We start from the raw sequence: 62,165 nt of genomic DNA on the forward strand, positions 1-62,165 counted from the left end.
AAAGTATTGCTTGTGAGTCGTGAGAATATAGTTATTCTTTCTTTTTCTTTTTTCTTTTTTTTTTTTTTTTTTTTTTTTTTTTTGACAATTATAAAAATTGAAATTATCTCCACTAGTTACTGTAATCGAAAATTTAAATTATTTTCTACAATTGTAGGAACGCACTCAATTAGCAATTCAGTCCCAAATCTTTGAACACACATGGGATGTCAAAATCAATTATCCTTGGTTGATATCAATCTTTGGTGTTCTACATATGATGTGAATGCATCAATTTAAACCTCAGTGTGGTCTTACATGGCATCGATTATCCTGTAATAGTTTTTCATTGGAATCTCTAGGAAATAGTGGCCCAAACAAGCACCCACTCCACTCATTTTAAAATTGCTTGTTAAAATTTATCCAAACTAGCTAGTGGCCATATATTAAAGAAAGACTTAAAAATCGTACTAGTACGAGCAAATATTATTCAGACCAAAAAAGTAGTTGAACCGTTGGCATCTTACACATAGTTAATTGGCACCTTATGCATACTCAGATATTAGACTTCCATGTAAGAAAACAAAGAATGTGAAGACTGACCACTAAATGAAGTGGAAAGTGGGTACAAAAACGAATAGGTGCTTTGTTTTGAATATGGAGGTGGGATATATTGGCGCATTAGATTTTAGACCCATTCAAGCATGATTGTGAGTCGGGGGTAGTTGATTTGTCAGATTGGAGTTGATTTATTTGACACTAAGGGACTGAAAATGAAGTTTCATTTCGGACTTTTTGGTGGGTTTGGACTTTGGAATAAGTTATGGCACTGATTCAGAATTTGCGGGACACAAGAAGTCAGTCCTTGCGCATTAAGCGGCAATCCCATGTTCATGTGTTAGACAATTAGACATGGAACCGTGATAGAAGTGTTTTATGTATATGGATCATCCCAAGAGTATTTAAAACTGAAGTATTTTATGTAAGAGGTCTGTGAAATCAGAGATATTCCTTTCAATTGTATGAGGAATCCATATCGATTTTCTGCATATATAATCACAGTGATATAACATTTCTATTTTCTATATATGTATATACACACAGACAACTTACAACACATGTCCCATCAAAATAAAAAACAAAAAAAACTTACAACACATGTCTCACACTCTAAAAAAAAAGACTTGCTTGTGAAGTATTCTATATTTGCCTCTTTTTTAGAGATCCAAATTATGCCTTTAAAAACAACACTTGCACCCAGTAGTCACAGACTTAAGGGTCTTTTTTCTTTTTTCTTTTTTTTTTAGTTCACCGTAAACAAGGCTGTGCGTACAATACAAGTCACACTCTAAGATTAGGAGTGTTATTGCATAGTCCCAAATGATGCTCCCTCTCTCTCTCTCTCTCTCTGAGATATGGGTCCCACCCCTTTGTGAGAGAGAAAGAGTATAGTTCGGGACTATACAATAATAATTTTCTCTAAAATCATAGATGACTTTTAAAGAAAACATATATCCATTATAGAAAATACAACATGAGTTTGATAACTCTTCAACTTAATGGATCAAAATATGTTTTATTCTTATTCAAATATTGATCAATCATTTCAATTTTTATCCCAATTAGTTGTGTTACACTCCGCTTGTTTTGCTTTAAAATGTATTTAGTGAAAACATTTTTAGGTGTTTTATGTGATATAAAATTTCCAGGCACAAACCACCAAAACCAATGCCTCCCAACCACCACTGGCAACTCCAACCACCTGACCGACGATCTAGACTATCGAACCTGTGATCCAACCACTAGATGGGGGGGAGAGCCATTGTGTGTTTTTGCCAAATGTTTTACTAAGGGTTTTTTTTTTTTTTTTTTTTTTTTAAAATGTTTTACAAAATTTTACCGAGGATTTTAAAAATGATTTTTGCAATCAATGGAAAACATTTTCAGGTTTGACCAACTTTTACAATGAAATAAATAAAGTAAAATATTGAAAATGTTTACCTAAAAACTTTTTACGGTGAAATAGACGGCGTATTAGATATTGTTTTGCGGTAATTTTAAATTTTAGAGCTATGGATATTTTTCATTTAAATTTTAAACTACTAAAATGTTCCATTTAAATCACAAAATATCTAAAATTTCATTTAAATCTCTCAAACTTCCTCAAAATTGTTCCTAGAGATGGAGGCAGGTATTAAAACTAAGGGAGGATGTGAGAAGCTACTTCAACCGACAAATTGGTGATGGCAGTAAAGTGGGATTGTGGTTTGACAATTGACATCCTCAAGGGATGGGAGTAAAGCAGATAGTTACCCTGCTGCAATGATTTCTAGTGTGCCCATCAATTGGAAAATGGAATTGGAGGACCTCCTAGATATGAAGCTTGGATAGTGGAACTTTTAGTGTGGGATAAAACTACTATGCCAGAGCAAGTGATGGGGGAGTGGGTAGTTCACTAGAAAATGTGGGGGAAGATCACTCTTGCAGCCACTGTCGATCAGTTCATTGAAAGGTATAAAGTACAAAAAGTATGGGATTAGTAGATATTTAGATATAGGTAGGTAGTACGGGTTAGTAGAATAATGTTTACATTATTAATGTACATTCCATCTCCTCCCAATTTAATAAGGGTACAATTGTATCAGCAAATAGTAAATTGTGAAAGAGCATTACATAAGATTGACGTGGTGCTTCTTATAGAAATTATGGGTAATTCACTAAAAAAAATGTGTTGGAATGTTTGGCCACCCTTAAAAAAAATGTTTTATATGATGCACTTGAGGACTCATATTTCCTTATCTCCAAGACCACATCCACATCAGTCGATTCAAAGAAAAAGAAAGGAACTTAAAAAAAATAAAAATAAAAATTACACAGTATTTCACTATTTTGTAAAATATAAAGTCGCTTTATTGAAAGATATTGCAAAGCATTGCCACTAGTCTTTTCTGTCTAATTAGTAAAAGTTAAAATTGAGGGGGGGTTCATGTGAATTATGGGCCCTGGCAAAGTCCTTAAGTTTTTTGACATTGACACTGCCTTTTTAAACCAGCAACAGTACATGGTGGTGCCACAGACACAAGCCTTTATCTAGAATCAATGTGAAAGCTTTAATTTCAATCAATAGTGTATTGTTCGTTGTAAAACATACCAATCTTTTTCCTTTATTTCTTTTCATGATCTAAATTTGATAGAGCTTTCCCTTTCTATTATTGATTTGTTTGCGTTTTTTATATATAATCATGTGAGGCTTGTCCCACGTTTTTTCATTTAATTGGGAAGAATTTTATGATCCTCCTATTACTGGTTACCCTTCTCCTTTTTCTGTTTTTTTGACCCTCTCAAAACTTTAACCTACTTTATGATTAATTTTAAAGTTTTACACTTTTTGACATTAGAACAATATTGACTTATAATCTACCTAACATCACATGACCCACCTCTCAAATGTGTTATGCCATTTTTTAACAAAATTTTCATAATCCTTGTTATTCATAATAAAAAATTATCAATAACAGAAATGGAACCCACCTATTTATGAGATGCCCACTTTATGGAACACGTGTAAGAAATTCTTCTCCTATTTTGCTTGTAATGAGACAAAGAATTTATACTCCACAATTTTTATTTATTACTCAATATATTGCTTGTTACGAGATAAAAATGTTGATATCTCTATCATTCATATCTTTTTAATTATCCAAATTACGAAAACTTGACTTGAAAATCATCACCATTAGTCTATTTGGATACATGCAATATCTCAAATCAGTGTGCATACACTTATTTTAAAAAGAAATTATATCCTATCAAAAACTCAATGTAATGAAATTTTAATTTTAATTTTAATTTTTCCGAATTAGGGGGCTTAACTTAAGCCTTAAACATTTAAATTTGATATTATAAGTTTTTAATGAAACAACTTATTGTCATCTGATTTGCTTTTGCTTGAAAAATATGCTGAGCAGAAGTATAATTGAAATGAGGTTTTAGAAAATTATAGGGAAAAATAAAAAAGAAGAAGTAGAAGCAAGCTAAACCAAACCGACAAGTTCTTAGCTTGTTGATATGAAAGCTCTATTTCAAACAGGGTTTATAAACTTATACGCAACACTTGGAGTTTTAGCTTGAAGATTCTGTAAAGCATTTCTTAAATGGCTTTTGTTACTTTTGTATAGATTGTGGTTGCCTGTAAGGGTGGTCTTACAAAGGCTACAACGTACTCTTCCTCATGAGTGTTTTTTCTTTTTTTTGCCTTGAAATTATTGCAATTATGTTGTTTTACTGTGAGTTTCTTTTTGGTCTGTGAGTTGAAATTGTAACTGTTTTATTGTGGTTTATAAATTCTCCCATTCAGCCTAATAATATTAATTTTTTTTTTCAAGCCCGTGATTATATATGTAGACATCAAATAATTAAACTATTGATTTGGTTTAAGCTGGTTTGTCCGTTTATTAAGAAAAAAAACAAGTTATGTCATGTCATGTGATTGCTATGCCTTTAGTTAATGGTTAAATGCACAATCACAATCAGCTGCTCTCTCTCTCTCTCTCATTTGATTGCTACAGAACGTAAATTTGAAAATCTGTGTATCTCATATGATTGCAATAGAACATAAATTTGAAAATTCTAGTGATGGCGTTTGCTCCTGGTTTAGGAAAATTGAATCTTTATCATAACCAATGAACTCAATACAGGCCATCGAAAAATTGTCATGACATTACAATCACATGTGACATTGATAAAGGAACCTTAGTTAGGACTTCAAATCACAACACAAACTGTGCTTATTAAATGCATAAAGCGTTTGTATTGAACAAAAATTCAGGTTATAAGTTATATGAATCTTGCATTAAATTTTATTCTTTATATAATAATTATACTAAGGGTGTGTTTATTTGGAGGTGAAATAGGATGGATGAAAAACTTTGAAAAAAAAATAAGAAAGGAAAACTTTTTTAGAGTATGTTTGACTGGGTGAGGAGAAAGGAAAATAAATGGTAAGGCCTAGGTGTTTTCTCTCCAGACCCACCAAAATGTTTTCTCTCCAAAATAAAGAGAAAATTGAATGGGGATGAATTTTTTCTTGATAGACAAAAATGCACATGTTCACATGCCTTTTATTTTATTTTTTTTCTCCTTGGGCAATAAGTAACGTTGCCTTTTTTTTTTTTTTTTTTCTTTTCTTTTAGGCCTGGGCGTTCCTTTTTTTTTTTTTTTTTTTTTTTGGGTAGTAAATTGCCTCTTCCCCCTTTTTTTTCTTTTGATTTTCTAGGGCATGGGTGTGATAGTTTTTTTTTTTTTTTTTTTTTTTTTTTAAGGATGTGTTTTTTTTTTTAAGGATGTGTTTTTTTTTTTTTAATAAATTTGGGTGATTGCTCTTTTTTGGTGGTTATTTGTCACTTTTTTGTTTTAACTGGGCATCATTTTTTAACAAGGATATATGAGTAAATTTATTCAAACTCATTTTTTCCATCCTTTCACTTTTCCACTCTCAACCAAACAAAAAGTAGAGAAAATAAAATATTTTTTATCCTCCCACCATTTTCTATTCTCCCACTTTTCCTTTCCTTCAACTGACCCTAAATCTGAACACAGGGAAGAACTAATCTGTGAACTAGCAAAATTTGGTTTGAATTGCCGAAAGTGGTTCTAGAGCCTAGACAATTCTGAGGCCTTTTTTTCTACAAGCTAGGAAAAAATAAATTAAATCTCTAAATATCTTGGATCATGGGACTCATGCTGCAACAAATTAAAAAGTCTATTTCCACAATCACCTAATTACGCGGAAGACCCTTTTGAGGTTCATGACGTAAATGTTGATCCCAATCAACCCTTGACGTTTGCATTAGGTCAAGTATACGTTGGGGTCACGATAAGAGACCAAACCAAAGCCCATAAATAAGAGTGCTATGTTCAGTTAACATTATACTTAGGGGACACAAAAAAACAATTAATCAAAAGAAGAAGAAAAACAAAAACAATGGTGTCTCCAAAATCTTCTTCAATGTGTTCAATGTTTTTGTTCCTTGTGCTGTCAGCTGCTTCATTGGCAGCTTCAGCTTCAGTTCAAGAAAATTTCATCCAATGTCTCGATGACAATTCCGAGTTTTCTGTTCCAATAGCCACAGCCTTTTTCACCCCAAACAACTCTTCCTTCACTACTGTCCTCAACTCCTCTGCACAAAACCTTAGGTACTTAGTGCCATCAGCGCCAAAGCCTGAGTTCATTTTCTTGCCTATGCATGAAGCACATGTCCAAGCAGCTGTAATTTGTTCCAAAAAGCTTGGAATTCATCTCAGAGTACGTAGTGGAGGCCATGACTATGAGGGTCTCTCCTATGTATCAGAACTTATATCACCTTTCATAATAGTTGACTTGGCCAAGCTTAGATCCGTTGATGTTGATATAGCAGACAATAGTGCATGGGTTCAGGCCGGTGCTACTAATGGCGAAGTTTACTACAGAATTTATGAGAAAAGCAAAGTCCATGGCTTCCCAGCTGGTCTTTGTACCAGCTTAGGCATTGGTGGGCACATAACTGGAGGTGCATATGGTACCATGATGAGAAAATACGGCCTTGGTGCTGACAATGTTATTGATGCTCGAATTGTTGACGCAAATGGCAATATTCTTGACAGAGAAGCCATGGGAGAAGATCATTTTTGGGCAATTAGAGGTGGTGGAGGAGCAAGCTTTGGAGTCATTCTTTGGTGGAAGATAAAGCTAGTTCCTGTCCCAGAAACTGTGACAGTTTTCACAGTTACTAGGACCTTAGAACAAGGTGGAACAAAGCTCCTCTATAAATGGCAACAAGTTGCTGATAAGCTTGATGAAGACCTCTTTATCAGAGTCATCATCTCACCTGCACCCAAAGCTGGTGCTAAAGGTGAGAAAACAATCACAACTTCTTACAATGCTTTATTTCTTGGTGGTGCTGATAGATTACTCCAAGTTATGAAAGGAAGTTTCCCAGAGTTGGGTTTAACCAAAAAGGATTGTCTTGAAACAAGCTGGATTAAATCAGTGCTTTATATTGCTCAGTTCCCAAGTGGTACGCCCCCAGAAGTTTTGCTCCAAGGAAAATCCACATTCAAGAACTATTTCAAAGCCAAATCAGACTTTGTCAGAGAACCAATTCCAGAGACAGGACTTGAGGGACTCTGGCAAAGGTTATTTCAAGAAGACAGTCCTTTGATGATCTTTAATCCATATGGGGGAATGATGAGCAAGATTCCAGAGTCAGAAATCCCATTTCCTCACAGAAATGGAACTTTGTTCAAAATCCAGTACGTAACTTTGTGGGAAGAACCAGGTGATCAAATTCAAGCAAAGCATTTTGACTGGATTAGGAAGCTTTACAACTACATGACTCCTTATGTTTCATCGTTTCCAAGGGAAGCTTATGTGAATTATAGAGATCTTGATTTGGGGATAAACAACCACACAAACTTTGTACAAGCAAGTTCTTGGGGGAACAGGTATTTCAAGGACAACTTCGACAGATTGGTAAAAGTGAAGAGCAAGGTTGACCCAGACAACTTCTTCAGGCACGAACAGAGCATCCCAGTTCTTCCAGTTTCTTCAAAGTAATGGGTGTGAATGATACAGATAGTAAATGCTCGGATTGGTTGGACAACTTCACTTTGTCTCTGTTACTATAGCTAGTGTCGGTTAGTCAAAATTGTAATAAACGAATGTTATGTTATGTAATAAACGAATGTTATGTTTATGCAGAGTCAAGTGTTATAGAAAATCGGTGTCTCCGACTCTCCAAAAAAAAAAAAAAAAAAAAAAAAAAAAAAAAAAAAGGTGTTGTAGAAAATCGATGTAATGCTTTCTCTTTTCCATAAAGTGATATTACTCTCTGTTATAAAAGTGATCTTCCTTGTATCAAGTGATTACCATTTATTAAAAAATAATATATGGTAATAAATGTGTATCAAAAAGGCTTACCAAAAAAATGTGTATCAAAAAAAAAGATTACCATTTATTAAAGATTTGAGTCAATTATAGTATAAATGTTTTATAATTTTAAGAAGGTTTCAAACTAAAAGTCTAAAACCTGATGTAAGGACACAATTCTCTGGCGGCCCAATAAGGATGTTGGGCTCGCGCACGGAAGATCTCTCACAATATAATTTGTAGAGAGTGGGCTTGAAAAGCTAGCCGCTGGTCACGGGGCGATGCCGATCCTGGCTTTATAGGAATTCAGGTAGAAAAAGGAGTTGGGCCTGAACATTTAAGCCCTAAGACGTCGCACCCTATGGGATAGGACTCCTCGGAGTTGATCCGAGGACCATTGAGGTCTTACCCCGGTTATCCAACGACGAACTTCTTCAGTGAAGTCCGGTGTTGTTAAGATGTTCTCCCCCCTGTCATCTTTCTTTTCTTGTGGTGGGATGGGATCCCCTCTAGATTTATTTACTTTCTTCTTTTATACTCGTCTGTGTTCATTGTCCTTCGTCCACGTGTAGGGTCAATCTTTACAAGACTGATATTTGTCCCATCAGTCTAATCCCAGAATTGTTGGGTATGGTTGATAAGGCTGCAGAGTACGGCTCTGTCACGTGTTGGGTCTTATCCGGAAGGGTAGTAAGGATAACTTTCCCAAGATATTTTGGATCTCCTTACAAATTCGTCCCTGTACCAGTTTTATCCCTTCATTTCGGTGGGATTCAGGATCTGCCGAGGACCAAACTGTCCTCGGCTGCCTTCCAAAATTGTTTTGTGCTCTGTACTGTAGAGCTTGGGCCACAGCTCTCCTCGGATTGGGCCTTCGGATTTTCCAGGAGCAATTGGGCTTGGTCCTTAAATTATTGGGCCCCACAATAGCCCCTCAAAACCCTTCCATCCGACTTCCGGGTTGGAAGGGAGGGTTTTGGCAAACCCGGGCCCTTAATATGGCTTGTTTAGTTCCACTCCGCATTTATGTGAGCGGTTTTCCACCTGTCCAGGAGATTTAGCCGGTTTTCTAGGGATTCCGTTTAATCTGCTCGTGATCCACTCCTGCCGCTTGGCTGTCCCAGACGCGCCCTTAATGAATCCCCTTTACGAGGCTCATTTATGTCCGGCGGCTCATCTGATAAGGTGGGGAAACGGAACGGACGCCTCTTTTTTCTTCAGATTCCTTTGGGAAACTTGAATGCATTTAATACCCTTCGTTCTGCCCTTCCTATAAGAAGGCGAGCAGGAGGCCATCACTTTCGTGCAGACTCCTCTCCTTCCCTCTGAGATTTGAAACCCGTAGCCTTCCTTAGCGCTTGCTTAGCCCGTTTGTTTATACGCCATATCAGTACACGCCTACCATAACGAACGATGAAGAAAACATGCCCCTCCTCAAAACACCATGTTCCGATAAAGCTTGAAATGGCTCGATCGGGGCAAGGGTGGCGCAGACTTAAGATCTGTCCCGCCTCTCTTTCAGCCAAAATCCGAAGCAGGGGCTCGTCATGTCGAACTCTTGGCGTGACTGAGTCGAGAACACCCAATATCAGCACCACTCGGCTCCTCACGAGCGTACCTAACATGGCACCGGTGTGTTAGGAGTCAGGGTTGAGGCAGGGGCGAAGTGCTTCTGCTTCTCCTTCTCCTTGCTCACTGGTGCCCTCCTCCGTCTTCCTCTTATAGTCTTCCCAGCACCAGTTCCGCCTTGGTGCTGTCCTTCTCCCTCTTTTGCTCCTCTCTTTGTCTTTTCATTTCTCCCACTCTTCTTCTCCTCCTTCTCTTACTCATGTCCTCCATCTTCTTCATTGATTTCTTCCTTACTATTTCCTTCTTCTTCGTTCTTTTTTTTTTTTTGAAGTGAGTTCTTCTTTTAGTATGAGCAACACTGAGGCAGAGATTGGAGAGACTTTGAAGACAAGTTCAAAAGGCGCTTGATCGTTTGCTTATCCGTACTGTGGATGTTAGTACTGCTTCGGCAGCCCCTCTTTTGTATAGGCTTGTTGAAGCCTCTTTTTGTACATTGTAATAATTTTTCATATTAATAAAAGTTGTTTCTATTTCACTTTGCATGTTCTGTCTCTTTGTTTTTATAAATTTGCAAGTGCTGCTCGGCTCAATAATACCGCATCTAAATCAATGACGACTAAGACCAAAATACTTAATAATAAAAAGAGTTGCCATAAATCTTAATAGAAGTGCTTGGCACAATAAGGCAGACCAATAAAAAGTAGTACTTACCACCTTGGCTTGGGTCCGAGGACCACGCAAGGCCTTGGTTATGTCCAAAACTTGTAATAATAATAATTTTTTGTACTTGGTTTCCCCATAGGCTTGAGTCCGAGGACCATACAAGGCCTTGGTTCTGTCCAAAACTTGTAATAATAATAATTTTTGTACTTGGTTTCCCCATAGGCTTGAGTCCGAGGACCATACAAGGCCTTGGTTCTGTCCAAAACTTTAATAATAATAATTTTTTGTACTTGGTTTCCCCATAGGCTTGAGTCCGAGGACCATACAAGGCCTTGGTTCTGTCCAAAACTTTAATAATAATAATTTTTTGTACTTGGTTTCCCCATAGGCTTGAGTCCGAGGACCATACAAGGCCTTGGTTCTGTCCAAAACTTTAATAATAATAGCTTTTGTACTTGGTTTCCCCATAGGCTTGAGTCCGAGGACCATACAAGGCCTTGGTTCTGTCCAAAACTTTAATAATAATAATTTTTTGTACTTGGTTTCCCCATAGGCTTGAGTCCGAGGACCATACAAGGCCTTGGTTCTGTCCAAAACTTTAATAATAATAACTTTTGAACTTGGTTTCCCCATAGGCTTGAGTCCGAGGACCATACAAGGCCTTGGTTCTGTCCAAAACTTTAATAATAATAATTTTTTGTACTTGGTTTCCCCATAGGCTTGAGTCCGAGGACCATACAAGGCCTTGGTTCTGTCCAAAACTTTATGCCCTCCCTTTTTCTCTTTGCACCTGTCTTTCCTCAGGTGTCTCATATGTTGCCGAGCAGGAAGTTGTCCTCGGTAACGGTTATTCCTTGGTGTGGGCCATAGTCCATGGGCTTCCATGCAGAACGGGCCTGGGCCGCGAATTTATTAGGCCCACAGATTTAGAGGCATTTCCGTAGTCTTTGGTCACGCGGTACTTTTTGGCGTCCCAGTATTCGAGGTGCGCCTTCACGAGGCTCCTTTAATCTCAGGGTTGCAGACGGCATTGGAAATCGAGCCGGGGACCTTTTGTCTGTAGCGTTCCTTGGGACGCTGCGTGAATTAAATGCCGTCACCTCATCTTTTAAATAAATAGGAGAGAAGGTTGCTTTACTTTCACACGAATTCTTCAGTCTCCTCTCTTAGTACATCATGTTTGAGGCGAGGATTGGGGCAAAGGAGCTCTCTCCGCCACAAAAGCGCTGTGTCTTCCTGAGACTCCAGATAGTGAGGTACAGGCCAAGGAGGCGTAGACTCAAGAGAATATCTCAATTCGAGAGAGGGGAAAGGATGTTTCTCCTTCTTTTAGTCAAAATCCGAAGCAGGTTCTGGTCATGCCAGATTTTTGGCATGCCCGAAGAAGGAATTTCCGCCATCAGCGCCGTCTGCCTTGTAGCAGGCAAACTTCTGCGGGGGCTTCCCAACTGCCGGCTCCCTGCATCTTTGCTGTAGATGGTGTTAGCCTGAGGTCAGGTTCTTTGGCTGCCTGAGTTATGGGCATGTAGAAGCGTCGAGGAATAGTTTCCTTAGACGACATCTTGGAACAGTAGCCAACCTCTCCTCTGAGATATCTCCTCGGCATCATCTTTACTCTTTTGTGCTTTTCTTTTGCTTACGCAGTTAACTCTAATGTAAGCTGGTTTCAGCTTTTATTGTACACTGTACTGTTCTTTTGTCTTAATAAAAGATGTGTTTATTTCTTTATGCATATGTTATTTTTTTTGCAACAACCACTTTGGGTCTGAATATTAAGTCTAAACATGCCTTTAACAATATTCTGGACGGAAGAACACTTTAATACAAACCCTTATTAGTTTAAACTCGCAAATATTATCAAGTATAACAATGATAATCCTCAATAGATTGAATTTATGGAACTAACCGAGATAGCTGCTGAGCGCTGCGTGATGCACGCTAGACGAATATCCGAGAGAGCAGCCGAGCAGCGATGGACTTGGATCGTGCCCTTGGGACAACATACTGTGCCGTATCGTATTAGCCCCTTTGGCACTGGGGATCTGCGGGTAGACCGGGGAACCCGTGCAATTAAAGACTGACCCAACTGTTAACGAGAAGTCCTCTTCGGATGGATTTTAATGCTCTAGTAACAGTTTTTATTTTGTGTACTTGGTTTCCCCATAGGCTTGAGTCCGAGGACCATGCAAGGCCTTGGTTCTGTCCAAAACTTGTAAGATTTCTTTTATGTACTTGGTTTCCCCATAGGCTTGAGTCCGAGGACCATGCAAGGCCTTGGTTCTGTCCAAAACTTGTAAGATTTCTTTTATGTACTTGGTTTCCCCATAGGCTTGAGTCCGAGGACCATGCAAGGCCTTGGTTCTGTCCAAAACTTGTAAGATTTTCTTTTATGTACTTGGTTTCCCCATAGGCTTGAGTCCGAGGACCATGCAAGGCCTTGGTTCTGTCCAAAACTTATAAGATTTCTTTTATGTACTTGGTTTCCCCATAGGCTTGAGTCCGAGGACCATGCAAGGCCTTGGTTCTGTCCAAAACTTGTAAGATTTCTTTTAATGTACTTGGTTTCCCCATAGGCTTGAGTCCGAGACCATGCAAGGGCCTTGGTTCGTCCAAACTGTAAGATTTCTTTTATGTATGTTTCCCCATAAGGCTTAGTCCTGACTGGACCATGCAAGCCTTGTTCTGTCCAAAACTTGTAATTTCTTTTATGTATTTGTTCCCCATAGCTTAGGTTCGAGACCATGCAAGGCCTTGTCTGTCCAAAACTGTAAATCTTTTTATGTACTGGTCCCCATAGGCTGAGTCCGTGACCATGCAAGCCTTGTTCTGTTCCAAAATTTAAGATTTTTTTTATGTACTTGGTTTCCCCATAGGCTTGAGTCCAGGACTTAAGGCCTTGGTTCTGTCCAAAACTTATGATCTCGATTTCTTTTATGTACTTGGTTTCCCCATAGGCTTGAGTCCGTGGACCATGCAAGGCCTTGGTTCTGTCCAAAACTTGTAAGATTTCTTTTATGTACTTGGTTTCCCCATAGGCTTGAGTCCGAGGACCATGCAAGGCCTTGGTTCTGTCCAAAACTTATAAGATTTCTTTTATTTGTTTTATTTTTCAACCACCAGCCCCTTCACCAAGGCGGGGATAGTTGGCCTGAGGCCGGAAGCCCCTAGAGACGCCCGCGCCCTTAGCACTGCGAGGCGTAGCCCCTAGTAGAGGCTTACGTCGGAGCAACAACTATATGCCGCCGGAGACGGGGGAAATCCCGGAAATTTCTGCTTGCTAGAGAGCTGACTCCACCGCCACCTGCGCCAACGCGCAAGCTTTCCCACAGACGGCGCCAATTGTAAGGACACAATTCTCTGGCGGCCCAATAAGGATGTTGGGCTCGCGCACGGAAGATCCCTCACAATATAATTTGTAGAGAGTGGACTTGAAAAGCTAGCCGCTGGTCACGGGGCGATGCCGATCCTGGTTTTATAGGAATTCAGGTAGAAAAAGGAGTTGGGCCTGAACATTTAAGCCCTAAGACGTCGCATCCTATGGGATGGGACTCCTCGGAGTTGATCCGAGGACCATTGAGGTCTTACCCCGGTTATCCAACGACGGACTTTCTTCAGTGAAGTCCGGTGTTGTTGAGATGTTCTCCCCCCTGTCCTCTCTCTTTTTTTCTGGTGGGATGGGATCCCCTCTAGATTTATTTACTTTCTTCTTTTATACTCGTCTGTGTTCATTGTCCTTCGTCCACGTGTAGGGTCAATCTTTACAAGACTGATATTTGTCCCATCAGTCTAATCCCAGAATTGTTGGGTATGGTTGATAAGGCTGCAGAGTACGGCTCTGTCACGTGTTGGGTCTTATCCGGAAGGGTAGTAAGGATAACTTTCCCAAGATATTTTGGATCTCCTTACAAATTCGTCCCTGTACCAGTTTTATCCCTTCATTTCGGTGGGATTCAGGATCTGCCGAGGACCAAACTGTCCTCGGTTGCCTTCCAAAATTGTTTTGTGCTCTGTACTGTAGAGCTTGGGCCACAGCTCTCCTCGGATTGGGCCTTCGGATTTTCCAGGAGCAATTGGGCTTGATCCTTAAATTATTGGGCCCCACAATTATATTTTGTGTAAATTTTGCTTTGTGTTATGTGACTCAAAATAAGTGTTTTTGGATTTGATCAGATATATCAGATATATGTGTAAATCCGCTCACAGGATTGTATGTGAGAGTATGTGTTGATCCCTCACCAGCAGGGGTTAGATGTTGGTATCCGCTCACAGGATTGTATGTGAGAATATGTGATATGTATATGTGACACTGTGCTTTGATCAATTATGTGTATGTGATTTCAAATGATTTTAAGATGCGATTACATATGTATTAAGTGATTCATTATATGTTTTAGAATAATTATTTTTGACATCATTGAATGAGTTTGTGAAAAATCAAAATACTCGTGCTTTGCTTGACTCTATTCCGTTGTATATTCTGTATAATTACTTACTAGATGTGTGGGTCCCCCCATCAATTACTATTTTTCAGATTAAAGTATAGTTAGGAATATAGAACCGTTGGGTCGCTTTTTAAGGTGCAAGGTAGAGCATGGAAGTTGTAGGCGACTTCAGTATGAATTGAAGACTTATAGAATTTAGTTACCTTTATTTTGTGATTCATGTTTTTGTTATGGTGGAGATTATTTTTCCCATTTGTGGAGTTTAGATTTTTGTAAGAGGTTTTTTTAAGAGTACAATTTTCTTTGGAGTATTGATTTATTTTGGATTAATTATGTTTATGGATTTGTATAAGTTTAGTAGGTTAGTCATGCATCTAAATTCATTTTCCATGGATTTGGGTCGTGACATCTAAAGTGCGCATTGACTCTCTTCTTTAACCTGTCCAATATGAGGGAATCTCCACTCTATGCTTCAAATGTGGTTGTGTCAGCCACAAAGCTTACAGCTGCCCGACAATTATTCGACCATTGGCCCCACCATCCCCAACCCTACACACCTCACCCCCTGACCATTAGTTTGCAAAACCCACTAACCCAACCCGACACGCCACCCCTCGCTGTTCTCGTACTTCCTAAGGGAATGTTACTACACTCGTACTCACATCCCAAAAAATCATTCTTTTGTCCCCTCTGACCTCGCCAATCACTCCCATGCTGACAACAGCAACAACTCGGGACCACATCCTTAAGAAACCCCTCCACCCCCTGTCATGCAAAATCCCCATGTAGAAAAAACAAAAAGCTACCTACGCCCCCCCCCCCCCCCCTTTTCGAAAAACTATTCCTCAAAAAAACCTTGTCAAAACCTCTATTTCCCTTTCACCACCTGAGACATATCCACACCCAAGGAACCTGTACCTTCCTCTCCCACCACTCTTCCTTCTAACCCTTACAGTCACTGTAAGCATCCCCCAAAGCACAGATATCAGCTCCTCGATGAACTCTGACACCCCCCTTTCATAGATATGGAAAGCACGCCTTGCCCTTTATCAAAAACAGATGTTTCCCTTGCACCACCACCCTTTAACCTAAACAAACCTTCTCACCCACCCAAAACCTCTGTCACTCCCCTCTCAAAAACTTTCGATGGACCTAACTCAGCCTCTACCATAAAACCCTTTCGACCCAAGCACCTAAAACCACTAGGCACTGCTATCCCACTGTCGCCTGAGACTGATTGGAAACAACCTTCTTCAATGGATACAGACATGCCTGAACCAGTTCTAGTCCCACATAGAGGAGGAGATGGGCCGCATCGTGCAAACCCAGATCCACACCTTTCCTCTGAACACCCCAATTGGAAGGGTGATCATCCCTCTCTCCCCAGACTTAGCATTTGTCTCACCATAAATATCCCTCCTCCCTCCATCCCCAACCAGGTGGACAATACCTCACTGAGGTCCATAAGAAGCCCTCCTTCCCCTAACCCACACAACCCCCCTAAACCAAGTTTTCGCAAGGAACAGTGCCCTAGCCCAAGAAATTTTAACAGCCTTCCTTTCTTTAGAGAACTCCCCAATCATCCTCCTATTCTTGGGAAGGGAAGAGATGGCTACAGTGATCTCAGTTAGTCAACAGGTCCTTTGCTTCAGACTTTCAATAGACCTCCTCATGAACACTCGAATGCACTGTGCAATATATTGTGTAACACCCTGACCCAATTTTTATAATTAAACTATGTGTTTAAGTGGTTAATTATTATTTTTAAGCCACTTACTTACAAAAAATAATAGAAGAGTATTTAATAAGCATATTATTTTATAATGTCATTAAATGAGAATTGTAAAGATTATAAATAATTGAAATGACTATTTGTATTATAAATATATACTTAGTATGTGCAAAACTATATTAAGTGGTTAAGTTATGATATATATATATATATATATATATATGCAAAGTGATATTATTTTTGTAGAAAAGTGTGAGTGTGAATGCAAGAAATTACTTTGGTAGAAAAGTAAGTGTGAATGCAAGAAAGTTGAAAAGATGAGTTATCCTCCCTTTTCCTTAGCAATATACGTATGTCACCCAAGATATTTTGCCCAAGATATTTTGCTTGACTTCTTGACTACACCAAGAGGTTAATCTCTTATTCTTCTTTCCCTATTTCTTTTCTTTGACTTTCTCAAGCTCTAAGATATCCCATAAACTCTCTTGCTCTCCACTTCCACGGGTACACAAATCAGAATTCTCTCACCCACTTTACACTCTTTTCTCCCAAGGAAAGTGCTAGGAAGCTCCCTTGAGTCTTCCTCTCAAGTCCACCGGTTCACACACCAAAAGAAAGACAAAAGCCCACCCAAAAGTCTTCCCCTTAGCTCATTTTGCTGGCTGCCTCAGACAGAAAGTCCAGCAACAAGAAGGAAGCTTCTTTCAACTCTCCCAAGTTCTCTACCTCTCATATTTTCTGGTCCAGCCACTAGGAAAAGGAAACCCTTTCATGTAAGTCTATATATATATATATATATATATATATATGCTATTTTAAGAAGCTTTGAGCTGTGTTGATGGTTTGTGGAAGGTAGATTAGGGTTTTTACTAATTAATGATTTTATATGATTAAGGAAGTAAGAAAAATTTAGGATGAGTATTTTTGATGCTGCTGCTGGGATTTTTGGTTGTGTTTATTTTGCCCTAAATGGTTAAATGACTGTATGTAAGTGTTTTATAACATGTCTTATGAGTGTATAAAAATCCCCATATGAAAATACCATTCTTTGGTAATTGTTTGTGAATTTACGGGAAAAACGTTGCAAAGCTGTCACTGTGACAGATTCTGTGTTCATGCATGTTAAATTATGTATTAAATTGTATATAGTGAATTTGGATGCTAGGGATAATTCATATGAAACCTAAGACACTTGTGGTTGTTATTGAATTGGTCTCACAGCATTTGGATGAACATAAAAATAATGGTTTAAATTATAAGTTGCATGAATTTCTGTCAGGACAGTTTTGAGTATACTGTCTTGTGTGATTTTTAATAAATTATTGGTTTATTCTTTGACTCCGAAAATTTTATGGTTTATAATTAACATACAGGGGAGTAGTTCTGTAAAATTTCATGACAATTGGATGTGTTTGAGCAGCCCGTTTGTATTTTACAAATGGAGCCTATGCTGCTGGAATAGAACAGTGAATAGTAAGGGACATGTCTAACTTTGTGGATTTAATTATCAAGTTAGGGTGAATGTTTTGAGTTATAATTTAATATGCTTGTCTTTTGGTATGTCTCGATCATAGATTAATTTTTTATAACTTGTTTTGAGGCTTATTACTCAAAGGAAGGGGTTCTAAACCATGAGATGGTTGTATGTATAAAGCTGTTTTGCCCGACGTGTTGTATGTTATCATATGAATGTATATAGTTACATGATCATGCTCAAAAGATTTTATATTTATGCATGCATTATTGCCCTGACCTTAAAGCACCTTTTGAAGCAAAGTTGGCTCTTTTAGAGATATGGGATCAATATAAGAATGTTGGTTTCTCTAGGATTTTGTACTTGTTGTTGATGAATGTATCTTTGTTTGTGGGAACCTCGTTGAGGTGGGATTAGGATTTCCTTAATTCTAAGAAATAGGCTTTGAGTTGATTGTGAAGTCTATGACAAGGAAATTATGGATAGTAATAAGTTTCGATTTATGGTTTAGGTGTTACCAGTATCCAAGTCTAAGCTCCTTCGACTTTAGGCTCTCGGTTCCTCTGCTTTCAGGTAAGGGATAAGTTATATGGGCGTTTGGTAAGTCATGAGGTTATTTTAAAGTATATTATGCATTAAAATGTTTTTGATTAGAGATATGGCATGTAATCATTATTCTAACAAAGATATGTTCGTGAGCTTTCGAAAAACTTATGTATATGATTTAAGCATATTGATGCTATTATTGATTTCACGAACATGATGTTTAATGAAAAGAATGGAAGTGCTATGATTATGAAATGTTATGCAAAAGAAGAAATTTCAGTATGATGTAAAATATGAAATGTTTTCGGGTTATGTCCTCTGGTAATCTGAACTCGGCTAGTAGGGGTTAATTATTGGCTTTCCATGGAAATATGTTATCTGTTTGGCCATTTAAAGTAGAGGAAATGGGGCTGCCCGTAACTCTAGGCCATTTAAAGTAGAGGAAATGGGGTTGCCCGTAACTCTAATCTGACTAAGGCCTTCTCCCCAATGTGTACGGACGGCGGGGAGGAACAAAACCTGGAGGAGATGTGCCATCAGGCCTCTCAAAGGGGACAATATCATGCACATGAGGTTTTCCAAATGTGATGAGGCCTTCTCTGTACAGCTTATCAGACATGGACTAACCAATATGTTATGAACAGCTATGTTATGTTATTAATCATGAGAGAATTATTTTGTTTAAATGCATTGTGAAAAGTGAAAGCTCTCATGGCAAGAAGAAGTTTCTAATGAAAAGAAAAGCTGTTCATTAAAGATAAAAGTTTCTGAAGTTCTGTTATGCTATAAAAGTAAAGTTTCTGATAAAAGTACAAGTTTATGTTTAAAAGTATCAGATATCTGTTTTTATGAAACGTTAAGTTTTCTGATCATGAAAGTTATAGTATTCTATGAGAAGAGGTTTATAAAGAAAGGTTTTCTTATTGGGTCAAGATGTTTCTAGTTTAATACAAAGTTATCAAATAATTGATTTACGTTAAAATGATTATTTTGTAATGAGAATATATGTGGTGACTTTGTAGAAAATGAAAGAAATTTAATCCAAAAGGTTTGGTAATGTTAACCTAATAAGAAAAGGAGAACAATTATTTTCTATGAAGAGCGTATAAGCTATTATGAATAGTATAAAATACTATGCATGAAAAGATGTTCTCCTGTTCAATTATTCATAGAACGAAATGACCTGATTTACATGCATCCTTATTGAATTCTTATATATCTTACCTTTACTGAGCTGTGTAGCTCACCCCTTCCACTCTTTCAGTTAGCAGGTTTATTTTGGAGCAGATGGAGCCTTAGTCGAGTTTTGGGAAGAAGCTGGTTTTAGTTTTATATGCATAGATCCTAAATTAGCAATTTGATGTTTAGTTTTGTTGTATTGTGTATTTTAGGATCTAAAGAAAGTTGTGTACCTTAAAGTATCAAGAGATGCATTATGTAAAAGTGTGGAATTAAATGATTGGTGGATTATGTTATATTTTGAGTACAGTATAGATGCTCTGACTATCAAGTGAAAAATGATATCAAGAAGTAAAGAAACAAGAAAATTATTCTGAAATGAAAAAGAGAAGCTTTTGCAAAAGTTTTGTAAAAGTTAAGTTGGTTCTTGCTAATATCAGGTTTAGGCTTGATATTAGCATGCCGGTCATGGTCACAAATCCGGGTAACCGGGTTTGGGGCGTGACATATTGCATGCTCCTTAACCCACAACCTCAAAGCCTTTTGACTCCTCCACCCATGGAATGGAGATCTGGTGATGTCCATATGAACAATCCTTTTAATATCCTTCCAATGAAGATCCTCCTTGGGAATTACAGAGGTGCAGATAACTACAACTTCTGTCGTAATTTCGCTAATCTAAACCGCGTTCACCAACTCGACATTACTGTCATTATAGAGACTCGCATATCAGGTCATCGTGCCAAGGCAGTCAGCCCTTCCTTAGGATTTGACAGTGTTTGCCATTCTGATGCAACAGGCTTTCAGGGAGGCATATGGGTTCTCTGGAACGACAATAACATCTCCCTCGACATCCTGTCAATGATTGAGCAATCTATCAATGCCTTTGTGCTGGTAAGTCCCGTAAACCCCTCCTCCTCTTGGCTTTTCTCTGCTATTTATGCTAGTCCAGACTTTAACAAGCACCTAACACTTTGGGAAGAACTCTCATCTCTTACACCCCATTCCCACCTCCCTTGGATGCTAGCTGGGGACTTTAATGAGATCTTAACACACCATGAAAGCCTCAGCAGCAACCCTTTTGCCGAAGGCACATGACCATCTTCAACAATTTCGTTAACTCATGTAACCTCATTGACCTCAGTTACAATGGACCCCGCTTTACCTGGACAAACAAAAGAGACACAGGCCTTATTATGAAGCGTTTCGACAGACTTCTTGCCAACTCCCACTGGAAACTCCTCTTTGAAGAAACAAATGTCCTCCACCTTCCTAGAACTTCTTCTAACCACCACCCGATTCTTGTCAACACAAACCCACTCCCCTTCAATTACGGCCAATGACCCTTCCGTCTCAAAACCATCTGGTTCACCGACACCTCCTTCCTCGGCATCATTAAAGACTTATGGCGTGCCCTCCCTAATGATATCTCCCTGGAAATCCAAACCTTCACCCAACGGGTTAAGATGTGGAATCGTAACACTTTCGGCAATATTTTCCACAAGAAAAAAAGGGTTTTGGCACATCTAAACGGCATCCAAAAAGGCCAATGCTATGGGCAAAACAACTTTCTCTCAATTCTTGAAAGAAAACTTGCGAAGCACTACCAACGAATCCTTCGTATGGAAGAAGAATTTTAGGCGTTGAAATCTAGAACCAAATGGAACCTCCTCGGGGACAGAAACACAAACTTCTTCCACTTATCTACCATTTGCCAAAGATGTTGCAACAAAATCTGGTATATGAAAAACTATGTTGGCAATTGGTCTTACGACCCCACCGAGATCAAAAAAATCATCCTTTCTCACTTCACTAACCTTTACTCCTCGAAAACCCATTATGTCCCCCTCTCTCGACCAACCCCACAAAATTTTCCCTTCATTCCCACTCACATCTCTGACGCTATCTCGGGTGAGGTCATAAATAGCGAAATAAGAGCAGCCATCTTCTCCTTCAAGCCTATGAAAGCCCAAGGGCTAGACGGTTTACATCCTATCTTTTTCCAAAAGTTCTGGAACATTATGGGACAATTAGTCACAACCCATGTCAAGAACGTCTTCAAATCAAAGAAAATCTCTAAAGACCTGAATGCTACCCTCATATGTCTTATCCCAAAAGTTGCCAAACTAGAAATAATACAACAATTCCAACCCATCGGCCTTTGCAACACCATTTACAAGACAATCACAAAAATCATTTTTCTCAGAATCAAGCCTTACCTTGATGACCTCATCCACCCTTTCTAGGCTAGCTTCATCCCTAGTCGAAAAGCTAGTGACAACATCATCCTAGCTAAAGAAGTCATCCCTACTATGTCCATCTTCAATAGCAAAAAAGGTCTCATGGCTCTAAAAATAGATTTGGAAAAGGCCTTTGATAGACTGAATAAGGCTTCATCAAACATATTCTTGAATTCTTCAACTTCCCCAGTGACAAGATCGAGCTCATCATGTCCTGCATTACCACTTCCAACCTCTTGATACTAGTGAATGGGGAAAGACTGAATTACTTCCTACCTTCCTGGGGAATACGGCAAGGTGACCCCCTATCTCCTTACATCTTTATCCTCTGTATGGAGTACCTTGCCCGTCTCATCCACAATGAAGTTGAATCAAAAAAATTGGAAGGGAATCAAAACAACTAGGGACGACCCAACCTTTTCTCATCTCCTCTTCGCAAACGACCTCATCTTGTTCACTAAAGCCACTAAAAGAAGCTACCTTACAATAAAAAACACCCTTGACAAATTTTGCTCCGCCTCGGTCGAAAAAATTAACCACTGCAAATCAAAAATTTATTTCTCCCCCCACACCTTGTCATCCATCGTTGATTCAGTGGAAAATGAGCTTGGCATTAGAGCTTGCACCGACTTTGGAAAATATATTGGTGTTCCCATTATCATAGATAAAAGGAATACTAGAGCTTTCAACTTTATCGTCGACAAACTTCACTCTATGCTCTCCAGCTGGAAAGCCTGTTCCCTCTCACTAGCGGGACGCCTTACCCTTATCAACGCCGTCACCATTGCCATTCCCATTCATGTCATCCAATGCACCTTTCTATGGGGAGAGACCGCTCAAAAGAGAAAAATCCACCTCTTGAGTTGGCAGATTGTCACGAAGCCCAAATGGTTAGAAGGCCTTGGCATTAAAAAAAGTTTACATAGGAACAAAGCTCTCCTTGCCAAACGCCTATGGCACATTCGCACCAACCCAAATGAGCTCCACGCACTCATGCTGAAGAACAAATACCCTCAGAAAGCTAATGCTTCTAGACGTAAATCACCCACTTGGGCTAGCCTTTGTAAGGTTAAAAGTATATGTGACATCGGCATAAGATGGTTCATCCACAACGGAAACACTACCAACTTCTGGCAAGACAATTGGACGGGAAGCGGTCCACTTCGAATCCTCATCCATGTGCCCTTCAAAAGAAATGAACACACTCTAAAAATCTACAACACCTAGGACATGGAGAAAAACTGGTCCTTCGATGTTGTTTCGTTTTTTTTGCCCACAAAAATCATCAACACGATTTATGCCACCCCCAGACCTTTCTTTTCCAATCAAAATGACCTCCCGACATGGAATCACTTGCCGAATGGCCTCTTTAACACAAGCTCAACCTACAACATTTCCCTTGAGCTCCCTAACACTCCCTCTCCCCACTCCACTACATCGTGGAAATGGCTTTGGAAAGTTTGTACCATACCTCGTATTCTATCCTTCCTTTGGCTAGCCAGTCACGATCACTTCGCCACCAAAGCCCTCCTCCATGAGAGAAATATTCTCCAAGATAATCTTTGCCCCCTCTGCCATGCAAGCGTGGAATCTACCCTCCACATTCTTAGAGACTGCTCCCAGATTTCACCCATATGGACCAACCTCACCCACTAGAATCTTCCTTTTGATTTCATTTGTAACCCCACCCATGCATGGCTAGAAAAGATGGCTACCGCCTACCAACACTCCACCCTCAACAACATCCCCTGGACCGTCATCTTCCCAGTTGCAGTCTAGTCCATATGGTCAGCAAGAAATAAACTAGTCATGGAATCGGCCAGTTTTGAATGTCACACCATCATTAACTAAATCAAATCCATAGCCACGAACCTTCTCTACTGCCTCCCCTCCATATCTCACACCGCCCAGAAGGTTTCCAAACTCATTCGTTGGAAACCTCCGCCATTGGGCTTCTTTAAGTTAAATTTTGATGGATCAGCTACACCAGAAAAATCGGGCATACTCACTATATGGCAGCAGAGCTATGGGGCCTCCGAGATGGACTAATGATAGCAAAGAACCTAAATATCAGAAATCTCGTTGTTAAAGTGGATGCAATGACCGTTGCAAAAATTCTCTCCTCTGAAAATATGATTTCTGACTCCACACATCCTTACAGTGCTATTATTGTTGATTGCAGGTCCCTCTTCCAGCATTTTGAGGACATTCAAGTTAATCATATCCACCACGAAGGAAACCACTGTGCGGATATTTTGGCAAAGGAATAAGTCTCTTTAGACATAGATTTTACTGTTCACCCCCATCCCCCTTCCTCTATCTTGTACCGGCTTATAGCTAACTCTTGGGGTGTTGCATACCCCAGACTTTGTAACCTTTCTTAGTTTTAATGCAAATTCTGGATTACCAAAAAAAAAAAAAAAGGGTTCTACAAGACTTTTGGGTACACCCTACATAATAGTTTTTGAATGCCAATTTATTAAGATTCATTCATTAGTTATGTGTCCGTGAGCTTCTTCTTTTTTTTTTTTTTTGATAAATTGTGTCCGTGTGCTAAAAAGAAGCTGTAAGATTTTAATTTTTTAATAAAATGTTAGGTTTTCTAATAAATTATTTTTCATTAAATTTTTTTTGAAATTTCATGAAATTTTCTTGGGAACAAATAGAGATGGAGGAAGGATAATTTCATATATTAAGTTTAAGTGTAAGAGTCCAATTTAGTTAGTGAGTCCAAAAGTCACGTGTGGTGCAAGTGCTTACATTTTTCATTGGACCTAAAAATTAAACAAAAGGCAATGAATTGAGTGTAAGGTATTTTTAAAATTAGGGGTGGAGGCAAGGGTTCGATCATATGTTCTTGTAATTTTGGCATTAAACATTTTTGGGTTAAAATGAATTGACCCCTTACAATTAATTAATTAATTAATTAATTAAGTTAATTAATTAGATCAAATTTCATGCAATAGCGTGGCAGCACAAACAAATCACCAAATTATCTAAATGTGGCGGAAACTAAATTTGACACAGGTAATTTGTTTACTAATGGGGAAAACCTCCAAGGCAAAAACCACACTGGGTGATTTTTAAGTCACCACTCCCAAGAATCTACTATTATCAATCACAAGCGGTTACAAGTATAAGGAATCTTACCGAACCCTTTGGCCTATCCCGAAATACCAACCTACAATTGAACCCTTACTCTAATACCCAATTGGACTTGTATTGTAGTGGCAATCTTCCAGTTCAATGCACGAATCACAGTATATGACTAACCAATGATGCACGGATCCAAGTACGTGACTAACACCAGCAACTTGAAGAAGATGTTGGCTGCAAAGTTCTTCAGTTTATCAACGATGATGATCAGGAAGCTCTTTGGTTACAAACCCCTTGGCGTAAAGATGCAATAACTTATTCAGAGAGAATAATGAACTAGGGCACTTTATACATATGCGACTGCCTTTAAAATAATCCTTATATATGTCTACGGTTGTGAGAAAAGAAACCCTATATATATATATATACACACACACACAAGCATGGGCTAAAAATTAGATTTGAAATTTTTGATTTTGTAAGTCTTGACAGAAACAGCTTGTGTCGAGCTTCAACATTAAATCTCGATAGAAAGGATTTTGTCGAGACTTCTGTCGAGCTTTAATGAACAGCTCTTCTTCACTTGTTTCTTGGTCAGATCTTCATAGTTTTAACACTTGACTTGAACAACATGTTTCTTGAAGTTTTAAACCCATCCTAGATCTACCCAATTACATGTAAAGTGTATTTTGTCAAAAGATTAGCCAATTACATAAAATATGTTCCTAACAAACATAATTGGGGTGATAGTTTAAGTTGAAAATTTGTAATTTTCCTTTTCTTCCATATAGTAAGATTTGAACCGATGGAATGCTATTCACTCCATGATTGTTAACATTAGTGTAGGCTCCTTTACACCCGAATTCTTTATTCCACAACTATAGAGTTTTACCAATTGAACCAACTGAGACCACTCCATTTTTATTTAATTTTAATTATTATAGGGAAATAGTGGAAGGTGAAAGATGTGGGATTTGATTCCCAAGTATGAGACACCAAAAAGGCTATCATTACGGCTGGACTTGAACTGATCGCATTGACTAATGTTATTCAATATGCCGTAATGGTAAACAAGTGCATTGACTACTTGAACATTTTAAGTGCCTTGGACATAATGATTTAGGAAGAGTTCATAAGCAAAGAAGAAAAGAGTTTACTTCTAATTGGCTTAGAGGAAAATAGGAAAATTTTCTCTAATTCAGTACATTCGATTGATAAAAACTATCTTTATGTACCGTCATGAGATTTTTTTTTTAAAAAAAAAAAAAAAAATCCATATTAATGGTTTTATTAATCACCACATAATAGATTGGAAGGAGATATTTATCCAAACTGGTAAAGTCTCTGATGGTTGTATAAAAGATTTGGAGTTCAATCTCCAGCTACACCTAAAACCAATTAATGTCTTAGTCTAATAATAAAGAGTTATCATTATAAGCAGACACCATAGATTGAAACTCTCAAAAAAAAAAATGTTTGAGAATTAATAGTTAAGGAGGAAAGGGAAATTTACGGCCAGGGGCGAACCCAGGATTTCAAGCTAGCAGGGGCCAGAGTATAAAGAAAAGGAAAAAAACTCCAAATAGGCATTCATATAGTATTAAAAATATAAAATACACAAAATCGTTTTTTCTAAATACATTAAAATGCAATCATCTACAAACAAAAACAAAAACAAAAACAAAATAATGTTTTCTTTTAATACTAGGTTGATTAGGATTTTTTTTTTTTTTTTTGAAGTTAGAGCATTCACAGTAGTGGCGCTAAAAATTTTAGTTTTTATCATCTCAAAAAACTACTTTATTTATTTTACCACCCCACTTTACAATACACCCAATATAAAATGTTCTATTTTTTTATCACTTTATTTAAAATAATATAAACAACTCATTAAAATAATAAAGAAAAAGAGAGAATTTGAGTTTTTCAATTGAAGGAAGAGATGTGATCTTAATAAAATATTTTATTTTATTTTTAATAACTTGCTACAGTCAACCAGTATTTATATCAGTTTACTGTAGTTGCAAAAAAATTAGATTTAGCTTCTCCTATAACACATGATTTTTTGGTTCTTTGGTGGTAAAATGGTGTTTTTTGTTAAAATATAATCACCATTGTGAATTTTTTTATTATTTTTGTTAAGTTTTTGGATACAGTCAACTAGTATTTATACTAGTTTACTGTAGTTGCAAATAACTTTAGCTTCTCCTATAACACATGATTTTTTTGTTCTTTGGTGGTATAATAGTTTTTTTTTGTTAAAATACAATCATCATTGTAAATATTTTTATTATTTTTGTTAAGTTTTTGGGTTGGACAATTGCTATTTGAGCTAAACTAACTAGGCTGATTGGGAAAAAGGGGGTCTAAGATTTTGAAAGGGGCCCAACTATAAAAATAAAATATATAATAAAAAAATGGACTCAGGGGGCCCTGGGCCCCACCTGAGTTTGTCCCTATTTACAGCCCACTTTTACCTTGTGAATACATACACAGAAACAAATTTCAAAGCAACAACAATATAAAAATACCCATCATAAAAATATTACAATAGGCAAGAGTAACATAGATAAATTCTTTAAATTCATTATTAAAATATTCTCAGTTGTTGGATAGATAAAACAAACAAGTTACATAAACTCTTTGTTCTCTTTACATATAAGCTTATAGATCTTATTCAAATCTCTAGGGAGATCTCATGCCACCAATGATGCACACCATCTTGATCAGTAATGTTTTAAGCATCCATGCGAATAATGCATCGGATAGACTCCCCCTTCAGCATGTAATCAAACGCTTTATTGATCTCCGAGAAAGGGACTGAGTGAGTGATAAATTTCTCCAGTTCCAACTCCTGCAACATCAATTGACTGTGTCATTTACTAAGTCTTATAAAAACAAAGAATTAGGCCTGGCCGTTCTGTAAAAGTAACAATTACATCCTGAAACGACTACACATAATAATACGCAATAGCACTTACTCAAAGTATGACTATTTCATAATAATCTAAGAAAGTTGCATTATGCCTACTCCATTTTCAGTTGCTTATAAGAAATATGTGTATGAACGAGAACAATGCAATGGTTCATGAACAAATGCATAAGCTTACCTTTTTCATATACTTTTCCACCTGAGAAGGGATATCGGTGCGGGGCTTGTAATTGCCAAAAAAGGTGCCCTTAAGTGTCCTCTCATTCAAAAAATTTAAAGGATGAGTCTTGAATGCGTCGTCTTTATTTGGTACTCCAACAAGTACAGCAACACCCCAACCCTGAGAAAAATGAAAATTTTAGTGTCTTAAGGAAACGAAATGGGAAGCTTGCAAGCAGTTCTGTAATGAGAGAGTAGGGATATAAATTCGTTAAATGATTACATCATGAACGCATTCAAATGCTTGGATCATGGCCTGGAAGCTCCCCGTACATTCAACAGCCCGATCCACTCCTCCATTGGTCATCTCAGCAATCACCTATAATTGAGAAGGCATAACCCTCATTAGTTTCAAAAGGCATTTTGAACAGAAAACATGTACTAAAAAAGAACAGAACATGTAGAAAAAACCCAAAATACATGCTAGTCATGCCAACTGACTGATCGCAAAATAGCGAGTCATGGCGTCCAAACTAACCTCTTGAACTGGCTTGTCATGATCTTTTGGATTCACAAAATCAGTAACTCCAAACTTTTTGGCTGCCAAAGAGATTAAGAATCAAAACCATCTCCAACATGTTAATAGGAACATATATTTATGTATACCATTAATGACTCACCCTCGTTGAAACGATCAGGGTTCAGATCAACACCAATGATTTTTCCAGCCCCAGCCATCCTTGCGCCTTCACATGCCTAAAATATCAGCACAAGATTAGAGATATAGAAAACCATTCTAATCCTTTTGCAGTTGCCAAAAATCATAGAGCATAGCAAAAAAGAAAACTCACTGCAAGGCCAACAGCACCCAATCCAAAGACAGCTACAGATTGACCCTTCTTGGGTTTTGCAACATTCAAAGTGGCACCCATACCTACAGGCATAAAAGCAAACAGATCAATGGATAGTAAAAATAAGTATGAATATCATCACTGATATTGTTATTATTCTTCAAATGAAGAATTCCTCCAGACCTGTGGATACTCCACAACTAAGTACACAAACTTTGTCAAGTGGGGCTGCAGGGTTGATCTTGGCAACACAGCCAACGTGAGCAATAGTGTATTCGCTAAATGTGGAGGTGCCAAGAAAGTGGTAAATGGGCTTTCCATTTTTGGAGAATCTTGTCTTTCCATCATTGAGCAAAACACCTCTCTCAGTATTGATCCGAAGAGTGTCACACAAGTTGCTCTCCTCTGAATTACAGTGGCTGCATTTCCCACATTCTCCAGTGAAGATAGGGAGAACATGGTCTCCAGGTTTGAGCTCAGTCACACCCTCCCCTACACTCTCCACAATTCTGAGCAACAACGATACAATCAATTAGTACTTGTTCACTTCACTAAAAAACTATTTATTAAAATTAAGGAATCAGAAATTAATTCAGTTCATGAATATTGGAAATAAACTTAACTGAGAAAACATTATATTTAATTACTTAAAGACTCTCAAACCAACTAGACTACCCATCAAAATTTAGAGCTATACATACCCTCCCGCTTCATGACCAAATATGCGAGGAAACATCGGTGTTTGCCCCTGCAATATAATGGAACATTTTAGTTTCAACTGCGAAATGAATACAACCTCAACCGCACCGGTATAATTTGAGCATGTTGAAAGTTTACCAATATATCAGTAAATATATCCATCAAATCCAGTTTATAAATTACATGGACGCAAAAAAAAAAAAAAAATATATATATATATATATATATATCATCTGAAACCCATTACCTTGGCTTCCCAGAAGTAAACATCAGTGTGGCAAAGAGCAGTGAAGAGAATCTTCATGCGGACTTCATTTGCCTGAGGTGGTGCCAACTCCACTTCTTCAATCACTAAAGGCTTTCCAGCCTCCCATGCCACCGCGGCTTACAATAAAAATACATACCCAATTTAGTCCATTAATTTCAAAACAACGTCAAAATTTCAAGAATGAAGCAAGAGACATCATTTAACTATTTCTAAAAGTTTTAGTCACAGAGTTGATTTTTTTATAAAAATAAAAAATGAAAAAACAGTAACAGAAAATGTGAAAGATAGAGACTACTGATCGCTGAAACCAGAAACTAAAGTATATATGAAAGCCAATAACAAAAACATGATCATCTTGACTCACCTTTGCACTTAATCACCTGACCGGCTGTGCTTGACATGGCTTAAGTTGAATGACAACGACCGTTATTGTCTTACCGAAGTTAGTCCACTTTTGTTTTGAATGCGTGTGCTCTGTTTTGTCTCTCTGTTGTGGTACTTATACTTTTGCTCTAGACTTATTAAGGAAAAGCCCAACTAAGATTTTATCATTTATCTATCAATATCTAAATAAATACGGACTATCAACAGTTTTAGGATATATTTAGATTATTTTAAAAAAAGAGAGGTTATTTTTAAATAATCGATGAAGGAATTAAATTTAATATATTTTAAAATAGACAAAATTTCGCCATAAACATGGTCAACCATAAAAATATTAAATATGACATTGTCACGTGCATTTAATGACTCACTTAAAGTGATTGTATACAATCAATGTGCTGTGTATCTAAGAATTAGGCAATTTTAGATATACATTACTGTTAGTTTCTTTAAAATCTTCCTCTCTCTCCCCTTGTGTGTGTGTTAAAATACTTAGGGTACATTTGGTACACTGAATGTGGATTACAACAGGAATGATAATCTTTATTAGCAGGAATAAAAAGTGTTGTAATGGAATAATTAAATCTATTCATTAGTTTGGTTGTGAGTTGTAATATTAGAATAAAACTTATGATCTATTTTAGGAAATATCTCATTCATACAAATATATTTCCTAGAAAATAATATATTTTAAATTTTAGAGAGATGAGTTATTTTTTGATGATTTTTTATTTCCATAATTATTAGGTGGATATGGAAAGTTTATTTATTTGGAAATATATTAATGTTAGAAATTATTACATTTACTAAGAAATAGCTATTACAACCCTTTTAGAGATGAATAGTTATTATTCATTTTAAAGAATAGCTATTCATAAGGAATGACTATTCCCCATAATAAAAACATAATCAAACTATTAAATAGTTAAACCATAGGAATAACTATTATATTACAGTGCCTATTACAGTCTACCAAACGTGCCCTTAGTATTCTAAAAAAAAGTGTGATTTAGTAAGTCTTGTATATTGCACATGAAAATGACACATGTTATCTTTTTATTATTAGTTGTATTCTTATGCTACAATTAAATTTGTAGTCAAACTTTTTTTTTTTTTTTGGGAGAAACATTTGTTGTCAAACTTTGTTCAAATAAAATAGGGACAATTATATGTTACATTTATTGTTCATGTAAAGCATACACATTATGCTCCACCTCTTGAACTAAGAATTCTAGATAATTTTAATCCTCAACTTCTATCTCAATAATAAATCCCCCCCACCCCCCCCCCCAAAAAAAAAAAAAAATATAACTCAATAAATTTGGGAATGCATACAAATTAAATTACAACTATGCCCTCAAAGTAATAAGGAATTTTAATTGTGCCTCTTTATTTTAAAAATTTTTTATTTTAGTTATTGACATTATATATATTAGTGTATAACCTTATGCATATACACAGGTACATTTAAAAACAATTACGAATACACATATATGAGTTCAAATTATACATAGTGTTAGAGTTACAATTTACACATTTTTTAAGCCATGAATTTCTAATAAATGTAATGATTTCTTATTATATATATATATATATATATATATGGATTGGGTTCAACTTAAACCTAGTGTAACTCTAAGTAATGTTACACCATTCAATAACTTGTTATATACGAAGATAATGTAATCTAAAAGTGGATTTGTCAAAATTCACATCCAATTAAAAAATATTGAGTAGTGTAACACTAGTTAAAGTTACACCAGATGTAACTTGAACCCATCCCTATATATATATATATATATATATACACACACATATATAATTTAGAATCTAATTGGATTTAAACTCTTTGGTTTTATACTCAATAATTTACTTGCCACAAATTTTTTTTAAAAATTAGATAGGATAGGTGGCGCAAAATTGAACTCCAATTGAAATCCAAATTAGAATTTAATTGGATTTAGACTCTTTCCATTTTTGTACTTAATAATTCACTTGACACAAAAACTTTAAAATTAAATGGGACTCGTGGTGCAAAATAGGACTCCAATTTAGAATCTAATTAAACTTTCTCTAAGTTATGGATTTAACTATATCTGTATTACTCATAACAGGATTCCTTATTTGGGTTTCATTATTTTACGTACTAAAATATCATTACACAAAATTTTAAATTTTCTAAAATATCTCTATCTTTTAGTTAAATAATTTTAAATTTAAAATCAAATTGGTTAAAAGTGTAATTTACTAATTTTTTTAAAAGTTCCTAAGTTTTTAGGCTTTCAAACTTTTATCAATTCTCACATAGAGAAAGATCCTAAAAATTATGACACTATCTCTATCTCATTTTTAAACATTATTTCACTAAACTCAAAAAAAAAAAAAAAAAGATTCTAATCGCACACTTAAATCGCGTGTGATGAGGCTAATATATAGATAACATTTTACTTTGAACGATTAATGAGGTCGGCATCAAATGCTACCAAAATTGGTCACATATGCTAGTTGGTTCAATAAAATCAAGTATTACGGAATTTCAACCTCCTAAAAGGGAAAATTTTGGGAGGTTAAAATTGTTCTTGCTGTTGGAGGCAAATTTTGAAACTCAAGGGGTTGTTAGAGGTTTTTTAAATGCAAAGTTGGTGATGGTAGCAATATTCACCTTTGGTAAGAATTGGCATCCCATGGGATGCTTAGTTAATTAGCTATATATTTGATGCTTAGGCTATATTTGCAACATGCGGTTATCCTTTTGGTATAGAACTCTTGATCAGAGGCTTATGCATTAGGACTGTCAGCCTATTTAGATTTGTGTTGAAGATACATTGGTTTGGAATCCTACTACCAATGGTTGCTTTTCTTGCAAATCAGCTATGAGATATAGGAGTGCTGAAGTAAACTGGAATAAGTTGGTTTGGGATACAGCTATAATTCCTAAGCGTGGCTCACCTTGTTTACTTGTACCACACACTCTACCTCCTATATAAAGGTACTCATGTATATTTTATTATTTGAGAAATACAATGCACTTATTCAATATTTCTAACATAGTATCAGAGCCACTGCTCTAACTTTCTTGTGTCTTGTAGTTTTGTGTTTGTCAGTATTTTCTGTTGCCTCAACTTTTCCGGTCAATAATCCTTTTTAATGCCCTCTCTCGGCTGCTTTGTCGTTGTCAGAGGTTCTCAGGGCTGAATCTCCGCTGCCAAAAGCCCACTCTCCGCCGCCAAGACCATTGCCTTCGTCGGATTTGTCACTTCTGACCTTCGATTAAGACACGTGCGAAATCATCATGTAGACCGTCAACCGATCTACTCAACACTGCCAGAAACATCCCCATCAGAGCATCCACGTGCTGCCACGCGCCGCTCAAAGTTTCAGCGAGTTCACTCCATGCGCCACTAGGTTTCCTGCTGACATCATCTCTAACGTTATCATTGCCACATCAGCCTCAATGTAAGCCTTAGCTAACGTCATCCTCCACATTATTGCTTACGTCATCACGCCGCATCATCGCCACTTAGCACCTAGTCAGCTACTTACATCAGCATTAGTCAACTGCTTATGTCATCTTGCTAACATCATCACCGTTGACCGCACTGTTGACCATTGACTTTGACTTTGACCGTTGACTTGCTCGTTGACTTTTTGCAATCCAGGTGCTCCTAATTCAGTTTTTTAAGTAGATTCCATTTTTGCATATTTTTCTTCTAAATGAAAAGTAAAGAGAAGTATTCTTATTATTGCAACAATCGTCACCAACAATCTACTAAACATTTTTATAATTTTTGCAAATGTCTTGGCCATAATATTGAGACTTGTTATTATCACAACAAATCAGCTATTTTCATTTCTGCTACTACTGTTGCTAACATTGAGAGTATCCAACCAATGGCTCCCATCTCTGCAAAGTCCAAGTCTTTTGGATCCACTATCACCATTTCCACAGTTGACCTTCAAAACATCATCGCTAACACCATTCGTATGGTTGGTAATGCATCTTATTCCTCTTCTCTCTCAGTTTTATTTGGTATGTCTCATTCTTCTTGGGTTATGGATTATGCTTTCTACAATCACATGACACCTCACTCGTTCTTATTTTCTCAACTTGAACCTATACCACACCCTTTTGATATTTACACAGCAAATGGTTCCACAATGTTTGATCATAATATAAGTTTTATCTCAACCTCTAATCTCTCGATTTCTGGGGTCTTTAATGTTTCGAACTTTTCTTACAATTTATTTTCAGTGGGACAATTAGTTGAGTTGAGTTATTGTATTACCTTTGATTATTCTGGGTATACTATGCAGGATTCGAGGACAGGATAGGAGCTTGGGATCGGTCCCAAAGTTAGGTGTATGTTTCCCATGGACAACCTTTGTCTTCCACCTGCTGCTCTTGTTTCTGTTGCTGTTGCAACTGCTACAGTTTCTTCTATTCCTTCCATTGCACTTTGGCATACCCGACTTGGTCACACATCTTCCTCTCGGGTATAACAATTGGCTTTTAGAGTTTTGTTAGGTTCAATGTCCACAAAAAATTTTGATTGTGTTTCATGTTAGTTAGGAAAACAACCAGTTTTGCCTTTCAATACTAGTGAATCAATATCAACTGATATTTTGGACCTAATTCATTCTGATGTCTAGGGGTCTTCTTCTGTCTCTAGTATTGGTGGATCTCAATATTTTGTTGTCTTTGTTGATGATTATTCTCGCTATAGTTGGATTTTTCATATAAAACATTGTTTTGAATTATTGCAAGTATATTGTAATTTTGTAAAAATTGTTGAAACTCAATTTTCCAAACGCATCAAAATTTTTCAATCTGATAATGCTCTTGAATACACTTAATATGCTTTCCAAGCTATTTTGCATTCCTATGGCACTATTCATCAACTAACTTATCTGGGTACCTCTCAACAAAATGATAGAGACGAACGAACTTGTCAGTGGCTATGTTACAACGTGGAAAAAGGTTAATGTAGGAATTACAAAATAATATTTCACCGAATTAAATTCTATGCATGCAAGCCTACAATAAATCATTGTCTCAACTAATAGCGTTATGACACATCCGTAAATTTAAATTGGACCAATCAAAACTAATTATTCTTAATCACAAATGGATGGACTTAATTCCTATATTTGCATATTAATTGTTAAAATTTAATTTCGTGATAATTTTTTAATATGAATGTCCGATTGAAGCTATGACCTATCGTTTTGATTGTTATGCTTTCATAATTTATCTTACATATGCAATTGGAGATCAAATGGTCAAAATTACATTTTTACTCCTAGGATGTGAAATGACCATTTTGCCCTTGAATGAAGTTAAATGTGAGTTGCAAAATGGGGTATTTAATTTTTTTTTTTTTTTGGTTGATAAAAACACACTGAAACTATTATTATAACAACATCACAATACAGATACATCCTGGATAAGAGCTTGTTGAATATATGCAACAAGGAATCTCTTCAATCCAAATTACATCATTGACAAGGTTTTGAGCTTGTCTTGCTAGAATGTGGGATGGCTTATTGCCAGTCTTGCATACATGAGAAAAATTAACAACACCAATTTCATAAAATAACACAAAAAAGTAACATAAAATCATAAATTGCTTGTTCTCTTTACATATAAGCTTATAAATCTTATTCAGAGCAAGATCTCTAGTCATAGATAATGCACACCATCTTGAACGAGAATGTTTTAAGCTTCCATGCGGATAATGCATCGGATAGACTGTCCTTTCAGCAAGTAATCAAACGCTTTGTTGATCTCCGAGAAAGGGACTGAGTGAGTGATAAATTTCTCCACTTCCAACTCCTGCAACGTCAATTAATGGAGTCAATGACTAAGTATATAAAAAAGAAAAAAAAGAATTACCTGGTCCTTATGTAAAAGTAACTATCACATCTTGTAACGACTCTCCATAATAATATAAAATTGCATTCATTTAAAGTATGTATATTTCATTTCGGATCAGGTTAATGTATGCTCTAAGGATATATGTTAACCATTCATTTTAAGAAATTTTATATGGGAAATTGAAAAAACAATCAAATTAGTTAATTATTTTTTCATTTTTTCATTAAAAGATTTCTAAAATGATTTACTAACATATGTCCTTAGGACATACGTGAGTAAAACTCATTTCATAATAATCAAAGAGAGTTGCACTTTGCTTATTCCATTTTCAGTTGCTTATATATAAAAGATACGTGAATTGACGAGAACGACGAAATGGTTCAAGAATTGAAACATAAGCTTACCTTTTTCATGTACTTTTCCACCTGTGTAGGAAGATCAGTGCGGGGCTTGTAATTGCCAAAAGCAGTACCCTTAAGTGTCCTCTCATTCAAAAAATTCATAGGATGAGTCGTAAATGCGTCATCGTTACCTGGTACTCCAACAAGTACTGCAACACCCCAACCCTGAGAAAAATAAAATTTTATTGTCTGTGGAAACGTAATGGGAGACTTGGAAGCACTTGTATAATAAGAGAACATAGCTATATAAATTCGTTAAATCATTACATCATGAACGCATTCAAATGCTTGGATCATGGCCTTGAAGCTTCCAGTACATTCAACAGCCCGATCCACTCCTCCATCGGTCATCTCAGCAATCACCTATAATTGAGAAGGCATAACCCTCATTAGTTTCAAAAGGGTGAGAAGTGTAAACATTTTAAACAGAACATATAGAAAAAACCCAAAATACATGCGAGTCATGCCAACTGATTAATCACGAAATAGCAAGTAATGGCGTCCAAACTAACCTCTTGAACTGGCTTGTCATGATCTTTTGGATTCACAAAATCAGTAACACCAAACTTTTTGGCTGCCAAAGAGATTAAGAATCAAAACCATCTCCCACATGTTAATAGGAATATATATTTATGTATACCATTAATGACTCACCCTCATTGAAACGACCAGGGTTCAGATCAACACCAATGATTCTTCCAGCCCCAGCCATCCTTGCGCCTTCACAAGCCTAAAATATCAGCACAAGATTAGAGATACAGAAAACCATTCTAATCCTTTTGCAGTTGCCAAAAATTATAGAACATAGCAAAAAAGAAAACTCACTGCAAGGCCAACAGTACCCAATCCAAAGACGGCTACAGATTGACCCTTTTCGGGTTTTGCAACATTCAAAGTGGCACCCATACCTACAGGTATAAAAACAAATAGATCGATGGAAACTAAAAATTAGTACGAATATTATCACTGATGTTGTTATTATTCTTGAAAAGAACTCCTCCAGACCTGTGGATACTCCACAACTAAGTACACAAACTTTGTCAAGTGGGGCTTCAGGGTTGATCTTGGCAGCACAGCCAACATGAACAACAGTGTATTCGCTAAATGTGGAGGTGCCAAGAAAGTGGTAAATGGGCTGTCCATTTTTGGAGAATCTTGTCTTGCCATCATTAAGCATAACACCCCTATCAGTATTGAACCGAAGAGTTTCACACAAGTTGCTCTCCTCTGAATGACAGTGGCGGCAATCCCCACATTCTCCAGTGAAGCACGGGAGAACATGGTCTCCTGGTTTGAGCTCAGTCACACCTTCTCCTACACTCTCCACCACTCTGAGCAACAACAATACAATCAATTAGTACTTGTTCATACCACTAAAAAATTATTACAATTTTCAATTGTATTCTGCAGAGAGAGGAATTAAAAACTAATTCAGTTGAATGTTGGAAATAAACTTAACTGAGGAAGCATTATATTTAATTACTTAAGACTCTCATAACAAATAGACTGCCAGTCAAAATTTAGAGTGAATACATACCCTCCAGCTTCATGACCCAATATACGAGGAAACAACGGTGTCTGCCCCTGCAATATAAAGGACATTTTAGTTTCAACTATAAAATCAACCGCGCCAGTCTAATTTTACCATTCAAACTGTAAATACATTCATCAAATCCTGTTTATAAATTACATGGAGATAGCGTGGCTAACTTCGACCATTTGTTTCCCCACATTAATACCAAATTAGATTTCAAAATTAATGAAGGATCAATTACAAATATAACTGCATTTACTACTTTGCAATAATTCAATATGTTAAATTTTCATTTGCATAACCATGTCGCACATTTGGCGCGATTATCACTCCATAAGTATAAGTACTTGTAGAGTGTGGGGAAAGAGCTGGGGTTCAAGTCTCCAAAAAAATTCACTTGCATAGTATGGAGTTTTTGACTAATACCATGTACTTGGCTCATCAAGCTTTAAAAAAGAATAAAATAAAATAAAAAACCGAAGTTCCTTCCAAAACTTGATACACAATAAAAAAAAAAAAAATGTTATACTACTATGTTTATTGCTCTTATTATATTGAGATACCTTTCTCTCAAAAATAAAAAATAAAAAATCATGCACCTTTCTTATTAAAATATTAATCATAAATGTAAAAAACTATATGTTAAATTCTACAAGAATTTCCTATAAAACTCCATATTTCTATTGTCATTTATGTTTGAAGAGATATTCTTGTATTTAGAGAAGTCTAGATCAATGATATGAAAAGGAAAAAGTTACCACCATTTTCTCTTCTTGTATTTGGAGAAGTATATAATAAATAGAGATGAAGAGAAAAAAGTAACACCGCTTTTTGTCCGGCCCCTTTGTTATGAAAAATAGTTACTGTCCCTTTAAAAAATTTGATCTTTAATAAAGTCTTTAAAAACATCATCAAAATCTTTGTGTCTCTCCATTCCAAAGCCAATATACGTAGTTATAATAAATGCCTATTAATTACCACTAATATCTATTCTCATTCTTTTATTAAAAAAAAAAACAGATATATATAAGTAATGTTAATGAGTGCCCTTAGGGCACTCGTATATATAATAATAATAATAGGTGAAACTGAGAAAAACTCAAATTAGAATTTCAAATTATAGTTTAAATTTTGCGCCATGTGTCATAAATTATTTATTCTTTTTTTTTAGAAGGATAAATTATTTATTCTTAAAGAGTTTATTTCTTAATCTTATAATAAAATGTGAGATCACATCATAAATATTCATTAAAGTGAGTTATTAAGTACAAAAACCAAAGAGTCTAGAAACAATAAATCGTAAAAAAAATAAAAAAATAAAAAAGTGCTTCACAATATATATATATATATATATATATATATGTATATATATTTAAATGGACAATTTACATTTTATACCTAATAATATTTTTACAAATTTTTTTAAAGAGTTAATAAAATATAAAAAATGACTATCAATAATATTTAAATTATATATATATATATAGGAATTATATTATACATCTTATTGTATATCTTTAAATGTGTCTATACATATGCATGAGGTTACAAGCTAGTATATAATAATATGTAAAATTGAGAGAAAATCTAATTAGATTTCAAATTGGAATTCAATTAGAGTCTAATTTTGCGTCACGTGTCCTATCTAATCTAAGTTTTAAAATTTTTGTGCCAAGTGAGTTAATTTAATGTAAAACTTGGATTTCAATTAGAGTTTAATTTTGTGACATGTGTCCCATCTAATCTAAGTTTTTTAATTTTTATACCAAATGAGTTAATTTAGTGTAAAAAAAGAGAAGTCCAATATAAGTAAACCATAAAAAAACATAAATTTTAAATGATTTTATATTTATGAGTTTTTTTTTTTTTTTTGGTAGAACTAAAAGCAATTCAAGTTTATAAGTCATCTATATATATATATATATATATAGTAAAGCTGAAAGAAAATCCAGTTAGATTTTAAATTGGATTTCAATTAGAGTTTAATTTTACAGCGTGTCCTATTTAATCGAAATTTTTTAATTTTTGTTCCAAATGAGTTAATTTAGAGTAGAAAACAACGAGTCCAATATAAATAAATCATAAAAAACATAAACATATATCTAACACTATATATAAAATTAGAGTAAGAGAGAGTTTGAATGATTTTATATTTATGAGCCTTTTTTTATAACTAAAAAAAATTCATTTGGCACAAAAATTATATATATATAAATATATATATATATATATCTATAAATATATATATATATATATTTATATTAATAGGTAAATTTTAGAGAAAATTCAATTAAATTCTACAATTGAAATCCAATTTTACGCTATATGTCCTAAATTATTTATTTTTAGAGAGAGTTTTATTTCTTAATTTTTGAATTAAATGTAGGACAATATCATAAATATTCATTTAAGTGAGTTATTGTATACAAAAATCAAAGAATCTAGAATTAATGAACATAAAAATATTTTTTTAAAATGGACAATTTACATTTTCTACCTAATAAGATTCTTACAAGACTTTTTAAAGAGTTTTAAAAAATATATAAGAATGACTATCAATAATATTTAAATTATATATGTAAGATTATTATATTATGCATCTTAATGTGTATCTTTTAAGTATATCCATGCATATGCATGGTGTTACAAGCTAGTATATATTAATAGGTAAAACCTAAAGAAAGTTCAATTAGAATTTGAAATGAGAATCCAATTTTTTGCCATATGTTTAAATTTATGTGAGGATCACACCATAATTATGCACTTAAGTTTTTTAATTTTTGTGCAAAGTGAGTTAATGAGTGCAAAATACTAAAAATCTAATATTAATGAATTATAATATAAAAATAATTAAAAAAAACCAATCACATATACTCAATAAAAATCACCGCACAACAAAGATCATTATACGTTTAATCTTATTAAAAAAATTTTAAAAAAAATCATAAGTAGTATTAAATTTAGGTAAGAATTTTAATATGTGACTAATTACGTTTACTTTTAAAAAAATTGACTAATTATTTATATTTTTATGTTCAAAATTGTGTTAAATTTTAAATATATCTATATGTATGCATGTGTTACATGATATTTTTTTTAATAATTTAACTAATTATTTATATTTAATAATAAAAATTGTATTTAATTTTATATGCATCCATGCGTTTGTATGAGTTACATACTAATTCACTAAAAAAAGACAATAAAAGGAGAAAGAGGAATTTTGGTAAACTAATCCAAACGAAACTTCTCATAAAGAAAAAAGAATTAAACTTGATCAATAGTTGATCGGCCCCTGCAACTTTTTTATAAGTACCTGTTATTCCTATTTTATGTTTTGCTCTTTTTGATCAAGAGAAAGAATTACGGCCTTTTGAAACGATTATTGTCTAAAAAAATTGCAATATGTTATTTTACACTACTCTTGCAAATGCTTCTATTCTTAGTAATTAATGGGCTGACAGTATGATAATTTATTCAATGGATTGCCCTTAATATTAACTTGGTCAATACCACCATTTAAAATTAAAAAAAAAAAAAAAAAAACTTTTTTCCCAACATGGAATTTCCTATTTGTTATTTATGTTAGTTAATAGGCATTTATAATGAATGTACCAAATATCCTTATATCCTATTTAAGAAAAATCTGATGTGGCAACATGGGGTTTTATGGGGAATTGTTAATCTAAAAAAAAGTATTATATGAAATCCGTTACTTTAGCTTCCCAAAAGTAAACATCAGAGTGGCAGAGTGCGTTGAAGAGAATCTTGATGCGGACTTCATTTGCCTGAGGTGGTGCCACCTCCACTTCTTCAATCACTAATGGCTTTCCAGCCTCCCACGCCACCGCGGCTTAAATAAAACAAATACCCCCAATTTAGTCTACTAATTCCAATAATAAAACATCAAAATTTTATTAGAAATAACCAAAATTCAAATGGTCATTCTTCATTGTAACTATCAAATTATTAAAAAATTATATACATAAATAAAATGTCCAGAATGATAAAAGTTCATTAATCTATAATATTTGTCAAGAGTCTTATAACTCAACTAGTTGACAATTGACTTTAAATCGCGCATCTCATCTATCAAATTATTCAAAAAAGTTTTTATCACAGGATTAACCAAAAAAAAAAAACAATTGAAAATTTATTTCTTTTATATTAATATCTTTCAACAATAACAGAAGCTGATCACAATCCACGAAAAAAAAAAAAGGCAATTCGTCTGAAACAGTCTGGATATATACAAATCGGAGAGAGAATAATAAGCCATAAAAAGGATCAACTCACGAAAACGCAAACACCAAAGCATGCATAGAAGAAGTGCATGTCTCTAAACAACAAAACTAAAAGGTGATCAATTTATGAAAGAAAGAAAACAAAGCCAACAAACAGAATAGCTGCATAAGATCTAATAAAAAAATCATCATAGACAGAAACCAAAGCCAACAAACAGAATATGTGAATGACAGTGACTACTGATCACTGAAACTATCATACTGAAGTTACTGAAGTATATATATAAAGCCAACCCCACTTCAGAAACAGAGAAGAACCCAACTACAAAAGCATGGTCATATTGAGAAAAGGAAGAGTGTGGTCAGTGGTGGTTCACCTCTGCACTTAATGACCTGACCGGCTGTGCTTGGCATGGCTAACTTGGATGATGACGACTGTGATTAATGTCTGGCTGAAATTAGATCACTTTTGTTTTGAATGTTTGTGCCCTGATTTTGTCTCTGTGATGGTACTTATACTGCTTGGTCTTCACTTATTATGGACAGTGCTACCAAGATTTTATCTTTTACCTGTAAATATCTAAATAAAGACGAACTATAATCCATTTTGGATATATTTAGACTATTTATGACTCAATTAAATCTAATCCATTTTAAAATAGACAAAGTTTGGCTAAAAGTTGGTTAATGATTGTAAGATAAAATTTGTCTAAATCACGTGTGTTGACCTAAAATTAATAGTTGTAAATAATCACCTAAGTTTGGTTTAGTAAGTCGTGTGTGCATTGCACGTAACAATGATACATGTCATATTTTTATTGTTAACTATGTTTATACCTAAACTTTGTTCAAATAAAATAGATACATATTTAGATTTTAGTTCTTGACATTATATAGCATTTTACTTCGGACCATTTACCCATTACCAGTTGGTCATCAAATGCAGCTGAAGTCGGTCACATATGCTAATTAGTCCAATAAAATGATCATGTCCATATGCTAATTAGTACAATAAAATGATCATGTCCATGTCAATTAAATAGCCTATTTAAAAAATAATAATAACAAAGTCTCTATATATAAAAAAAATTACATAAAATTAAATACTTTTTTTCCAATATTTTCTGGACATTCAAATGGAATGCCAAGAGTTTTAATCAACATATCAACCTAGAAATAAAATATCCAGTTACAACTAAATAATCTCAACCCACCATACTTAACCACAAAAACAATCACTTCCTATATACTAACAATAAAAAATAAAAATAAAAATCAATTAAAAAGAGAGTTAATCTATGAGAGACGGTGCCCTGGGCCCTTTGGCATTTTATTGGGCCAACCCCACATAAACAGGTGGAGTCGTGTTGGTGCCCCCCAAATTGATTGACTATATTCCCCCCCCCCCCTAGATCGAGGGGTTATATAAAGTCACCACTTATTTTATTAAAATGGAAAAATAAGAAAGTTGTTAATACTGTATTTTGTTCACTCTCATTTTGTATGCCAAATACCAATTTTAAGCCAAAAATTGCAAAAATTATAATTTTGATTCTGGGATCAAGGGAATGCTAATTGTAGTTTGATTTGTCCCAATTGAATGTCAGTTTACCAATTTTGAGTGTCTATGGAAAAAATGACCAAAATGCCCCTAATAATCAAAATTTGGTGTCCAAGGGAGAACATGGTCTCCTAGTTTGAGCTCAAACACACCCTTGCCTACACTTTCCACAATTCTAAGCAATAACAATACAATCAACTAATACTTGTTCACGTAAGTAAAAAAAAAACTATTTGAAATGTGCTATATTGTCCCTAGCAAGTATTTAGAACCAAAACAAGCTTTTTACAGCTTAATCAATTTTAACCTAAACTAAACATACTAGTCCAATTATAAATGACTTAACCAATTTCCAAACAAAACAAGCTACACTATACAAAGCATGGCAATATAGTAGTGTAAAGGAAATAAAGGGAAAAGAAAGCAAACCATATTAAACACCAAAACATATTTAGGAAGAGGAAAACCCAAGCATCGGGCGTAAAAACCTCTCCCCCGACCACCTGTCGGAAATCTCCACTAGAATAAATAGTTGCAGTACATGGATGAACATAAACCCTCCAAGCTTATTTCTCCTTGTGTACTCAAGTCCTCCAAGCTCTAGCTAGCGACAAACTTCACCAAGCCTTTTCTTCATCTAGCTTATTGGAGAACCTCCATTGAAGCACCAATGGAAACACCTCCAATAGAGATTGGATTTAAAGGTGGCTTCTCAAGTTTCCATAAGTTTTCTCTCACTCACAAGGTCTGTGTTTACGGGTGAGGAAAGAGTTTACAAAATTTCAATCAAAACAATGAAAGAGATGGAAAAGAGAGGATGGAATGTGTTTTTCTCAAAATAAAGTTTCTCTCTTTTCTTATACTCAATGTGACTTCTCTTGGATATCTCTTTTATGATTTTTAGGGTTTGTATCAACCTTATCAGAAGTCTTTGTCATACCTCACAACTGCGTCTGAATCTGCGTGTGCTGGCAAATGTGCATTGACCAGGTGTAGTCCAGGAAGTAGAGTATAGAGATCATGCAACTTGCGACCTAGACAAGCCCTAAGGTCACATGGTAGTTGCAAGGTGCGCATCAGCACTCTCATCCAGACCACCTGCAATGTGTATGTCACGGGCTAGGTAGGTCACCTCCTAGTCGCCTCTAGGTCATGAAATGTTTGTCCATGTAGCTTTCCAAATGTAAAGGAGAGAATTAAGTACATCTACCGCAAATTACAATTAAGTCTCGGAAAGTTACATTAAAAATAAAACACAATTCATACAACTTTGTCACTGAATTAAGCCAACAAAAAATAGACTTCTCGTTATTTTACAACCTTATTAGGATTTTTTTTATTGTAGTTTTTAGAGGGAGAAATTATAAACTAATTCAATTAAATATTAGAAAAAAACTGAACTAAGAAAGCATTATATTTAACTACTTAAGACTCTAATACCAAATAGACTACTCATCAAAATTTAGAGCTTAGGAGCTGAATTCCAAAACTTTGATTTATGTTTTGGGTATCTTTTTCTAAAGGACATGGAAATTCTCTTTTGAAAACCAAAGTGGTTTTAATCTAAAAATTTTCGCCTTTTAAAATCCCCTTTTAAATTTAAGTGCTCTACCCTAAAAAGATGAAAACCATGAATTCTTTGCTTCAAAACCCTTTCTTAAAGAAAACCCATGGATACCATTATCCTGTCCTCGAATCCTGCATAGTATACCCAGAGTTAGGCGTATGTTTCCTGTGGACAACCTTTGTCTTCCATCTGCTGCTCTTGTTTCTGTTGCTGCTACAACTGCTACAGTTTCTTCTATTCCTTCCCTTGCACTTTGGCATACCTGACTTGGTCACGCATCTTCCTCTCGGGTATAACAATTGGCTTCTAGAGTTTTGTTAGGTTCAATGTCCACAAAAAATTTTGATTGTGTTTTATGTTAGTTAGGAAAACAACCAGTTTTGCCTTTCAATACTAGTGAATCAATATCCACTAATATTTTTGACCTAATTCATTTTGATGTCTAGGGGCCTTCTTCTGTCTCTAGTATTGGTGGATTTCAATATTTTGTTGTCTTTGTTAATGATTATTCTCACTATAGCTGGATTTTTCATATGAAACATCGTTCTGAATTATTGCAAGTAATTGTAATTTTGTAAAAATGGTTGAAACTCAATTTTCCAAACGCATCAAAATTTTTCGATCTGATAATGCTCTTGAATACACTTAATATGCTTTCCAAGATATTTTGCATTCCTATGGCACTATTCATCAACTAACTTGTCTAGGTATCTCCCAACAAAATGGTAGAGACAAATGAACTTGTCAGTGGCTATGTTACAACGTGGAAAAAGGTTAATGTAGGAATTTCAAAATAACATTTCACCGAATTAAATTCTATGCATGCAAGCCTACAATAAATCATTGTCCTAACTAATAGCGTTATGACACATCTGTAAATTTAAATTGGACCAATCAAATCTAATTATTCTTAATCACAAATGGATGGACTTAATTCCTATATTTGCATATTAATTGTTAAAATTTAATTTCGTGATATTTTTTTAATATGAATGTCCAATTGAAGCTCATGACCTATCATTTTGATTGTTATGCTTTCAAAATTTATCTTACATATGCAATTGGAGATCAAATGGTCAAAATTACATTTTTACTCCTAGGATGTGAAATGACCATTTTGCCCTTGAATGAAGTTAATGTGAGTTGCAAAATGGGGTGTTTAAATTTTTCTTTTTCTTTTTGATAAAAACACACTGAAACTATTATTATAACAACATCACAATACAGATACATCCTGAATAAGAGCTTGTTGAATACAACAAGGAATCTTTTCAATCCAAATTACATCATTGACAAGGTTTTGAGCTTATCTTGCTAGAATGTGGACTGGCTTATTGCCAGTCCTGCATACATGAGAAAAATTAACAACACCAATTTCATAAAATAACACAAAAAAGTAACATAAAATCATAAATTGCTTGTTCTCTTTACATATAAGCTTATAAATCTTATTCAGAGCAAGATCTCTGGTCATAGATAATGCACACCATCTTGAACGAGAATGTTTTAAGCTTCCATGCGGATAATGCATCGGATAGACTGTCCTTTCAGCAAGTAATCAAACGCTTTGTTGATCTCTGAGAAAGGGACTGAGTGAGTGATAAATTTCTCCACTTCCAACTCCTGCAACATCAATTAATGGAGTCAATGACTAAGTATATAAAAAAGAAAAAAAAGAATTACCTGGTCCTTATGTAAAAGTAACTATCACATCTTGTAACGACTCTTCATAATAATATAAAATTGCATTCATTTAAAGTATGTATATTTCATTTCGGATCGGATTAATGTATGTTCTAAGGATATATGTTAACCATTCATTTTAAGAAATTTTATATGGGAAATTGAAAAAACAATCAAATTAGTTAATTATTTTTTCATTTTTTCATTAAAAGATTTCTAAAATGATTTACTAACATATGTCCTTAGGACATACGTGAGTAAAACTCATTTCATAATAATCAAAGAGAGTTGCACTTTGCTTATTCCATTTTCAGTTGCTTATATATAAAAGATACGTGAATTGACGAGAACGACGAAATGGTTCAAGAATTGAAACATAAGCTTACCTTTTTCATGTACTTTTCCACCTGTGTAGGAAGATCAGTGCGGGGCTTGTAATTGCCAAAAGCAGTACCCTTAAGTGTCCTCTCATTCAAAAAATTCATAGGATGAGTCGTAAATGCGTCATCGTTACCTGGTACTCCAACAAGTACTGCAACACCCCAACCCTGAGAAAAATAAAATTTTATTGTCTGTGGAAACGTAATGGGAGACTTGGAAGCACTTGTATAATAAGAGAACATAGCTATATAAATTCGTTAAATCATTACATCATGAACGCATTCAAATGCTTGGATCATGGCCTTGAAGCTTCCAGTACATTCAACAGCCCGATCCACTCCTCCATCGGTCATCTCAGCAATCACCTATAATTGAGAAGGCATAACCCTCATTAGTTTCAAAAGGGTGAGAAGTGTAAACATTTTAAACAGAACATATAGAAAAAACCCAAAATACATGCGAGTCATGCCAACTGATTAATCACGAAATAGCAAGTAATGGCGTCCAAACTAACCTCTTGAACTGGCTTGTCATGATCTTTTGGATTCACAAAATCAGTAACACCAAACTTTTTGGCTGCAAAAGAGATTAAGAATCAAAACCATCTCCCACATGTTAATAGGAATATATATTTATGTATACCATTAATGACTCACCCTCATTGAAACGACCAGGGTTCAGATCAACACCAATGATTCTTCCAGCCCCAGCCATCCTTGCGCCTTCACAAGCCTAAAATATCAGCACAAGATTAGAGATACAGAAAACCATTCTAATCCTTTTGCAGTTGCCAAAAATTATAGAACATAGCAAAAAAGAAAACTCACTGCAAGGCCAACAGTACCCAATCCAAAGACGGCTACAGATTGACCCTTTTCGGGTTTTGCAACATTCAAAGTGGCACCCATACCTACAGGTATAAAAACAAATAGATCGATGGAAACTAAAAATTAGTACGAATATTATCACTGATGTTGTTATTATTCTTGAACAGAACTCCTCCAGACCTGTGGATACTCCACAACTAAGTACACAAACTTTGTCAAGTGGGGCTTCAGGGTTGATCTTGGCAGCACAGCCAACATGAACAACAGTGTATTCGCTAAATGTGGAGGTGCCAAGAAAGTGGTAAATGGGCTGTCCATTTTTGGAGAATCTTGTCTTGCCATCATTGAGCATAACACCCCTGTCAGTATTGAACCGAAGAGTTTCACACAAGTTGCTCTCCTCTGAATGACAGTGGCGGCAATCCCCACATTCTCCAGTGAAGCACGGGAGAACATGATCTCCTGGTTTGAGCTCAGTCACACCTTCACCTACACTCTCCACCACTCTGAGCAACAACAATACAATCAATTAGTACTTGTTATACCACTAAAAAATTATTACGATTTTCAATTGTATTCTGCAGAGAGAGGAATTAAAAACTAATTCAATTGAATGTTGGAAATAAACTTAACTGAGAAAGCATTATATTTAATTACTTAAAGACTCTCATAACAAATAGACTGCCAGTCAAAATTTAGAGTCAATACATACCCTCCAGCTTCATGACCCAATATACGAGGAAACAACGGTGTCTGCCCCTGCAATATAATGGACATTTTAGTTTCAACCATAAAATCAACCGCGCCAGTCTAATTTTACCATTCAAACTGTAAATACATTCATCAAATCCTGTTTATAAATTACATGGAGATAGCGTGGCTAACTTCAACCATTTGTTTCCCCACCTTAATACCAAATTAGATTTCAACATTAATGAAACCAACAAAATTAATGAAGGATCAATTACAAATATAACTGCATTTACTACTTTGCAATAATTCAATATGTTAAATTTTCATTTGCATAACCATGACGCACATTTGGCGCGATTGTCACTCTATAAGTATAAGTGCTTATGGATTGTGGGAAAAAGTTGGGGTTCAAGTCTCCAAAAAAATTCATTTGCATAGTATGGAGTTTTTGAATAATACTATGTACTTGGCTCATCAAGCTTTAAAAAAGAATAAAATAAAATAAAAAACCGAAGTTCCTTCGAAAACTTGATACCCAATAATAATAAAAAAATGTTATACTACTATGTTTATTGCTCTTATTATATTGAGATACCTTTCTCTCAAAAATAAAAAACAAAAAATCATGCACCTTTCTTATTAAAATATTAATCATAAATGTAAAAAACTATATGTTAAATTCTACAAGAATTTCCTATAAAACTCCATATTTCTACTGTCATTTATGTTTGAAGAGATATTCTTGTATTTAGAGAAGTCTAGATCAATGATATGAAAAGGAAAAGTTACCACCATTTTCTCTTCTTGTATTTGGAGAAGTATATAATAAATAGAGATGAAGAGAAAAAAGTAGCACCGCTTTTTGTCCGGCCTCCTTGTTATGAAAAATAGTTACTGTCCCTTTAAAAAAATTGATCTTTGATAAAGTCTTTAAAAACATCATCAAAATCTTTGTGTCTCTCCATTCCAAAGCCAATATATGTAGTTATAATAAATGCCTATTCATTAACACTAATATCTATTTTCATTTTTTTATTAAAAAAACAAATATATATATATATATATATAATAGGTGAAACTGAGAGAAACTCAAATTAGAATTTCAAATTAGAGTTTCAATTTTGCGCAATGTGTTATCAATTATTTATTCTTTTTTTGAGAATGATAAATTATTTATTCTTAAAGAATTTAATTCTTAATTTTAGAATAAAATATGAGACCACATCATAAATATTCATTAAAGTGAGTTATTAAGTACAAAAATCAAAGAGTCTAGAAAAAATAAAAAATAAAAAAGTGCTTCACAATATTTTTTTTAAAAAAAAACATGGACAATTTACATTTTATACCTAATAATATTTTTACAAATTTTTTTAAAGAGTTAACAAAATATAAAAAAATGACTATCAATAATATTTAAATTATATATATAGGAATTATATTATGCATCTTATTGTATATCTTTAAATGTATCTATGTATATGCATGGAGTTACAAGATAATATGTAAAACTGAGAGAAAATCCAATTAGATTTCAAATTGGAATTCAATTAAAGTTTAATTTTGCACCACGTGTCCTATCTAATCTAAGTTTTAAAATTTTTGTGCCAAGTGAGTTAATTTAATGTAAAACTTGGATTTCAATTAGAATTTAATTTTGTGACATGTGTCCCATCTAATCTAAGTTTTAAATTTTTATACCAAATGAGTTAATTTAGTGTAAAAAATAAAAAGTCCAATATAAGTAAACCATAAAAAAAAAAAAAAACATAATTTTTAAATGATTTTATATTTATGAGTTTTATTTATTTATTTATTTATTTTTGTAGAACTAAAAACAAATCAAGTTTATAAGTCATCTATATATATATATATATATATAAGTAAAGTTGAAAGAAAATCCAATTAGATTTTAAATTAGATTTCAATTAGAGTTTAATTTTACAGCACGTGTCCTATTTAATCGAAGTTTTTAAATTTTTGTGCCAAATGAGTTAATTTAGAGTAGAAAACAAGGAGTTCAATATAAATAAATCATAAAAAACATAATCATATATCTAACACTATATATAAAATTAGAGTAAGAGAGAGTTTGAATGATTTTATATTTATGAGCCTTTTTTTATAACTAAAAACAATTCATTTGGCACAAAAATTATATATATATATATATATATATATATTAATAAGTAAAGTTTAGACAAAATCTAATTAGATTCTACAATTGAAATCCAATTTTACGCTATATGTCATAAATTATTTATTTTTAGAGAGAGTATTATTTCTTAATTTTTGAATTAAATGTGGGACAATATCATAAATATTCATTCAAGTGAGTTATTGTATATGAAAATCAAAGAATCTAGAATTAATAAACATAAAATATTTTTAAAAATGGACAATTTACATTTTCTACCTAATAACATTCTTACAAGACTTTTTAAAGAGTTTAAAAAAAATATAAGAATGACTATCAATAATATTTAAATTATATATGTAAGATTATTATACTATGCATCTTAATGTGTATCTTTTAAGTATATCCATACATATGCATAAGGTTACAAGTTAGTATATATTAATAAGTAAAACCTAGAGAAAGTTCAATTAGAATCTAATTTTGTGCCATGAGTTTAAATTTATGTGAGGATCACACCATAATTATGCACTTAAGTTTTTTAATTTTTGTACCAAGTGAGTTAATGAATGCAAAATACTAAGAATTTAATATTAATGAATTATAAAATAAAAATAATTAAAAAAAAAAACCAATCACATATACTCAATAAAAATCACATCACAACAAAGATCACCACACATTTAATCTTTTCATAAAAAATTAAAAAAAAAAAAAAAAAAAAAAAAAAAAGAAGATCATAAGTAGTATTAAATTTAGGTAAAAAATTTAATATGTGACTAATTACGTTTACTTTAAAAAAATGACTAATTATTTATATTTTCATATTCAAAATTGTGTTAAATTTTAAATATATCTATATGTATGCATGTGTTACATGGTTTTTTTTAACAATTTAACTAATTATTTATATTTTATAATGAAAATTGTGTTTAATTTTAAATGCATTCATACATTTGCATGAGTTACATGCTAATTCACTATAAAAAGACAATAAAAGAAGAAAGATGAACTTTGGTAAACTAATCCAGATTAAATTTCTCATAAAGAAAAAAGAAATAAACTTGATCAATACTAGTTGATCGGCCCCTACAACTTTTTTATAAGTACCTGTTATTCCTATTTTATGTTTTGCTCTTTTTGATCAAGAGAAAGAATTATGGGCTTTTGAAACGATTATTGTCCAAAAAAATTGCAATATTTTATTTTACACTACTCCTGCAAATGCTTCTATTCTTAGTAATTAATGGGCTGAAATATGATAATTTATTCAATGGATTGCCCTTAATATTAACTTGGTCAATACCTCCATTTAAAATAAAAATAAAAATAAAAACTTTTTTCCCAACATGGAATTTCCTATTTGTTATTTATGTTAGTTTTTTTTTTTTTTTTTTTTTTTTTTTTTGAGAATCTGTTATTTATGTTAGTTAATAGGCATTTATAATGAATGTACCAAATATCCTTATTTCCTATTTAAGAAAAATCTGATGTGGCAACATGGGGTTTTATGGGGAATTGCTAATCTAAAAAAAAGTATTATATGAAATCCGTTACTTTAGCTTCCCAAAAGTAAACATCAGAGTGGCAGAGTGCGTTGAAGAGAATCTTGATGCGGACTTCATTTGTCTGAGGTGGTGCCACCTCCACTTCTTCAATCACTAATGGCTTTCCAGCCTCCCACGCCACCGCGGCTTAAATAAAACAAATACCCCAATTTAGTCTACTAATTCCAATAATAAAACATCAAAATTTTATTAGAAATAACCAAAATTCAAATGGTCATTACTCATTGTAACTATCAAATTATTAAAAAAATATATACATAAATAAAATGTCCAGAATGATAAAAGTTCATTAATCTATAATATTTGTCAAGAGTCTTATAACTCAACTAGTTGACAATTGACTTTAAATCGCGCATCTCATCTATCAAATTATTCAAAAAAGTTTTTATCACAGGATTAACCAAAAAAAAAAAACAATTGAAAATTTATTTCTTTTATATTAATATCTTTCAACAATAACAGAAGCTGATCACAATCCACGAAAAAAAAAAAAAAAGGCAATTCGCCTGAAACAGTCTGGATATATACAAATCCAAGAGAGAATAATAAGCCATGAAAAGGATCAACTCACGAAAACGCAAACACCAAAGCATGCATAGAAGAAGTGCATGTCTCTAAACTACAAAACTAAAAGGTGATCAATTTATGAAAGAAAGAAAACAAAGCCAACAAACAGAATAGCTGCATAAGATCTAATAAAAAAATCATCATAGACAGAAACCAAAGCCAACAAACAGAATATGTGAAAGACAGCGACTACTGATCACTGAAACTATCATACTGAAGTATATAAATAAAGCCAACCCCACTTCAGAAACGGAGAAGAACCCAACTACAAAAGCATGGTCATATTGAGAAAAGGAAGAGTGTGGTCAGTGGTGGCTCACCTCTGCACTTAATGACCTGACCGGCTGTGCTTGACATGGCTAACTTGGATGATGACGACTGTGATTAATGTCTGGCTGAAATTAAATCACTTTTGTTGTGAATGTTTGTGCCCTGATTTTGTCTCTGTGATGGTACTTATACTGCTTGGTCTTGACTTATTCTGGACAGTGCTACCAAGATTTTATCTTTTACCTGTAAATATCTAAATAAAGATGAACTATAATCCATTTTGGATATATTTAGACTATTGATGACTCAATTAAATCTAATCCATTTTAAAATAGACAAAGTTTGGCTAAAAATTGGTTAATGATTGTAAGATAAAATTTGTCTAGATCACACGCATTGACCCAAAATTAATAATTGTAAATAATCACCTAAGTTTGGTTTAGTAAGTCGTGTGTGCATTACACATAACAATGATACATGTCATATTTTTATTGTTAACTATGTTAATACCTAAACTTTGTTCAAATAAAATAGATACATATTTAGGATTTTAAGCTCCACCATGGATTAAGAATTCTAGATAATTTAATCCTCAACTTTTAGCCCAATAATAAAGCCCCCTCAAAAATAAATCAATAAAATAAAAATCAATAAAATTGGGGGGAAAAACAAATTAAGTTGCAAGTGTACCCTCAAAGTATTGTGGGTATTGAGGAATTTTAATTATGCCTATTTGTGTTGAAAATTTTAGATTTTAGTTCTTGACATTATATAGCATTTTACTTCGGACCATTTTGTCATACCCATTACGAGTTGGTCATCAAATGCAGCTGAAGTCGGTCACATATGCTAATTAGTCCAATAAAATGATCATGTCCATGCCAATTAAATAGCCTATTTAAAAAATAATAAGAACAAAGTCTCTATATATATAAAAATTACATAAAATTAAATACTTTTTTTTTTAATCTATGAGAGATGGCGCCCTGGGCCCTTTGGCATTTTATTGGGCCGACCCCGCATAAACAGGTGGAATCATTTTGGTGCCTCTCGAATTGATTGACTATATTCTCCCCACTCCTAGATCGAGGGGTTATATAAAGTCACCACTTATTTTATTAAAATGGAAAAATAAAAAAGTTTTTAATACTATATTTTGTTCACTCTCATTTTGTATGCCAAATACCAATTTTAAGCCAAAAATTGCAAAAATTATAATTTTGATTCCGGGATCAAGGGAATGCTAAATGTAGTGTGATTTGTCCCAATTGAATGCCAGTTTACCAATTTTGAGTGTCTATGGGCAAAATGACCAAAATGCCCATAATAATCAAAATTTGGTGTCCAAGGGAGAACAGGTCTCCTAGTTTGAGCTCAGACACACCCTTGCCTACACTTTCCACAATTCTGAGCAATAACAATACAATCAATTAATACTTGTTCACGTAACTAAAAAAAACTATTTGAAATGTGCTACATTATCCCTAGCAAGTGTTGAGAACCAAAGCAAACTTTTTACAGCTTAATCAATTTTAACCTAAACTAAACATACTAGTCCAATTATAAATGACTTAACCAATTTCCAAAAAAAAACAAGCTATACTACACAAAGCATGGCAATATAGTTGTGTAAAGGAAATAAAGGGAAAAGCAAGCAAACCACACTAAACACCAAAACGTATTTAGGAAGAGGAAAACCTAAGCACCGGGCATAAAAACCTCTCCCCCAACCACCAGTCGGAAATCTTCACTGGAATGAATAGTTGCAATACATGGATTAACATAAACCCTCCAAGCCTATTTCTCCTTGTGTACTCAAGCCCTCCAAACTCTAGCTAGCAACCAACTTCACCAAGTCTTTTCTTCATCTAGCTTACCAAAGAACCTCCATTGAAGCACCAATGGAAATACCTCCAATAGAGATTGGATTTAAAGGTGGCTTCTCAAGGTTCCATAAGCTTTCTCTCACTCACAAGGTTTGTGTTTATGGGTGAGGAAAGAGTTTACAAAATTTCAATCAAAACATTGAAAGAGATGGAAAAGAGAGGATAGAATGTGTTTTTCTCAAAATAAAGTTTCTCTCTTTTCTTATACTCAATGTGACATCTCTTGGATATCTCTCTTATGATTTTTAGGGTTTGTATCACCCTTATTAGAAGTCTTTGCCATGCCCCACAACTATGTCTACGTGTGTTGGCAAATGCGGATGACAGGTGCAGTCTAGGGAGCAAAGTATAGAGATCGTGCAACTCGCAACTTGGACGCTCCCTAAGGTCACATGGTAGTTGTGAGGTGCACATCAACACTCTCATCCAGACCACCTGCAACGTGGATGTCGCGGGCTAGGTAGGTCACCTCCTAGTTGCCTCTAGGTCATGAAATCTTTGTCCATGTAGCTTACCGAATGTAAAGGAGAGACTCAAGTACATCTACTGCAAATTACAATTAAGTCTTGGAAAGTTACCTTAAAAATAAAACACAATATATACGACTTTATCATTGAATTAAGCCAACAAAAAAATAGACTTCTCACTATTTTATAAACTTATTAGGATTTTTTATTGTAGTTTTTAGAGAGAGAAATTATAAACTAATTCAGTTGAATATTAGAACAAACTGAACTGAGAAAGCATTATATTTAACTACTTAAGACTCTAATACCAAATAGACTACTTGTCAAAATTTAGAGCTTAGGAGCTGAATTCCAAAATGTTGATTTATGTTTTGGGTATCCTTTTCTAAAGAACATGGAAATTCTCTTTTGAAAAATAAAGTGGTTTTAATCTAAAAATTTTCCCCTTTTAAAATCCCCTTTTAAATTTAAGTGCTCTACCCTAAAAAGATAAAAACCATGGATTCTTTGCTTCAAAACCCTTTTTTAAAGAAAACCCATGAAAACCATTTTCTTAGAATCAAACCTTTTTTTAAAACATTTAAATTAGGATTTCAAAGCATCTTTTTCCAAACAAGTTTGTTTTTCCCTTTGTTTTGACTTCTCTCCCAAATGATTTTTGAGCTTAAATCACAATTTTACAAAAACTCTTTTCTCTTTACCATTTCAAAACATAAAACTTGAATTTTTTTGAAAATGAACAAAAACCATGGTGTTCATCAAAACCATGGAATCCCTTTTCTTAAAAAACCAACTCTTTTTCATAAATAACCTTGGTTTTAATTTGGGTCTCTAAAAATTATTTTCCTAAATTTCCTAGATTCTTGCTTTTATGAAAATTCTTTTTTAGAATGCAATCTGTTAGGTTCTAAATATTTAGGATTAAATGTTTAGATTCTTATTTTGTTTATGTTGGCAAATCGAGAACAAAAACATGTCTAGATTAGGTATTAGACATTGCTCAAAATTGTACAAATCAAGATTCAAAAACATTCAAGCTGCAGAAAGGAAAGTCAAGTTCTGTGAAGCTCGACCAATCGAAAATCGCAAATAAGTAAATTCTGCAGAATTTAAATCAGGCCCAAGCCAGTGAAAACGTTTAGGGTTTCAATCCAACACTACAAGGTATAATGGAAAACCCTAATTATGTTTTAGAAGCTCTTAGGAGTCTTGTGAGTTACTCCTGTGAGATCTGTGAGGTTTCTGTAACCTTCTAACTCTACAAGCGTCTAGTAGAACAAGATCTATAATCAAGAACTGGTGGAAACAAGTTGTCGCATAAAGATTTACTACTGATGGTGATCTAAAACCTTTGAGTGGGATCTAAAAGTCACAAACAAGGAGTTTATGTTCAGCAAATCCAAGATAGAAGAGTCCGTGGAGTTGGAGCTGCACATAGTTGTGTTAGTAAGTTCTACTTATGTTAGCTTTAGATTTAAGGTTTAAATATATTGTAATCTTTCATTCTATCATAATGGAATTGTTTACCTTGAGGATAGATAGGTTAAATCCTCCCCAGGTTTTTACCTTAGAACGATTTGTTTTCATTGATTTTCCTAGGTCACCATATTACTATCTTCTTTACTTTTCAACACCAATTAATATGTTTACCTGTGTTTAACCTAGATCTCATAATTAACCTAAGTAAATACTTGGCTAATTCATTAGGTTAAACTAATCTGTTTTTTAAGGGGTCTAAATAAACAAACACAATCCTGTCTTCCAAATGTTTTAAAATCAAGTTTTAGGTAAGTTTTCTCTAAAAAAGTTTGATGTTTCATTCTATTAAAAAAGAAAGGTAAGTTTTCAAAAAAAAAAATTTAACTTTAGAAGTTTAGTTTCTTTAAAGTCATGCACAAAAAAATGCTTTTATCTTCTTGAAATTAGCACTTTGTTTATGTTTTTTCATAAAAGGAAAGCTCATTTTCATGTAAAATCAAGAGAAGCCATTTTTAGGTCTTTTCCCGAAAAAAAGAGTGTAAACCTTAGTTTCAAAATTAAATCTTTCCAAAAGTCATGAGTTTTCCTAAAAGAAATTGCTCATCTTTCCAAAGATAAGTTTTGAGGTATTTTTTGTATGGTTTGTTTTAAACCTTTTGGAATTGCATTCTTTTTTGAGGTTTGTGTCTATGGTTCATTTCCATTGAACCAATAGACACCAATCAAGTTAACATATCACCCTTTCCTATTTGCACTAATGTTTTGGTTCATTATATTTGTACATGAGAATGAGGAATTGGAGGATAAAATTGCTAAAATATGACATCTTTCCTTCCCTCTCTTTTATTGTTTATGTATGTATTCGCATGTTAAATATGTAATAAATAATATTCACATGTTAAATTATATGTATTATTTTTGCAACATAGTAAACTCTCACATGTTATGTACATATATTTCACATGTTTTGTTTGTAAATAATTATTTGCCAAAAATATTCACATGATATGGTATATGTAAATAAATACTCATATATATTGATTGTACAAAATGTCTTTTCAAAAATCAAATGCCAAGTATCTAAATATTTTCTTTAAAACATTAATGTTGGAATTAAAACTAAAATGGGTTACTATCCTTTGGATAGGTGGTGTGGGGTGCCTAACACCTTCTTCACCCATAACTGAACTTTTGAATCCAAAATTTGGTTTGAGACGTTGGTTTACCTTAATTAATTAATAACCCTTGAATCATTTTTTAGTTAATTTGGTAAAACAAACTAGATAAATAGGTGACCAATCACACCTAATACAAAGTCAATGGTTGGTGGTGACTCCTTAAAATAAAAATAAGAACAAAGACACACACACACAAATAGAGCTCACCCTAGCCAAAGGAACTCTTTATGTGAAAAATGTTTTTGGAAGAGAAAAATCTTGCATATACCCTAAGCATGCATACACATCCTCGAGTATCCATATGCATACTTAAGATATGCATGTGTATGCAGCCTTAAGTATCCATACGAATTAGGGTTTTAGAAATGACACGCAAGGAAAGTTTTGATGAAAAATGTAGCAACACTAATCCCACATCACCTGGGAAGAGCCCTACCCATTCTCTTTGAACACTATAAAAAGGCCACATGGATCTTTTCCCAAAACACACCAAATCTACCCCAAAAAAGTGATCAAAGAAAAGCTTTTTACTTCAAAAAACATCCTTAAACTAAAGTTTCTTGGTTGGGACCTATTTAAGTCAGTTTATGCATGATAAGGTCTAGGGTCAATAAAATAACACGTTTTATTGCTTTATAGTCTGTATCACATGATTAGGGTTTATGTCTTGGATGAACAATATAAACATGTATTGAACATAGTCATGCATTGATGCATAGGTGTTGTGATGATGATGCAGTAAGGTAAGTGAGGTAAAATATACATAATCACATAAACTTGCATATGAATTTGATTGTGAGCATGATGATATGCATGCTATCTTGTTAATGCTACCACTATATGACATGCTTACTACCTTGATGATAATATGAAGAAGTGAATGATAGCATGAGATGATAAATGTTTTTGTGCTAATATAGTACATGATTAGATGAATGTTGGGTATACACGTGTGGATGCTATGCTTAGATGAATGTTAGGTTGGATGCTAAATGCATGTTAGGACATATCTAGTGTGTGTGTGTGTGTGTGTGTGTGTGTGTGTGTGTGTGTGTGTTTACAGTGTGGTTTGCTGCAGTTTTGGGTCATTTTAAGCACCATATTTTGCGGTACAGTTTGGCCAAAACTATAACCGCACCGCACCTCAATTTTGTAGTCAAATGTGAGGTGCGATGTAGTTCAGTGTATAAGGTGCGGTTTGGTCAGTTTTAAGATGGTATATTTTTCAAGATGGCATAACCAATTTCTAATTTACTATTAATAATCATGACAATAAGATAGTAAGTTTTTTAAAATATATATATAATATGTATAGCAAAAAAAGTAACACAAATATATACAAGACCAAAAAAAAAAAATCCATGATAGATTGATAATAAACAAAAAGTACCACACATATATGGTATATACAAAACAAAAGAATAATATTAAACTTTTGAACTTTTGATTTTGTGAGAGTAAATATGAAACAGAAAGGTGAATGATGTTTTGAACTTTTGATTTTATATTTAACTAAAACAAAGTCATTTTAATGTGAAACTGGAATGCACTGGCACTAGGTTAGTCACTTACTTCATATAATATTTAAATATTAATATATATTTAATATAAAATAAATAAATATATATGGGTGCAATACAGTGCGGGTTTTTATAGTTTTCTTATTATAAAACCGCACTTCGCACCACAAAATGATGTGCTATGCGGTGCGGTTCATTACCCTAACATGTGATTATTTAGTTTACAACTCCTGAACAATCTATTATAAAATATTAAGGTTACAAGTATAAGGAATCTTACCATATCTTGAAATACCTACCTACATTAGAACCTACTAATCTATCAAAGCTCAGCTCCAACCCAATTGAACTGATCTTTCTTGCATACTTCATCTATGCATGAATCTCCTATCCATGAGTAACTCTTACAGCAATCCTTCATTGATGCAATTGAACTTTGCAGTAGCTTCACAAAAAACACCAATAAGATCTTCAATGGTTGGTGCCGAAGAAGATATATATACTTGGTTCAAAACCCAAATAGGTGGAGGCTAGGGTTTTCTCTCAGAAATACTTAGGGTTTTTTCATTTTTGCCTCTATAACCTTATTTAAAGACAGGCTTAATGGGCCTTTAAATAAGCCCTCCAACTAGGTTACAAAAAACCATAATTATAGTCATTTAAAATAAAGCATTTTTGGCAAAAATAGCTGCCATGAATCTCGACAGGTCAACAAATTGTGTCACTACCATTAAGCTATTATTTGAACTCCCATTTATACAATTATTAAGAAAATAGAAATTTTTGGTATTCACTTTTTAAATGATCCAAAATGTTGGATATGTTTTAACCCATGATATGGCTTTCTACTGAATTTAACCAGATTCACTTTAACCAAGTGAAGAATTAATTTAATTCTATTTGCAAGTTGGATAGATACAATGATAATAAATAAGCCACAACACACACACACACACACACACACAAAGATAGTATGTGATTTCAAAAAAAAAAAAATTGTAAGGAACAAAAACTCTTCAAGACCTAGTCTAGTAAGCATAATCCACTACGAAGATAATTGTAGTACATAACGACTTACAATACCTCTAGCTATGCAATGTACATGTATTTAAGCCTCCAGCTCCTGCTAGCAACAAACTACACATGTCATTCCTCTTCATAGTCTCCAAATACAAGTTGCGATGTTGACCTCAAGTCCAATCACTCAAGGACATTTGGTGTTTTGGTGAAAATATCCTCTCAATGATGTTCAATGGAAGGGGTTGAAGTTATGTGAGGATCAAGGATTTCACTCAAGGGTCAAAGAAGGCCTCTACCTTCATTCTATATGGATTAGGAGTTTTTTTTTTTTTTTTTTTTTTTTTTTTCATTCTTATTCTTAGTACAGATCAAGGATTGGATGCCTACTCTTAGATTTGGAATTTTTCATACGGCAAGTTTCTAGGTAGCTAGCTTGATCAAGGTGATAGGTGAGTGTCAAGCAACTTTCTCTATGGCTAAATTTAATTCATTCTATAGACATCTTGCTTGAGACTTTAGTAGCCTTTGCTCAACGATAACCTTCACAACAGCAACTTTAGCTTTTTCTTTTAGCCCTTCTTCCTTGATTACTCAGTTGATTACAACTCAAATAAAATTGTTACATGATAATTAATGCGAATACATTTGAAACTTTGACATGGAATTTGCTAACACTAGTATAATCATAAGAATTTGATGAAAGAATTCTATATTGCATTACCAGAAAATGAATGTTCATCAAGTATATATACAAAGTCTGAGAGAAACTAACTTCTAACTAACTCCACACTATACGGATCTAGCCTCTACAACCAATCAGATTATTACACGCGTATATAAGAAATAACTATCAATTAAACCAATCCTAAACTACAAGTAGTATAGCTATTTTAATAGTATGGCTGTATTAAATTAAAACACCATTGTTTATGCAATCATAGCTACAACTCTTCTATTGCTCTGTTCTGATACTCTGCCTCTCTACCTGAGTTAACAACTACAATCCAAACTTGCTTGACCTTCAACCTGAGTCCTTGATCTTGTCCTTCTAATACTCCCCCTCAAGAGGAATAAGGGCATGTATATTGATCATGTTCATCTTGGATAGAAGATGAGAAAATTGTTGTGAATTCAGTGCCTTTGTTAAGAGATCCCAACTTGTGATTTAGTCCTAATGTGCAATAGTCT

The 62,165-nt window shown here is 34.2% G+C and overlaps 4 protein-coding genes across 4 annotated transcripts; 1 reads left to right on the forward strand and 3 right to left on the reverse strand.

Moving 5' to 3' along the window:
• Positions 1 to 5,892: 5,892 nt before the first annotated feature.
• Positions 5,893 to 7,862, forward strand: LOC115975074 (berberine bridge enzyme-like 13). The gene has a single exon (XM_031095719.1). It carries the CDS (start codon positions 5,963 to 5,965, stop codon positions 7,571 to 7,573), a length of 1,611 nt encoding a protein of 536 aa, XP_030951579.1. The 5' UTR covers positions 5,893 to 5,962; the 3' UTR covers positions 7,574 to 7,862.
• Positions 7,863 to 27,450: 19,588 nt separating this feature from the next.
• Positions 27,451 to 30,204, reverse strand: LOC115975076 (alcohol dehydrogenase-like). Its single transcript, XM_031095722.1, has 10 exons — positions 30,100 to 30,204; positions 29,715 to 29,851; positions 29,470 to 29,516; positions 28,952 to 29,277; positions 28,769 to 28,851; positions 28,598 to 28,673; positions 28,456 to 28,517; positions 28,201 to 28,296; positions 27,937 to 28,098; positions 27,451 to 27,680 (listed from the first exon to the last, which is right to left on the reverse strand). Exons 1-10 carry the CDS (start codon positions 30,134 to 30,136, stop codon positions 27,564 to 27,566), a joined length of 1,143 nt encoding a protein of 380 aa, XP_030951582.1. The 5' UTR covers positions 30,137 to 30,204; the 3' UTR covers positions 27,451 to 27,563.
• A 5,631-nt stretch (positions 30,205 to 35,835) lies between these two features.
• LOC115975077 (alcohol dehydrogenase 1-like) lies at positions 35,836 to 43,986 on the reverse strand. Its single transcript, XM_031095723.1, has 11 exons — positions 43,965 to 43,986; positions 42,551 to 42,589; positions 41,646 to 41,782; positions 37,933 to 37,979; positions 37,401 to 37,726; positions 37,221 to 37,303; positions 37,050 to 37,125; positions 36,908 to 36,969; positions 36,663 to 36,758; positions 36,399 to 36,560; positions 35,836 to 35,952 (listed from the first exon to the last, which is right to left on the reverse strand). The coding sequence occupies exons 2-11, from the start codon at positions 42,585 to 42,587 to the stop codon at positions 35,836 to 35,838; spliced, it is 1,143 nt and encodes a 380-aa protein (XP_030951583.1). The 5' UTR covers positions 42,588 to 42,589; positions 43,965 to 43,986.
• Positions 43,987 to 46,807: 2,821 nt separating this feature from the next.
• Positions 46,808 to 53,553, reverse strand: LOC115975080 (alcohol dehydrogenase 1-like). Its single transcript, XM_031095725.1, has 10 exons — positions 53,478 to 53,553; positions 52,580 to 52,716; positions 48,905 to 48,951; positions 48,373 to 48,698; positions 48,193 to 48,275; positions 48,022 to 48,097; positions 47,880 to 47,941; positions 47,635 to 47,730; positions 47,371 to 47,532; positions 46,808 to 46,924 (listed from the first exon to the last, which is right to left on the reverse strand). The coding sequence occupies exons 1-10, from the start codon at positions 53,512 to 53,514 to the stop codon at positions 46,808 to 46,810; spliced, it is 1,143 nt and encodes a 380-aa protein (XP_030951585.1). The 5' UTR covers positions 53,515 to 53,553.
• Between the last annotated feature and the right edge of the window lie 8,612 nt (positions 53,554 to 62,165).

The sequence above is a fragment of the Quercus lobata genome, chromosome 2 (genome assembly GCF_001633185.2).
Source record: "Quercus lobata isolate SW786 chromosome 2, ValleyOak3.0 Primary Assembly, whole genome shotgun sequence".
NCBI classification, from domain to species: domain Eukaryota; kingdom Viridiplantae; phylum Streptophyta; class Magnoliopsida; order Fagales; family Fagaceae; genus Quercus; species Quercus lobata.

What these genes read in the sequence shown, in the direction of transcription:
- LOC115975077 (XM_031095723.1), bottom strand. Translation starts at nt 42,587, where the DNA reads ATGCCAAGCACAGCCGGTCAGGTCATTAAGTGCAGAG. An exon ending in TAGTTGTGGAGTATCCACAG is followed by an intron (nt 37,304 to 37,400) that starts GTCTGGAGGAGT and finishes TTATACCTGTAG; the next exon opens with GTATGGGTGCCACTTTGAAT. An exon ending in TGGAAAAGTACATGAAAAAG is followed by an intron (nt 35,953 to 36,398) that starts GTAAGCTTATGT and finishes TTGACGTTGCAG; the next exon opens with GAGTTGGAAGTGGAGAAATT.
- LOC115975080 (XM_031095725.1), bottom strand. Translation starts at nt 53,514, where the DNA reads ATGTCAAGCACAGCCGGTCAGGTCATTAAGTGCAGAG. An exon ending in TCAGGTCATTAAGTGCAGAG is followed by an intron (nt 52,717 to 53,477) that starts GTGAGCCACCAC and finishes GTTTTATTTAAG; the next exon opens with CCGCGGTGGCGTGGGAGGCT. An exon ending in TAGTTGTGGAGTATCCACAG is followed by an intron (nt 48,276 to 48,372) that starts GTCTGGAGGAGT and finishes TTATACCTGTAG; the next exon opens with GTATGGGTGCCACTTTGAAT.
- LOC115975076 (XM_031095722.1), bottom strand. Translation starts at nt 30,136, where the DNA reads ATGTCAAGCACAGCCGGTCAGGTGATTAAGTGCAAAG. An exon ending in TGGGTGCTGTTGGCCTTGCA is followed by an intron (nt 28,674 to 28,768) that starts GTGAGTTTTCTT and finishes CTGATATTTTAG; the next exon opens with GCATGTGAAGGCGCAAGGAT. An exon ending in CCCTGATCGTTTCAACGAGG is followed by an intron (nt 28,518 to 28,597) that starts GTGAGTCATTAA and finishes TCTCTTTGGCAG; the next exon opens with CCAAAAAGTTTGGAGTTACT.
- LOC115975074 (XM_031095719.1), top strand. Translation starts at nt 5,963, where the DNA reads ATGGTGTCTCCAAAATCTTCTTCAATGTGTTCAATGTTTTTGTTCCTT.